This window comes from Spodoptera frugiperda, unplaced genomic scaffold, assembly GCF_023101765.2.
Source record: "Spodoptera frugiperda isolate SF20-4 unplaced genomic scaffold, AGI-APGP_CSIRO_Sfru_2.0 tig00001987_1, whole genome shotgun sequence".
Taxonomy (NCBI): domain Eukaryota; kingdom Metazoa; phylum Arthropoda; class Insecta; order Lepidoptera; family Noctuidae; genus Spodoptera; species Spodoptera frugiperda.
Genome location: NW_026095741.1, coordinates 853 through 62,907, shown reverse-complemented (window position 1 = coordinate 62,907; position 62,055 = coordinate 853). Strand labels below are relative to the sequence as shown.

At 37.3% G+C, this 62,055-nt stretch overlaps 1 long non-coding RNA gene across 3 annotated transcripts; it reads right to left on the bottom strand.

Moving 5' to 3' along the window:
• Positions 1–26,528: 26,528 nt before the first annotated feature.
• Positions 26,529–55,533, bottom strand: LOC118281202 (uncharacterized). 3 transcript variants are annotated; one of them, XR_007707623.1, is made up of 5 exons: positions 55,391–55,533; positions 44,980–45,102; positions 44,389–44,471; positions 36,078–43,937; positions 26,529–30,306 (listed from the first exon to the last, which is right to left on the bottom strand). It is a non-coding gene; the product is annotated as an uncharacterized LOC118281202 (long non-coding RNA). The 3 variants fall into 3 exon arrangements; XR_007707622.1 differs by lacking the exon at positions 55,391–55,533 and adding an exon at positions 48,147–48,306; XR_007707624.1 differs by lacking the exon at positions 55,391–55,533 and adding an exon at positions 46,574–46,595.
• Between the last annotated feature and the right edge of the window lie 6,522 nt (positions 55,534–62,055).

The window sequence follows — 62,055 nt, the reverse complement described above, 5'->3', positions numbered from 1 at the left end:
ATGACGTATATTTAAAAAAACTGGTTATACTTCACAGTTGCGCTGACGTACGAATTTCACGAATAGAATCTACGAGTAATCGGCTGAGACTGACACAATATGCGCGCAGCTTCCGGCGGTACGGCGGCCCTACATACAGGAACAGTAATAGTCTTCAACACTTTGTCTTCCTTGTATTGCTGGGTTTATTAAAATATAAGTATAGTATTGTCGCGCTCTGACATGTCGCGACTGAATTCGTCCTCTTAATAATATTTTATTGTTTAATAACTCTCGTTGCCGATAGAGCTCTATCAAGTAGACAACATTTGATCTCATGTGTTCATTACAGTAAGACCTCTCTCTCTCTCTCTCTCTCTGGTCGGTCCTTCATGTCTGAAGATCGTCATGGTGGGTGATTCTGGCGCGCACGAATTGTCTCCATCGGCTTCTGTCTGATGCTATGCTAACGACGCTATAAAACTTTGTTGCTTTCGTGGTCTTGAGCTGGTCAGACCATCTTGTCGGTGAGCGGCCTCTGGATCTATTGCCCTCCGTGTTTCCGACAATGACAAATTTTGATTACCACCAAAAATATGACTCGGAATCGAAAGGTTTCTAGCTATTACATCATCTCTAGTTAAATGATCCAAGCCTAAATATAGCGGCATAAAATCTTCAGTTAAGCATTTTCTAGCTGTTTGCAATTTCCTTTCTAATGTTCTTCTAGACATGTTGAATTTAGATGCCAGGCGCTCATCTGATTCGCCAGTTCTGATTTTTACCAAATAAACCCTTAAGACGGTGGGAAGGCAATCAGATCTCATACGAAGAGAAGGAGTTCGTTGTAAAATGGAATTAAATTAAATTTTAGTTAAAGACGTCATCATCAAATTTTCTTCAATATTTTCGAAATTTATTTGTTTTCGACGGTCATATCCCCATTTGTACAGATTTATTAGGTCTAGCACGTGTGCACTATTGAAGTTTTCGTGTATTATATGACCATTTGCAAGTACATTTGCAAGTCATTTGTCATTATATCGACACTGGAAAGGCAAAATGTATTAACCGCCATTATATGAATTGTTGAGTAGAGCGATTTGAAGTTAAAAATTTTGCAAAAAAAAATCATAACTAATTAATTACTGGTGCTTTTTCATTGAAAATCAAAACAGTTATTTCAAATAACGTTTACTATGAAATGTAATAATAGAAAAAATCTAGGTGTCTTCGTGTCCAAGATTTTGGAGTTAATACAATGCAGTACGTAATCTTGGCTAGGTAAAATTGACTTAAGTCAGTTGACCGAACTCACCGCGCCCAGGTAAAACATGTTTTAACGAACAAAAATCTGCATAAATGAGCTAGATAAAATGTATTTTATCCTGTACAGCATACCGCTAGGCTTTAAGTATTATCTCACAATATTAATGACTGATGGAAGTTATGGGTAAAACTAAATAACATTAAAAAAATATATAAGGACTTCTAATCACAAAATGAAGAATACAACTGCATTAACAAAATATATAAACCACATACTTCTAAAAGGGTCTACCTTTATTAGCGGATTTTTTTTGTTCATAATTTTATTTTGCACTAGCGACCCGCCCCGGCTTCGCACGGGTGCAATGCTGATATACTAAATACGCTACAGAAAAACTGTGAACGTTGTTTATAAAAAAACATAGCGGCCCGCTCCGGCTTTGCACGGGTTTAAAATATGTAACTCACTGAAAAAATGATAAAATCAATCCAGTAGATTTGATTTATTCATTTACTGCCCGTAGCCCGCACGCGTTTTTGGAGTACTTAAAACAATTCCCCTTTCCTTATCTTTGGAATATCTTTTATACACAATTAAGAAACATTTCTTCCTACAAAAGATAATCAACAGACATCAACAACAAAAGATACCTATTCTATTAAATTATTTTTCTGAACTTACATACCTGAAATTACGACTTTTCAAAATAATTTTGCGTTATATGAAATTGATCTAACTAATTTTAACCAAGATCTTATTTTTAAAAACTGCTATCATACAATTATTTATCGTAAATTACCTACTTACTGTAAATACTGTAAATTACCTAATTACTGTAAATTACCTAATTACTGATACGTTGTCGCGCTGAAAAGCACGTTTTTACCCGACTGCGCCAGAATGTAATGAAGTATGTATGTATGTATGTATGTATGTATGTATGTATGTATAATTGTTTGGCACGCTCTGCAGCCTAAACGGCTTGATGGATTTTGACTTGAGAGGTGTCGTTAGATTCGTATTTACTGTGAGAGTGACACTGGATATATCAAAATGTTTAAAAAAACAAAATGGCGGATTTTTGGCGCCAAATTCGAATATCATGCTCACTCTCTAGCCTAAACGACTAGATGGATTTTGACTTGAGAGGTGTCGTTGGATTCGTATTTACTGTGAGAGTGACACTGGATATATCAAAATGTGTAAAAAAACAAAATGGCGGATTTTTGGCGCCAAATCTGCAGGTATTTAATTGGATAAGGATTAATGCTGTATTGGTTAAAATCGCTTCGAATATTAGTCATTATTTGTCGTAAAAAGTAAATGACAAAAAAATGTTATTGTGGGATATCCATAAGAGATAGACATATACCATCGCGGAGTTTTCTGTAGACCTTTTCATTGTGTACAATACTTAGTACATTATTTTGATAAATCTCGTAGGATTCAGCCTGCGTTTGCAATGTAAGCGGAAAAAATGTAATTATTTGCGACATCACATTAGAAACCTCAAAAATAACAGTATTTGTCCACTATTTAATGGATGATATTATACATAAAAACCTTCCTCATGAGTTACTCTATCTATTAAAAAAAACCGCATCAAAATCCGTTGCGTAGTTTTAAAGATTTAAGCGTTCATAGGGACATACAACATGACACATGATAGAAAAAGCGACTTTGTTTTATACTATGTAGTGATAACAACGCATGGCAGAATCTTCATTTCGCAGAAAATTATTTGGTATACCATCATCATTTCCACAGCAAGAATCACTATAAAATTAAAAAACTAAAAAACCCGACTGCGTTTCTTCATAATATGAAAAACCCTAAAACAAGAAAGTCATCGTAAAATTAAAGCAGTCGGGACCCATTCTAAATATGAAGACTTTAGTGAGGGCACATACGGCTTGCTTTCTAGAATGGGTCCCGACTGCTTTAATTTTACGATGACTTTCTTGTTTTAGGGTTTTTCATATTATGAAGAAACGCAGTCGGGTTTTTTAGTTTTTTAAATTAAATTATTTTATTTTACTTTCTTTTAGTTTTATTATTTTTATATTTTGATAATTATAGGTATGTAGTGTCATTCTCACAGTAAATACGAATCAAACGACCCCTATCAAACTGAAATCCATCGAGTCATTCAGGCTAGAGAGTGAACAATATTTGAATTTGGCGCCAAAAATCCGCCATTTTATTTTTTTATTATTTTGATATATCCAGTGTCAATCTCACAGTAAATACGAATCTAACGACACCTCTCAAGCTGACATACATCGAGTCGTTCCGGCTAGAGAGTGAGCAATATTCAAATTTGGCGCCAAAAATCCGCCATTTTGATTTTTTTACTATTTTGATATATCCAGTGTCACTCTCACAGTAAATACGAATCCAACGACACCTCTCAAGCCAAAATCCATCAAGCCGTTTAGGCTGTAGAGCGTGCCAAACAATTATACATACATACATACATACATACATACATACATACATACATACATACATACATACACTCGAAAAAAAAACATAACCCTCCTTCTGGCGCAGTCGGGTAAAAATAAGAAGATCCACACTTTTAATGTTTAATTATAAAAATCGTCGCAATCTCAATAACTCCCCCTTTAGCATCAGCCTCTCCCCATGAGTAGCAATAAACTTCCCTAGTTTGACTTTCGTATACTGTCAAATTGTACACCGAATATTTTCGAGAATAATAAAATAACTTACTCTCACTGTATGGCGTGTTTAACACTTTCTGCAAATCGAAAGATACGCATAATGTTTGAGGATTCTGTTTTGTTATTTCCTGATGGTACTTGAAACGGTTTTTAGAATCATCAACTTCTTTTTTTGGGCTAGTTTTTCTTCTACAGTGAATCCATCAGGATTATTTTTATAAGATATGCATTTAAGACACAGTACAGGATCGAGTGTGTATTATAGAGGTTTTCGTTACTTTCAAAATATGTTTTAAGTAGCGAATCCAGAGCGCTTACGTGGTGTGGTAGTTTTGGTTTTAAATTGTTAGGACCAAATCTGTACTCACGAATCGCATCTTTCAAAGCACTCCTCAGTTGTTCATTGCACTGAGTACTTATTTGTTCAACCCTGTCGTCCTCCACTCCAGCGGCAAGAGTGGTCGGTGTCACATTTTGTGACACCGCAGATGTTTGTGCCACACCTCTTGTGGTGGGTGGAGACAACACGGTCGCGCAGTGCGTCTAAGCGTAGCCGATCAAGTGCAGCCTCGTCCAATCTACTATTGCGTTGGATGACCCGCACCTGATCCGAGACGTTGACGGGTAGTTCATGTACCTGATACATCGACAGCATCCTTTCACGGTACGCAGTGAGGTTGGTTCCTCCCTCTGTAGCACCGTAGTACGCGCGCATGACATTCTCATTTATAGATTGACACCATTTCATGCGCCGCGCACAACCACCGGCAGCGGGGACCCGTCCCGGGGTCTGTTGACCCCTGACTCCCAAGCCCGTCGGTGGCCGGGCTCTCCCTGGCCGACGTGCAGGTGGCGGCGACGTTGGTGAGGAGAAATAGTCGTCGCTCGAACTCGACGCAACTACTGTCACAGGTAGTTCTTTGGGGTTGGGTTCCGGTGACGGCGAGGCGGAGCTGAGCGATGAATCCGGGGATGGTGGGTGTGCGTTTCGTCTTGTTCTTGCTCGCGTCAGCATAGTTTTATAAATTTTCACTGATATATATTATATTTATGAAAAAAATCTTATCTCTTCCCAATATCTACTAGTATTCGCATCTAATTTTACTGACAAGATATTATATATAATAATAGTATCTCAATGATCCGTGGGTTCGTTCAGGCCTTTGAGTGCTCTAAAGTTTTTACTGGTAGTACCTATCTGTGACTGGTGCAACTTCGAACAAAGCCTGCAGGTGTTTATCAATGAGGAGACAACTGTTAATAAATGATAAATGATATTTACCCGACTGCGCCAGAAGGAGGGTTATGTTTTTCGAGTGTATGTATGTATGTATGTATGTATGTATGTATGTATGTATGTATGTATGTATAATTGTTTGGCACGCTCTGCAGCCTAAACGGCTTGATGGATTTTGACTTGAGAGGTGTCGTTAGATTCGTATTTACTGTGAGAGTGACACTGGATATATCAAAATTAAAAAAAAACAAAATGGCGGATTTTTGGCGCCAAATTCGAATATTTCTCACTCTCTAGCCTAAACGGCTTGACGGATTTTGACTTGAGAGGTGTCGTTAGATTCGTATTTACTGTGAGAGTGACACTGGATATATAAAAATAATAAAAAAATAAAATGGCGGATTTTTGGCGCCAAATTCGAATATTGCTCACTCTCTAGCCTGAACGACTCGATGGATTTCCGCTTTATAGGGGTCGTTTGATTCGTATTTACTGTCAGAGTGACACTAGATATATCAAAATGAAAAAATAATAAAACTAAAAATAAATAAATAAAAAAAGTAATTTAAAAAACTAAAAAACCCGACTGCGTTTCTTTATAATATTAAAATGAAAAAACCCTAAAACAAGAAAGTAATCGTAAAATTTAAGCAGTCGGGACCCATTCTAGAAAGCCAGCCGTATGTGCCCTCACAAAGTCTTTATATTTAGAATGGGTCCCGACTGCTTAAATTTTACGATTACTTTCTTGTTTTAGGGTTTTTTCATTTTAATATTATAAAGAAACGCAGTCGGGTTTTTTAGTTTTTTAAATTACTTTTTTTATTATTTCTGTAAATAGATTATAAAATAACACTTTTACACGTCAATGTCTGTCGTACCTCTCACACAGCAGGCGCCATGCTAACTTATAATGGTCTGCTTGAAAGTCAATGTTTTTTATTACTTCGGCTGCCTTGCCCTTTAAGGCTACATTTATTAGTTCCTTTGTAGCAAGTGAGCCTATAGAAAAAATACGCCGATATTCCAAAGACGTAAAAGGCAAAGTCGATATCCAATGTCCACAGATTGTGCGCCAATATAATAGACATATGGGAGGTGTTGATATCTCTGATATGCTTATATCACTATACAAAACACGTATCAAAAGCAGGAGGTGGTATTTAGCTATATTTGTACAGATGATTGACATTTGTATAAAATATAATGCTTGGCCGCCAAAAACATTGTACCGCCAAAAACATTCCGGCAATTTAAGTGTAAAAAACCTTTTAAAGTGTTTAGATTTGATATTTACTGTATTGTTGTTGTTCTATAAATTAAACAACTGTATGTTGGATGATTGTTATTTTACTTAATATTTCACAACTTATTTATTTATTTATTTATTATATAAGGAGACACGACTGCACTCCACACACATAAGAATCACAGTCTCGTTGACCTCCGACATTAGTGTTGGGGTAACACAAACTAATGTTACTAATTAGTGATGTAACATGGGGGCTTCTTAAATTAAAGTTCTAAAAATCTATTTCATCTATTAACCTTTGTGTTTGTCTCACAACACGATCTAAATATTTTGGTTTTATAAGATTGTGGGAATTTTGGATTCCCCGACTCCTGTCTGTCAGCCTCATCTCTCCCCTGCGAAGAATTGGACCTCATAGGATTAAGGTTGTCACTGTCATTACAATATTTGTGTCTTAAGTGTACCCTATTTCTCCTATACCTGACTATATTTATATCTTCTACGTATGACCTATTATCTGGATATCTTTCCTTCACAGTGGCATATTCCCAATTACTATTAGGATTTCTCTTAAAATATACATGATCATTTGGTTGTAGCATAGACAATGGTTTAGTATTCCTATTAAAATACTTTGACTTATTTAAATTATTTTTGACAACAGACTTTTCATATTCTTTAAAACTTACAACCTTTGGCTTTAGCCTTTTATATGACACTGGTATATTGTCTCTTAAAGTTCTAGACGTTAAAAATTAAGCAGGTGACGACAGATTATTCTTAGGTGTGTTTCTATAATGCAATAATGCTATACAGGGTGACTTTGAATTCGACGTATTCCTCTCGGGAGGTGATAGTACAACTAATTTCCTACAAAATTAGCCCTGAGGTCCTTGGGCGGAAAGTGGCTAGTTTCTGAGATATTCAACATTTTTGGTTTTGGTAAAAAAATCCCGAATTGATTACAAAAACATCAATAAATAAAAAAATACTGGTTGGATTTTAGTAGTTTTAGTTTTAATCAGTTGCCAATACATCAGTTATCATTTATAAATACTAATAATGGCACAAATATCATTCGTTTTAAAATAGCAAGTAATTTCCTATCAAAATTTGTTTTGTGTCACTAATTTGGTCGATAGAAAACTGAATTTAATTCAAAAAAATATATGTCACTAAGCGTACAAACTATTAGAAAAACTTCCTTGGTTTATTAGCTACCCAGAAACATAAAATTATTTACAACATTCTCAAAAATAAATGAATTAATTGATGATAAGTAGAGTGTAAAGAGAAAGGGGCAATTTCAAAAAACATCTTTATTTGCAAAAAATTGTTCAAAGTAACCTTCCCTACGACGAATAAATGCCCAAACACGCTTCCTTATCTCTATGACGGTCACTCTCGGACCGAATATGCGTCTAATTTCGTCATCATCTTCAAATACGTTTTGCAGAAGAATTTCGATACACGGCCTATTCCGTCTGTATAAACAAAGGGACTTTATGTAAAAATCAACCGGCGTTAGGATCTAGTAACTGTGCTAGTAATCTAAAAAAGCAAAACCAACAGGTTCACGGATACGGTTTTGATTCAAATGTTTGGATAGGTATCATTAATAATGACTTGATTGGGCTCTACTTTTTACCCAATAATTTAAATTGTGAGAATTAAGATTAATTTTTAAGGAATGAGCTAGGATCATTGTTTTAAATTTGAATTTAGAAACAAGATTATGAGTTTATTCGAACACGACGATTGTTTAGTGCACTATCGAACTACTGTGCGGCAGTGGTTGGATACATCGGTTTTCAGGCGTTGGATTGACAGGGCGGCCCACTACATGACTACATGGCATGCACAATGACCAGAACCTAACGCCGGTTGATTTTTACATGAACTCCCTTGTTTATACGGACGGAATAGGCCGTGTATCGAAATTCTTCTGCAAAACGTATTTGAAGATGATGACGAAATTAGACGCATATTCGGTCCGAGAGTGACCGTCATAGAGATAAGGAAGCGTGTTTGGGCATTTATTCGTCGTAGGGAAGGTTACTTTGAACAATATTTTGCAAATAATGATGTTTTTTGAAATTGCCCCTTTCTCTTTACACTCTACTTATCATCAATTAATTCATTTATTTTTGAGAATGTTGTAAATAATTTTATGTTTCTGGGTAGCTAATAAACCAAGGAAGTTTTTCTAATAGTTTGTACGCTTAGTGACATATATTTTTTTTGAATTAAATTCAGTTTTCTATCGACCAAATTAGTGACACAAAACAAATTTTGATAGGAAATTACTTGCTATTTTAAAACGAATGATATTTGTGCCATTATTAGTATTTATAAATGATAACTGATGTATTGGCAACTGATTAAAACTAAAACTACTAAAATCCAACCAGTATTTTTTTATTTATTGATGTTTTTGTAATCAATTCGGGATTTTTTTACCAAAACCAAAAATGTTGAATATCTCAGAAACTAGCCACTTTCCGCCCAAGGACCTCAGGGCTAATTTTGTAGGAAATTAGTTGTACTATCACCTCCCGAGAGGAATACGTCGAATTCAAAGTCACCCTGTATATCGATCTGTTCCATTTTCCTTACATCAGGCCAAAGAACACAGAAACCATCATGTCTTAAACTTCTCCTTTAAATTTTTTTTCAGAAGTTAAAGTGATGACGACGACTTTGACACGAAATCTTTCTCAAGATTCCTCAAGGATTCTTCTTTCTGCAGCTTTTCATTACGTTAATGTAACCTTCGGCAGTATACAGGGTGACTTTGAATTCGACGTATTCCTCTCGGGAGGTGATAATACAACTAATTTCCTACAAAATTAGCCCTGAGGTCCTTGGGCGGAAAGTGGCTAGTTTCTGAGATATTCAACATTTTTGGTTTTGGTAAAAAAATCCCGATTTGATTACAAAAACATCAATAAATAAAAAAATACTGGTTGGATTTTAGTAGTTTTAGTTTTAATCAGTTGCCAATTCATCAGTTATCATTTATAAATACTAATAATAGCAGAAATATCATTCGTTTTAAAATAGCAAGTAATTTCTTATCAAATTTTGTTTTGTGTCACTAATTTGGTCGATAGAAAACTGGATTTATTTCAAAAAAATTACGTGACACTAAGCGTACAAACTATTAGAAAAACTTCCTTGGTTTATTAGCTACCCAGAAACGTAAAAATATTTACAAAATTCTTAAAAACAAACGAATTAATTGATGATAAGTAGAGTGTAAAGAGAAGAGGGCAATTTCAAAAACATCTTTATTTGCAAAATTTTGTTCAAAGTGACCTCCCCTATGACGAATACATGCCCGAACACGCTTCCTTATCTCTATGACGGTCACTTTTTGCCTGAATATGCGTCTTATTTCGTCATAAAATTCAAATATGTTTCGGATAAGAATTTCGATACACGGCCAATTCCGTCTGTATAAACAAGGGACTTCATGTAAAAATCAACCGGCGTTAGGTTCTGGTCATTGTGCATGCCATGTATCGAAATACTAATCCAATGCCTGAGAATCAATGTATCCGACCGTTGCCGCACAGTCGTTCGTAATGCACTTGACAATCGTCGTGTGGAATAAATTCGTCAATCACATTAATAAATTAATTCAATAAGTAGAATAAGTTAATTCAACTTGTTTCTAAATTCAAATTTAAATAGCTTATTCCTTAAAAAATCTTCATAATTCTCACCATTTAAATTGTTGGATGAAAGATAGGGTCCAATCAAATAACTATTTATGATACCCATGCAAACATTTGAATTAAAACCGTACGCGCGAACCCGATGGTTTTGCTTGTTTCGGATTTCGTTGTCTTTTTTGGGGCTAATAATGGATATTGTGTTAGTTTATCCAGCGCTCTATATCGAATTATTGTGGGGCAATGGTTGGATACCTTGGTTCCCAGGCGTTATATTGACACGGGGGTCCAACTACATGGCATGCACAATGACCAGAACCTAACGCCGGTTGATTTTTACATGAAGTCCCTTGTTTATACAGACGGAATTGGCCGTGTATCGAAATTCTTATCCGAAACATATTTGAATTTTATGACGAAATAAGACGCATATTCAGGCAAAAAGTGACCGTCATAGAGATAAGGAAGCGTGTTCGGGCATGTATTCGTCATAGGGGAGGTCACTTTGAACAAAATTTTGCAAATAAAGATGTTTTTGAAATTGCCCTCTTCTCTTTACACTCTACTTATCATCAATTAATTCGTTTGTTTTTGAGAATTTTGTAAATATTTTTACATTTCTGGGTAGCTAATAAACCAAGGAAGTTTTTCTAATAGTTTGTACGCTTAGTGTCACGTAATTTTTTTGAAATAAATCCAGTTTTCTATCGACCAAATTAGTGACACAAAACAAAATTTGATAAGAAATTACTTGCTATTTTAAAACGAATGATACTTCTGCCATTATTAGTATTTATAAATGATAACTGATGTATTGGCAACTGATTAAAACTAAAACTACTAAAATCCAACCAGTATTTTTTTATTTATTGATGTTTTTGTAATCAAATCGGGAATTTTTTACCAAAACCAAAAATGTTGAATATCTCAGAAACTAGCCACTTTCCGCCCAAGGACCTCAGGGCTAATTTTGTAGGAAATTAGTTGTATTATCACCTCCCGAGAGGAATACGTCGAATTCAAAGTCACCCTGTATATTGGAATAGAATCAGGCGTTACTTTGCGGAAATCCATGCTACACTAACAATATAAAAAAAAAAAGATTTATCTATCTGTATGTTCATCTATAAGCGGAATAAAAACTAATAATCTGTTGTATTGTTAGTGTAAAAAAGTGTTTATCAGATTTAATTAAACGCATGACAGAACATCATCCTTTAAGACTTGAAAGTCGAAAAAAAGTGCCTGAGTTTGATCACATGCTACTTATGTCCTAAAACCGTTTTTGCATATAACGTCTCTCATCCACAATCCCGTTTATTATTCCAGGGGTATGGCAGCCTGCCTCAGCATCATGGTGGGTCGGAGCAGTACCTTTATCGGCATCAACGTGGTCGGTAACCTCATATTCCACCACTGTCAGGTCACCTTCTACTTGTGGTCTCTCCTGGTTTTGAGTAAGTACTTTTTTTCTAATCATGATATTCTTCTATGTCTTTACATTTTGAGTGATTCTTTTCTATTAGTATAGACACCAGCATATTACCAGCATTCCAGTATATGCTGACGAAACAAGAATTTTAGAAATCGTATGTATCGTCATGCCTTTTATCTCCGAAAGGGTAGGCAGAGGTGCACATTACGGCTCGCAATGCCATAGCGTACCGTGACATAGTTCAGCATCGGACATCTTTTGGCTATTGATAATATTACCAGCTTGTCGTCTTTATAACTAACTTTAAATTTATTTTCCCTATTTTCAGCGAGTGCGGTAGCTGCCTGGTTCCTACCACCAGATAAACCAGAAGTATCAAACTCAAGTATTACTGAAAGGCTGAAGATGTTAAAAAGCCCCAAAATTAAACTGACAGAGGCCAATGAACCTGAACAGTGTTGATGCTAGGGATTTATCTGTATAAATAGTATATCTTTATGTGGACTTAGGGTTGAAAATCCTGGGCTGATGCCTGACCCGCAGCTGCGGACTATCCAGCTTTACCGGTAGGGTTTACCGGGGCTCCGGCTTAAAAAACAAGAGTAGTAACTGGGTGGTTCTCGCCTCAAGAAAGGCGGGAGAAGACATTATATGACTTTCCACCTTTAAAAAAAGGGTTGAAAATCCTCATAAATTCTATCTTTCATCATCGGTTATCCGCGATAGTCAGAAATAAAGAACCTTATATTGGGTTTTTCTTAAACATCTAACCTCACTTTGGGTTTTCGGTCTTTTCGACAACAGGATATCACTTCTCTAGGTCTCCATAATAATCTGTGATTTATTTTATATCGTAACAGTTATAGTGATAATGTTTGAAGACATATAAATTGTGAGTGTATGTTAGTTCATAAATTTAATATAAAAATTAGTCTGATCAGGAAAAAAGTGCTGTGGGAAAGAGTATGTATGGCTTCGTATGGCTACTTAGGTATAATAGTATTCTGGTATCCTTAGTACGAGTTTGCTTTATGTTTAAAGTAATCGAAATGTGGGGGGATTCGGCGCTCTGATTGGTTGGTTTATTCGAGCCGGCCAATCAGAATTTCTGAAATCGAAAACGTAGCAATATTTTTTATCATAGAATAATGAAAAAAGATCAAGTTGATACTTAAGCTTTTTTGGAGTAAAACAATAACGCAGTATATTTATGTTGATTACAGAATTTAAATAATTTAACATAAAAAACTCTCTACTAGTTTCGTGTAGCTGCCGCGTTTGCGCAAGCTGCTTATGATGAAGAGTCCCTCTGTGACTCGAAACTAGTAGAGATTTCTAAATATATTTACGTAAGTAAACCTTGTCTTTAGTTAATTTAATAATATGTCACACGATGGTTATAAAAAAATATAGTTCTTGTACCTATTAGTTAAATATTATCTCAATTATATTTGTATTTACATGTACTTATCAATCTGTTAAATAAATGTTACTTAAGAATTTTAGTTTTTAGATAGAAAAAAAATAAGAATTACATAATTTGGTGCAAATCTTGTAATCCATTTAAATGGTACACGAGCTTTGCATTTGTTAGAGGACGCAATTTTAAATCTACGAAAAGATTATACAGGGTGACTTTGAATTCGACGTATTCCTCCCGGGAGGTGATAATACAACCAATTTCCTACAAAAATAGCCAAAACGCATATTCAGCCCAAGAGTGAATGTCATAGGGATAAGGAAGTGTGTTCGGGCATGTATTCGTCGTAGGGAAGATCATTTTGAATAAAATTTTGAAAATGAAGATGTTTTTGATGTTGCGCTTTTCTCTTACACTCTACTTATCATCAATTAACTCATTTGTTTTTGGGAATATTGTAAATAATTTTACGTTTCTGGGTAGCTAATAAACCAAGGAAGTTTTTCTAATAGTTTGTACGCTTAGTGTCATATATTTTTTTCGAAATAAATCCAGTTATCTATTGACCAAATTAGTGAAACAAAACAAAATTTCATAGGAAATTACTTGCTATTTTAAAACGAATGATATTTCTGCCATTATTAGTATTAATAAATGATAACTGATGTATTGGCAACTGATTAAAAGTAAAATAACTAAAATCCAACCAGTATTTTTTTATTTATTGATGTTTTTGTAATCAATTCGGGATATTTTTACCAAAACCAAAAATGTTGAATATCTCAGAAACTAGCCACTTTCCGCCCAAGGACCTCAGGGCTATTTTTGTAGGAAATTGGTTGTATTATCACCTCCCGGGAGGAATACGTCGAATTCAAAGTCACCCTGTATATTCTTTCATGGAATTTGAGCTGGTATTCTATTTTGGAGAAATTGGTATCATTTGGTAAGAATGTATGGCCGGACTCTGATTTGGTTTGGAGACTAGGGTGTGAGTTTAGTAAAGCATTTTTTTTATGTTAAATGGGCCCACGTTTGGCCGCTATCTCGCCTGATGGTAAGTGATGATGCGGCCTACGATAGAGCACGTCTGCCCATAAGCAACCTATTCACTCGGGCTTTGAAGACACCCAGGTTATACCCATCAGGAAACACAGATTCCGGCAAGGAGTTCCACTCCCTAGCAGTTCGCACAAGGAAACTTGAAGCGAAGCGCTTCGTGCGAGTGGGTGGGATATCCACCATGAAACGGTGACGCCTCGCTGATTGTCTAGTGGTTCGATTAGAGTGTGGTGAGATATTATTTGTGACAGTGTATGATCTTGACTTTGGTTCTTCTTTAACGTTGTTTACTATAAATAATACCTGCGCTTCATATGTCCCTAATTCTATGTATTTTTCGAACTCATTTTTTCTTTGATCTTGTGAAACCTTCGCAAAACATTGTCTTGTACAGGCACAAGCGTAGTCTTGAAATACTTTCGATGTAACCTGTTTAGTTTTTGTATTGTATGATAAATTTTTGTACTTTCGTTCTTTTTTCTGCGCTAATGTATGATCAGGACATTTTCTTTTACGACCTCTTTTCGCCCGTTCTTTCTGACTTGTGTTTGGTGTTTCCAAGTCCTGCCTATTCGAATCTATATTGTGAAGTTCTAAATTAGAGAGATCGTGAACAGTTTTTTCATCAAAGTATGAATTTCTTGTAGTATTGGTACTTGTTCTTAAAACGGTTTCATGGTTTTCTACACGTTCAGATTTTCTAACAATGATCTTGAGGTTCCATCATCAGAATCATCTTCACTATTTAGTATATTTGATTTTCTACCCTAATACGTTAACAGTTAACATTTTTTTTTATTTTTAACTAAACGTTGATTTGCATTTTCTGAGTCTTCCTCGCTATCCGGAACGTAATCGGAGTCCGTATCACAACTATAATCGGTCCTCTGGTCAGTCTCGATGTTTGTTTTACGGTAAAACAAACATCGAGACTAGAATAACGGTAAAACTTTTACTGTCATTAAGCACTTTTAATTCCATTACAGTTAATGTTTTTTCTTTATTCATGTCAAGATCAACGAATTCTTTTGCATTTTCAGAAGGGAATGTTCTTCTTAAGGTTATACAAAGAAACGACATTAAAGTTTATTCTTAAACATATCCTGGTTATGCTTTAGTTATTTGCGGCAGGGGGATGAGGGGGTTTGGGTAAGGTGGGGGGGCTACTAGGGACCCCCCCCCATTAAAAGGAAAAAGCGAGGAAACATCCTGTTTTTGAGTTTTCTTTGTTTAATGTTTGAGGTTAAGTTCTATAAAACAGCTTATTTTATAGAAAAAAGATATGATGTGCGTTGAGGGTCACAGTTCTAACATAACCTAACCTATCCAAGTCGGAGTTGATCAAGTCCCTCTTGCACGATAAGAGTTCCCAGTGCACTTAATTTCAAATTAATTTACACAATGAATTATATTATGTCAAACGTATATTATGAAAAATGTTCATTATAACTACTATTTTTACGCAGCTACATGGTATGGCCCTCGGGGCCCGCTGCCGCGGTACCACTCGCTACGCTCGCTCGCCTCACGCATCACAGTTCTAACATAACCTAACCTATCCAAGTCAGAGTTGATCAAGTCCCTCTAACACAGTAAGGGTTCCTAGTGCACTTATTTTCGAATTAAATAATGACACGATATTTAATAATTATTATTTAATTTTATATACATATTTGAAGCATTCTATCAAGGCAATGAAAGGATCTTTTTTATTTTTTCCACATATAGGTACTCAACGATGATGTCAGCAAAATTTGTGGGGTGGTAATAATTATCTTTTCTTTTTTAATTCGTTTAACCACCCTCCACTGCGATTCTATTCGCTGAGTATGAATTCTGTCTGGAGCAGCAAATGGGGTTTCAGGGTCAGAATGGTTAACTTTCTTGTGAATGTACCCATGTTGTTCCAGACAATCATAAGGCCTCCAGAAATCTGAAGAGTTGTTCACTCAACCAAATGTTTCTGAATGACTTGGGCACATGAACTTCTGCAGACCTCAGATTATCAAGGCAAACTTCTAATCTGAGGTCTTCTCTCCCATCTTCTATTAGACCGAAGACCCAGTGACCTTCAATATGGGGCCCAACAACAAATACAAACTATTATTATAATTTTAGCATTTTCGAAACACGTCCCCTTACCCCGACTCATTCTGGAACGTGCTCGGCATTGGCCTTTGTTACAGCAGAAGGAGCCCACAGTTCTGTTTTGGCCATATTATATTTTCAAGGGCACCCTATGCATAGCTTTTCGCGGGACACTAAACCATTTTCTATTGCAAAGTACATACTAATAATTTCTTGGCAATGGGCATTGTTCATAATTTATAAAATATCGTAATTGAAAAACCATTTCCAGGAATAGACTTACTAATCATTATGGACTAATTAATAATTTAAAATATTTCTTATTTTCTGATATTTTGTTAAAATACGGTTGACAGTAGCTAGGTAATGACCGTTGTTGACAAAACAGCTTTAATATGGAAAATTGCGCTTGCGCCGAAAGCTTGGCGCAGAGGGCGCCAATAGAGAGAGAGAGAGAGAGAGAGAGAGAGAGAGAGAGAGAGAGAGAGAGAGAGAGAGAGAGAGAGAGAGTGAGTGAGTGATATTCATGTTATCAACATGGAAATAGAAATAAAATAACAATTTTACGTAATCAACTTTATATTAAACGTATGTTTAAATCACAGAACAATGAGTAATTTTCACAATTAAATAAAACTGATACAATTTAAACCTTCTCCATTATACAATTAAATTACACATTTTTATAATAATCAATAAGAACCTTGCGACTCAAACATGAAACAAAGAAAATATTTTTTAACATCTTTGAAAAAATATATTAAACTACCTACTTCCGCGCGGTTTCACCCGCTCTGCTCGGCTCCTATTGGTCATAGCGTGATGTTTTATAGCCTATAGCCTTCCTCAATAAATGCACTATCCAATACAAAAAGAATTATTCAATTCGAACCAGTAGTTCCGGAGATTAGCGCGTTCAAACAAACAATCAAACAAACAAACTCTTCAGCTTTATAATATTAGTATAGATAAATCCAAACTAAAACATCATTAATCCTTAAAAATAATTATTGCTGGCTCATAAAATTTGTGTTGAGTAATCACTTTCTTAAATTATTATAATCACAGATTTAAAAACATAAAATCAATATTATCAAAGTTATAATTAAGTTTGGCATTAATATTTGGTTCAGAAAGAACTGCCTTTATACAGTTCCTAGAAATCACCTCCCCTTTTTTTTTTATATTGAATGGGCCGACGTTTGGCCGCTATCTCGCCTGATGGTAAGTGATGATGCGGCCTACGGTGGAGCACGTCTGCCCATAAGCAACCTATTCACTCGGGCTTTGAAGACACCCAGGTTGTACCCATCAGGAAACACAGACTCCGGCAAGGAGTTCCACTCCCTAGCAGTTCGCACAAAGAAGCTTGAAGCGAAGCGTTTCGTGCGAGTGGGTGGGATATCCACCATGAAACGGTGACGCCTCGCCGATTGTCTTGTGGTTCGTTGATGGAAAGGACTAGGGGGAATCAAGTTGTGCAATTCCCCCGCACACTCTCCGAAATGTATCCGGTAAAAAACGGAAAGGCTTGCGACCTTGCGCCTGTGTTCAAGGCTTTGAAGCCGGGCCTCCACAAGCGCATCATCATTGATGAGCTTCTTGGCACGCCTTTCAATGCGCTCGAGCGCATCCAACTGGTGTCTAGCCGAGCCGTCCCAAAGGTGAGAACAGTACTCCATACATGACCGAACCTGCGCCTGGTACAGGCTCAGTAGTTGTTTCGGTGTGAAGTACCGTCTCACCTTCGAGAGGATACCCAACTTCCTACCAGCCAGATGCGCGTTCGACTCTATATAAGAACCGAAGTTTAGCGTTGGCGATAGAGTTACGCCCAGAAGCTCAAGATGATCCGATATTGGAACGGATACATTTCGGAAAGTAGGAGTCAGCGGAAATTGACTCCGTTTGGCAGAGAAGAGACACGCCTGGGTTTTGGTAGCGTTGAACTTGACCAAGTTGGCGTCACCCCAATCGGAGACCGCCTTCAAGGACGAGTTCAACCGTTCGACCATTGATTCTCTTAGAGACTGGATCTGTGTTCCGCTAGTCCGCGCATCGGACACATACCTTTCAACAACTGTGCTGTCATCCGCATACCCAAAGATACCGGGCTTAAGCAGGTCGTTGATGTGCAGCAAAAAGAGCGTTGCTGAAAGTACTGACCCCTGAGGGACTCCGGCGTTGATGCCAAATTGGTCAGACGAGCAGCCATCGATGACTACTCGAATTGACCGATCCGTCAGGAAGTCTGCAATCCATCTGCACAGATCAGCGGGAAGTCCATACGCAGGAAGCTTGCCGATAAGACTGTCGTGCCATACCCTGTCGAAGGCCTTAGATATGTCGAGCGAGACAGCTAATGCTTCCCCGTGCTTCTCGATGGCCTCGCTCCAAATGTGAGTGGCATACGCAAGAAGGTCCCCAGTAGATCGGTTGCGGCGAAACCCATACTGCCGATCGCTGAGGAGGTCGTTACCTTCAAGGTATGCCATGAGCCTGTTGTTAAGCACACGTTCCATACTCTTGCAGAGTATGGACGTGGACGTCCCTCTTTCATGGCTTGGGCCACCCAAATCCACCTGATTTTTTTTTAAGAACTGATATCGATAATATATCGATATCCCAATTATCAGACCTATCTGATGCTTTTTTGCTTTGTTTGACTTTTTAATTAAAATCCAATCGGCGACATGTAAATTAAAAAATTCAGCACTGCTACTCGAAGGAAGTTGAAGTGGAAGTTGTTCAATATTTTCTTTGAACGTTGTCAGGTCACTTAAACTAGTTGCAGGCACTAATTCCTCAAAATCATCATAGCATGCAAGCAAGCAATCATCACGTGCAAGATTTAGAAGTTGAGGGCGTACTTGATATATCTGTATCTTTATTAGACATTTCAGTAATAACATTATTTATTTGAGAATCATCTGGTGCGTTGGCAATAAAAGGAATATTAGCAACCGTATTTCTTGCTTCACCTAAAGTCGTCACTTTGACGTCTGCGAAACTGCAAAACATTTTTTTTTGGGCTTTCTATGGCCTATATCTTTAGCAAATACTAATTAGTAAGATTGTATTAAAGATTGTAATTTTTTTAAACCGCTTAAATAGATCGAATATTAACTGCTAGGTAGTTCTTACCAGTTTTTTTGCCATTGGCGGAAATACTTGAAGCTTGGAATATACGGTTGTCAAGCACAGACCCAGGCCTGTCAGCCACAATATCGTATTGTATATCTGTAGATCGGGTCCACAAACAATCTGAGTATTAATAGAAAAAAAAATCGATTCCTTAAAACTTCAGCATATTGTCCACCAGGGTTTTGAACTGGAATGTGCGTACCATCAATAGCTTCTATTACTCCAGGAAAATGGGCTATAGTATAAAATTCTTCTTTAATTCTTTCTAAGTTTTTTGGAAATTTAATAAATAAATTTATCTTCAAACTGATGAGATAAGAGACCCTTTTTACAATTCTTGACACTGTTGGTTGACTCACACTTATAAAGTCTCCAGTAATCATCTCTAAAATTTATTTTAGTGATAATAATAGACAAGTTAAAAGTTGGTATAGGTAATGTAATATAATATAATATTCAAATATTTTCCTACATTTATTTAAAATTCTCTAAATTTACATTTTTAAATACTACACATACAAAATAAAATAATATTTAAAAATATAAAAATAGGAGCCGACCAGTAGCGGGAGCATGGTCCAAGCCACCGGTGCGCGGTGGTTAGGGCTCCAGAGACAGAAACCTCCTCACAATACGTGCCGTTTCGAGGATTACTGCCTTCTGCATCAGGCCCTTGATCCATCCATGAAATTATATGTCTTATGGATTCACCAGGACTATGACATGCCCGACATATGTCAACGGTCCCATCCTTAATAATATATTTCCGGTAGTTAATCGTAGCCAAGATACGGACGCCAGAAAATCTACACTGGGTCCATGAAGGGCCCGGAAGAAGCGTCCGTGGAGCTCCTTGCCATGCCATACCTCCTTGCGGTCATTGACGCTTAGTACCACAGGTTTGCGCCAGTTCTCTTTTGCTAAAGATAGTGGAGTGAATCCATTGTCCACTGCTGCTACTTCTCGATGCATACCCTCGTCATACCATTCAAATATTAATTATAATAATATTGTAATAAACATTTGTTCAAACATTTGTTCTGGGTGGGAATCGAACCCACAGCTTCCGGCATAGTGACTTTCAAGGCCACTATGTACTAAACCAACTGGTAGATCGTTAATAAAGTTAAAAGTCTATTAACAATAGAGTAACCAGAAATGGGTTTATGTTATATAGCCAAATATTTTTACAAAAGTAGATTGTTTTAGTTTTTTTGTAAGTTCCTGAAAGCTGCCAGAAGAATAAAATCTTAAGGCCACAAGCAACTGATAACTAGCTGGCAAGTCCTCTGGCAGTTAATTTGTCTAGATCCTTATTTATCAGTGGCATGAGTATAAAAAGTATCACATCTTTTGAGAACCTGTAGCGTCGTCGCGTCGTCTAAATTCATCCGAACTATAATAATCAAATGGATTTTTTTTTAATGGAACAAGCCCGCCACATCCTCCCATACCGCTGCAACTCCTGTAAGCCAGGATCTACAGTAGATACAAACATGAAAACACCGGAGCACTGAATTCCGGCGCGTCCCAGGGAAAAGAATGACTGTCTTGGATCCCGCTACGAAACAAATCAGAAGATGTCATTAGAGAAGAAGAAAAAGAAAACGATAGTTTCCACTTCCCTCGGTGAATTTAATGCAGGAGACGTTGGAAGAGTGTATCTTTCAAACAATTGATTTTAACGAAAAATAGTTTTAGGAACCATAACGTCTTTTTTAATGTCCTATCCATAACCAAACATCACGGAGAGGTTAGCTGGAAAAAAAATGTGATGCTGCGACCGCGCGCTCTCCGCCCTCTATATCGAAACCTTGACCTTAAAATTTAAGAGTTGCTTACACCCTACCATACGTAGGTTTTGAGACGAGTTTTAGGGTGTTAATATACAAGTATATACAAAATTACAGCGGGGTATCTCGCATTCCGAGATTTTTACCTAATTTAAGCTTAAATAACTGGACTACTATGCGTTGCTTAAAACAGCTAGCAGGTTACCTTAGCTGTGCGTTCATTTTAATGAACGCATAGTACTAGCCGTTACTCAAGTATTATTTATGAATTAGTTTTAGGCCCTATGCGCTCGCGCTCACTATGAGAACGCATAGTAACGTTTGTGAATACGGGTGTAAGTGTAATAATATATTTCATCTATTATTTCGATTTTTGATTGAATGTCGTTAAATTCAGAAAACAAAATGGCTGCGGTATGGTTGCGGATTTGTAATTGAGAAATAGTTAGAGAGTCTAGGTTGTTAACATAATTCGCGAATAATGTTTTCAACCTTTAATTACTCCCTGCTGTTTTTAAGCTCAGATAACTGATTATTAAAACGAGGCGTGGTTTCGTCGTCACTCATTTTGGTAGGTTATGGAAGTAAGTAGGTACTCACGGTTTCTAACGGCGGAACTTCATCTCGTTGACGCTAGGTGGCACCCGCTCTCATTGAGTGCCTCGGTTCACTTGATAGTTCCGCCGTCAGATGGAGTTGTTGGTAGCCAACAACATCCCAAACAATTGAAACGGGACACTTAAAGATTGTGAAATATCACGACGTCCGTCAACATCCAGCTGACAAAACTTCTTACAATTTAAGGGCTCTCAGAACAATGTGGACATAGAACATTAGTCGTACAGTGCATGACCTTAGTATGAGATGTAGGATGATGATCAACTTTTAATTTATGTTTAGGTTCCACGCATTCGAGAGCACGAAAATGTGTCTCCAAAAACTCGCAAAACTGTTTAACGGAGGGTAGATCGTCGGATGATTTACTAACATGGAGTTGCCACTGCTTCCTAGATTCTACGTCCAACTTCAAGCTTACAACTTAAACAATAACTACATCCCAAGTACTAACGTAACGTAGTACGCGTATACTAACATATTGATGTTAGTACTTGAGATGTAGTTATTCAAAGAATCACTCGTAACAACAAGTAAATCTTTAAGGGCTTTTGATGACTCGTTTACAATATTACGCTCAAATCACTGGTTTGTGGTGGTGTGGTCCAACTTTTGTGTGTGAACCAACTTCATGTTGGTTGCCAAAACACGTAGTATGTTATAATAATGAAATTAATTTAATTAACTTTTTTCAAAAACTACAACATTGCATAATGTAGAACCTAATAATATTGTAATCGATTTTGAAAGGCTTTCCTGTTTTAATCGTTTGCAAAGGACGGCCGCATATATGTTACGGTTCATTCATAATTTACGTGCATCGCGTGCAGGTCAAGGTCGTAAAACCGGGCCATTGAACTATAGGGAGATTAGTGATGCATTAGTTGTGTTGACACGTTTAGGTTAATCACAATCGTTCTGTAATGAATATAAAACTCTAGTAATAAAACTAGATTTGGGTATATTTTTAGATAATGATAATATTTTTCGTGTTGGTGGTAGACTTAGTAATTCTACATTTGATTACATATTGTACCATAAACATCGTTTTAGGTACTTGATTATTGTGTTCCTATGGACACAAATGTTTACTTCATGCTGGACCTCAACTTCTCGTGGCCACCATGCGTGATAGATGGTGGGTGCTGGGAGCACGTAATTTAGCTAGGTAAGTAGTTCATAAGTGTGTTACCTGCACTCGCATGAAAGGAAATACGTTAACACCATATATGGGTGACCTTCCTGCTGAACGCGTAGAAGCTGGATTTCCATTCATGCGATGCGGAGTTGATTATGCTGGACCGATATCGATACTGAGCCGCAAAGGCAGAGGTTCACAATTTATTAAAGGATACATTTGTTTGTTTGTTTTGCTACTAGAGCTGTACATTTTGATCCTAATGACTACTTACCACTAACACCTGCCCATTTCCTACTCGGCCGGCCGTTGTCTGTGCCTGCCAGCGAGGACGTCGCGGCCACTTCAACGCCTATCTGCCGGTACCGGCGTTTGGAACAACTACGACAACACTTCTTGGAAAGATGGTCCAAGGAGTATATATCGGAGCTCCAGCGCAGAACAAAGTGGGCGAATAAGTCTCACAATATGGACAGTCTCGTTGTCATCAAGGAAGATAACCTTCCACCACTTAAGTGGAGTATGGGTAGGGTTACTAATCTGTTTCCAGGGAAGGATGGAGTATCGAGAGTCGCAGACATCCGAATCACGACGAGCACAATCAGGCGTGCCTCTTCGAAAATCTGTCCATTACCTGTCTCACACTAGTCACGCTGGCTTCAATTGTGGAGCAATTGAAGCCAGCGTGACTCCTCTGCAGTTGGAAGAGATGTCTTCTAAGGCGGCCGCTATGTTGGCTACCAATAACGCCATCTAGCGGCTGACGGCGAAACTATCAACCGAACCGAGGCGTTCAATGAGAGCGGGCGCTACCTAGCGTCAACGAGATGAAGTTCCGCCCGCCACTCGATGCGCACCGGACGACAGCACCGCCGTAAAACTAAGAAATATATTGTATTCTCCACACTAAAATAAAAACCTCATTGAAGACACCTTCTCTCCTGCCTTGCCTACATTGTCATGAACAGAAGTAATAATTCTTCCCAATTTGGTCGTGTTCTTTCAAAATGCCGTACATGTCAGCGTAAGCATCATACGCTGCTACATCCTAAGAACCATAGTGGAGTCTGTGGAGCTACTACGTCAATGGAACCTATCAACCCTGAAACTGAACGTACGTCAGAGTCAGTCCATGATGTCAAGGTAAATATTGCAACTCATTTTGTGAATGAACAAGTGCAGGGTCAAGTTATATTAGTCACGGCTTTAGTTAAAGCTGTATCACAAAATGGGTCTTTGTTGGATCAAGGATCACAAGTATCCTTTATAACTGAGGTAGTAGCGTAATTACGGTAAATAGAGAGTAGTCTCCAAGACTACTGTTGCAGGTATAGGAGGTAGTCATAGCAACATGGTTCCTAAACATTGTGGTGAATATTGATATTCATGCATCGTTGCATCATCCCTCTTTTATCGTTAACGTAACTGCGCGTGTTGAATTCACTGACTTCAGTTATGACAAATGTCAACATTGACAATTAGCCAGAAATTCACAGCATACGTCTAGCCGACTTAAATTCATTTGTCCTAATAAAGTAGATATTTTATTGGGTGCCGAAACGTAGGTACTGCCGTATTTTTAAGGAAATTCTAATCTAGAGCCCTACAGGCTCTCCGGTTGCACAATACACATTTAGGTTGGATTGTGTCAGGCTATGTTAGTAAGGTAGACAGGACTCAAAATTCTCATAATAGGTACTGTAATCGCGATGCACACTCAAATTAAAGAGAATGAGATGTTAAAACGTTTATGGGAATTACATTCTGAACCTGCTCGAACTAAAAAAGATCCGCTTTGTAAATATGGTAATTCTAAAATTATAGCTGTAAAATGATTGCTTAGTTTAGAAAAAGGAAGTTGGGTACGGATGATGAATTAAAGCAGGACTATGCTGATGTAATAAATAAATATTTATTACTGGGCCATATGGAGAAAATCGGCGGTGAGGCTGAAATATGTAAATAAAAGCGATGCAGTTTATTTGTCTCAACACACAGTGGTTAGACAAGATAAACTAACCGCCAAGGTAAGAGTCATTTATGACACATCATGTAAGGGAACATAAGGGGAACAAACGGTGTTTCCTTAAATGACACCTTAGTCAGGCAGATTTTTGACATATTGTCATGAGATGGCATCATCGTTAACATCCGATCTGTCTATCCGCAGATATTGTCCAAATGTATCGCCAAATTAAGGTCGCTCGACCTGATACGGATTTCCAAAGTGTTGTTTGGAGCTTGGCAACTTTACCATACTATAGGTATTCGGTATAAACTAGGTTATCGGTATAAAACGTTTTGTAATAGTAGTATTTTTTAGACATTAAAAGGAAATATTTACCATATTTTGCGTAGACGCAAGACTGCAATTATGCCAGTAATGGCCGTCACAGTGTACTGTGTGATAATGTGCTAAAAGTTACTTGTTGATATATTGTGCTTACAGAGCTTTAATTATTATTTGTCACAGGTGAGTGAAATTTTGATCTTGTATGTAAAGGGTGTCCCAGCATGGTTGCTTGAAAAAAATAAACCTTTAAAATACCACAGAAAAGTTAATGTATTCATTTCCCTGAACCAATTTAGGGATTTGTTCTAGATTTCTTTAGAGGGATTTTTCCAATCACCAGATTTTGCTTAGGGAAATAATAAAATCATGTTGTTATTTTGACATCCTCCGTGGTTTGATCAAATCCCTTAGAGATTTGACCAAACCTCTGTTTTTATCATATCCCTACGACATATATAGCATTTCGGTGCGGTGGCGGTGCAAGCATGATGCGGTGGTGGTATTGTGTACACGTACCCTTACGCACAACTGTTTGACCTATACCTATAAAAAAACAGAATTGGGTGAATCCTCTGATCAAGATACGTGACCATGCATTGCGATATGATGCACGGCATGTTAACTGTTTCTGTGTTTCTTTAGTGTAACGAGACGAGATGAGACTACCTCGACGAGTATCGATAGTTTCAGTTAGCATCCCCTCTCTAGTCGAAAATAAATCATAGGTGCGCTTCGAGGAATAAAAAATAAATATTTTTAATAGTTCCTCGAAGCGCTACTAACAGGTGCGCTTGGAGGAATGATATAGGTGCGCTTGGTTAGGTGCGCTTCAAAGCATTTGCGCTCGGAGGAATACCTCCTTTTGATTGGTATACAATTTGTATAATAATAATCAAACCGGTGAAATGTTTAAAAATATTTATTTTTTTCAATAACTTATATAATTAATCTTAGTTACTTGTTAGGCAACCCATTTGCAATATGTTTATTGACATGATAACTTTAATATAAAATATGTTTCATTCAATAAGCATCTCGGTGAAGGTCGTTATATCGGGATCCTATACTATAACAAAAAAGATTTTCTTTTGTAGAAAAAATGTGTAGAATATTTTACTGTGTCATTGGTGCATTAAAATTTGATGTGTGGAAATCGAACCCTGCGCGGCAGTTTAGTCCTAGTTTTTCGAATAATTCTCAGTAATAAATAATATAGGGTCGAAATTATATCCAGCGTATGGCATAGTCCATTACTAGGAAATCATAAAATATCTTCTTTAGATAGCTATTGGTCTAAGTGCCAGAAAATGCATATCAAGTTCTTCAATTTAGATACTCTCATTGGATATTTGTCTAATGCTTCTTAATAGATTCTTACCTGGTGATCGCTGACTGTTCTATGTTCAGGGAAATTTTAGGAACTGGGAATAATAAAACTAAATTAATTGTACTATATTTTATTTTTAATACATAAAGTAATACATAGTTATACATAGTCTTACATACTTAAGGAAAGTGGTGATAATCGTTAAATACCATTAAGACATAAAAGCAAATCAGAGTAAAATAACAATCTAATTTTGATATTATAGCAAATTACCATGACTTAAGTTTTAGTTCGGATATTACACTAAATGGGAATAAAAATACAATTATACTTATATGTAAAGAAGGCTCAATACAAAAAACCACGTCCTACTACATATTTTAAAAAGAATTATATTGGATACGATGATTAAATTATTTTTTTTCAGATATATTATGTTGGACTAGAACATTATTACATACATTGTGTATTTTATGACATACTTTCTTTACCATAGGACGTTTGGATTTATAAGTTCTTGTAAGAATTAAAAAGTTAAAATTTTGAATTTACGTTGACAAACCTCATTAATATAAACAACTTAAACAAGACGATTAAATGTTATTATTATTAATTAGTTTGAAATTATAATTAAATATTGTAAAGAGCGGTATAGTTAAATACAAGGTTGGTAATTACAATAAAATCTGACAGAAAACTAAATTAAAGAAGTATTTTTATACAACGACAGTCTTTATTTGTTGTATGATAGAAAAAAGTTATTAAAAGTTGAGCTTGCGTTGATTCTAAATAAAATTCCACATGCATAAGTTTCGAATAATATTATAATTTACCAAGTTCTTATATCGTAAGTAAGTTCATTCTAGAGCGCACATTTCTATAATACGATACTATAAAGAATAATGTGATGAATTTCATTTATTACAAAAATGTATTTTGTTTTGTTTGTCGAATAGTATGAATTTACAGTTATAAAATTTTTGAAGAACGCTCCTGTTGGATGATGTTAAGCGTAGTATAGATGCAAAACTTTTATCTGTAGTTTAACGACGTATAGATTGTAACTGACTAATGGGTAAATAATTAGTTATTGTTAAATCCTTATTTTAATTAGAACTTGCCTTTCTATCCGCGCAAAACTACTGTTGTAGGTAATCTGAAGCGTTGATAAAAATCAATTCCACGTAGGTTAGTATCGTGATCTAAAGATGTCATGTGTTTCTCATCTTAAGTGCTCCTTTATTTGAAAACGATAACGCTTAGGACGGTGATTACATCTGTAGTATTTTTTCACAATCTGAAAGTCGTTTGTAGACCTTAGTGAACTAAGTGCTATTCTATTCACCTTCACACCTGATGTTTGGCTGTCATATTATGATAATCATATTTCATACTCGAGAGTGATTATGCGACTACAATAGTTCTCCAAAGCGTGTAGCTACTATGCGAATCTCGATCAGATCCATATTATAAATAAATACGAAACTAGTCGTAGTTGTAAGTACGACAACAGGGCCCTACGCTTTTACGTGCGCTGATTGACATGAGTTCACTAGTTAATTATGTTTCCATTAATTAAGACTAGAACAATCAATCTCTTAGATATCTGTTCTCTCTGTGGATATTATGATGATACGCAGAAAGAATTAAGTATGAGCTTGTGGTAGCTCTTATCGATTGTTAAATTTATTATGTAACGACCGTCGCAGGTATTTGTACGACAACCGGGACCGACGGCTTAACGTGCCCTCCGAAGCACGATGCTTGAAATCAGTTCTCAAGCTATTTGTAAACAAACAGCTACGATGAACCTCGAAAAAAAATAAAGGACAGTTTCAAGTAGCTCGCAAAGACTGCTACTTTAGAGAACGGCTGTTGCGCATTTGAAGCTGTTAACAACTGTCGCTAGTAATAAACTAATATTAATTATGACGGCATTACTTAGTGCGAGTCCATTAGATGTTGATTACACTTAATGCAAAATGCTAGTTTGTTTGCCTCTTGTCTAACATCAAATTTCATACCCAACGAGATACGTACCTACACAGCAGTCGAGATATACTGATGACCAAGGTTCTCAATTGGATCGACTACATTGATCGGGGTTGTTAAACCCATAGCGATTGACACAAGTATTACGATAACCCGGACCCAGTATAGCTATTATTAAGACATAAATTAACATGAACACTAGCTATTCGTTTGTTCTTTAGCCGTATTTCGTATATGAAACCTATGAAAGTCTCTGATTTGATCTCCAACAAAAGAAGGGGACCAAACCCAGGCTTTTATGTGCTTCTTAAACACAGCCTTGAATAATCAAATAACTAGGTATCCGTTGGAGAGCTTATGGTAGCTCTTAACGATATTAATTATGACGGCATTACTTAGTGCGAGTCCATTAGATGTTGATTACACTTAATGCAAAATGCTAGTTTGTTTGCCTCTTGTCTAACATCAAATTTCATACCCAACGAGATACGTACCTACACAGCAGTCGAGATATACTGATGACCAAGGTTCTCAATTGGATCGACTACATTGATCGGGGTTGTTAAACCCATAGCGATTGACACAAGTATTACGATAACCCGGACCCAGTATAGCTATTATTAAGACATAAATTAACATGAACACTAGCTATTCGTTTGTTCTTTAGCCGAATTTCGTATATGAAACTTATGAAAGTCTCTGATTTGATCTCCAACAAAAGAAGGGGACCAAACCCAGGCTTTTATGTGCTTCTTAAACACAGCCTTGAATAATCAAATAACTAGGTATCTGTTAGAGAGCTTATGGTAGCTCTTAACGATTGCTACACTTTTTATGTCAGAAATGTAGCATCGGGACCCCGTTCTGTTACTAGTCCATAGTATATGTTTGTCATAAATTGTTCCCCATTAGTTGATAACAAGTAGAGACCGGGTTCATGTGCAAATGCATGTAACTGTGTTGTTTTAGTGTTTCTACATATTTTGGTTTCACTTAAGAAGTAAAGAAAATTGTTTGTAGTTTACCCTTAATGATAGACCGAACTGATTTTTGCGTATTACTGGGTTTTGGTGCATATTCTATCCTTTTGTGATGCACGTTTGCTTGAATATTATGTCACTTGCATTAGGTATAATTTAATCCGGCCTCTATTAATAAGAAACAATTTATTTCAATAAGTGAATGCAATAATACCCGTTATCCAGAGTTCTTTGAAGAATCAACTATTCTTGTAAGTTTGTTTTCGCAGACATGTGTAGTCGCAGGTGTTTGTACGAGCACATATATTGCCAGTCTTTCTCTAGTTGACCCCTTAAAACACTTCTGATGTATTTTGCATTTACTTCATGCTTTTCGTGTATGTGACATTTTAGGAAATTTTCTTAATAACTGCATTTATCAGGTGATCTTTGAGGAATCGACGACATCTCATATGATCGGAGAAAGCCCAGTGTCACGGGCATGAAGTCTTAACGACAACTTTCCTATTATCGAGTCCTAAAGATACCTCTAACGCAGGTTGCCTACCCTAACCCAATCGGGTTGATCACACTCTAGAAAAAGTTATGGATCATTTTCGCAATGATGTATATGAAAGTAGATAAGTTCTACTTGGTCGAATTTGTGTAAGTGCAACCCCCTTTACCAACCGGTTTAAGGCGGCACTGGATCGTAACCAGAGTTTGCATCATTCGTTTAAGCCAGAACTGTAAACAGCCCTTAAAGGCGAAAACTCCCGACATTTCTGCTTTGACCCACTTCTTTGACCGGGATATTTTGACCGTAACGACCGTCGCAGGTATTTGTACGACAACCGGGACCGACGGCTTAACGTGCCCTCCGAAGCACGATGTTTGAAATCAGTTCTCAAGCTATTTGTAAACAAACAGCTACGATGAACCTCGAAAAAAAATAAAGGACAGTTTCAAGTAGCTCGCAAAGGCTGCTACTTTAGAGAACGGCTGTTGCGCATTTGAAGCTGTTAACAACTGTCGCTAGTAATAAACTAATATTAATTATGACGGCATTACTTAGTGCGAGTCCATTAGATGTTGATTACACTTAATGCAAAATGCTAGTTTGTTTGCCTCTTGTCTAACATCAAATTTCATACCCAACGAGATACGTACCTACACAGCAGTCGAGATATACTGATGACCAAGGTTCTCAATTGGATCGACTACATTGATCGGGGTTGTTAAACCCATAGCGATTGACACAAGTATTACGATAACCCGGACCCAGTATAGCTATTATTAAGACATAAATTAACATGAACACTAGCTATTCGTTTGTTCTTTAGCCGAATTTCGTATATGAAACTTATGAAAGTCTCTGATTTGATCTCCAACAAAAGAAGGGGACCAAACCCAGGCTTTTATGTGCTTCTTAAACACAGCCTTGAATAATCAAATAACTAGGTATCTGTTAGAGAGCTTATGGTAGCTCTTAACGATTGCTACACTTTTTATGTCAGAAATGTAGCATCGGGACCCCGTTCTGTTACTAGTCCATAGTATATGTTTGTCATAAATTGTCCCCCATTAGTTGATAACAAGTAGAGACCGGGTTCATGTGCAAATGCATGTAACTGTGTTGTTTTAGTGCTTCTACATATTTTGGTTTCACTTAAGAAGTAAAGAAAATTGTTTTTAGTTTACCCTTAATGATAGACCGAACTGATTTTTGCGTATTACTGGGTTTTGGTGCATATTCTATCCTTTTGTGATGCACGTTTGCTTGAATATTATGTCACTTGCATTAGGTATAATTTAATCCGGCCTCTATTAATAAGAAACAATTTATTTCAATAAGTGAATGCAATAATACCCGTTATCCAGAGATCTTTGAAGAATCAACTATTCTTGTAAGTTTGTTTTCGCAGACATGTGTAGTCGCAGGTGTTTGTACGAGCACATATATTGCCAGTCTTTCTCTAGTTGACCCCTTAAAACACTTCTGATGTATTTTGCATTTACTTCATGCTTTTCGTGTATGTGACATTTTAGGAAATTTCCTTAATAACTGCATTTATCAGGTGATCTTTGAGGAATCGACGACATCTCATATGATCGGAGAAAGCCCAGTGTCACGGGCATGAAGTCTTAACGACTACTTTCCTATTATCGAGTCCTAAAGATACCTCTAACGCAGGTTGCCTACCCTAACCCAATCGGGTTGATCACACTCTAGAAAAAGTTATGGATCATTTTCGCAATGATGTATATGAAAGTAGATAAGTTCTACTTGGTCGAATTTGTGTAAGTGCAACCCCTTTACCAACCGGTTTAAGGCGGCACTGGATCGTAACCAGAGTTTGCATCATTCGTTTAAGCCAGAACTGTAAACAGCCCTTAAAGGCGAAAACTCCCGACATTTCTGCTTTGACCCACTTCTTTGACCGGGATATTTTGACCGTAACGACCGTCGCAGGTATTTGTACGACAACCGGGACCGACGGCTTAACGTGCCCTCCGAAGCACGATGTTTGAAATCAGTTCTCAAGCTATTTGTAAACAAACAGCTACGATGAACCTCGAAAAAAAATAAAGGACAGTTTCAAGTAGCTCGCAAAGACTGCTACTTTAGAGAACGGCTGTTGCGCATTTGAAGCTGTTAACAACTGTCGCTAGTAATAAACTAATATTAATTATGACGGCATTACTTAGTGCGAGTCCATTAGATGTTGATTACACTTAATGCAAAATGCTAGTTTGTTTGCCTCTTGTCTAACATCAAATTTCATACCCAACGAGATACGTACCTACACAGCAGTCGAGATATACTGATGACCAAGGTTCTCAATTGGATCGACTACATTGATCGGGGTTGTTAAACCCATAGCGATTGACACAAGTATTACGATAACCCGGACCCAGTATAGCTATTATTAAGACATAAATTAACATGAACACTAGCTATTCGTTTGTTCTTTAGCCGAATTTCGTATATGAAACTTATGAAAGTCTCTGATTTGATCTCCAACAAAAGAAGGGGACCAAACCCAGGCTTTTATGTGCTTCTTAAACACAGCCTTGAATAATCAAATAACTAGGTATCTGTTAGAGAGCTTATGGTAGCTCTTAACGATTGCTACACTTTTTATGTCAGAAATGTAGCATCGGGACCCCGTTCTGTTACTAGTCCATAGTATATGTTTGTCATAAATTGTTCCCCATTAGTTGATAACAAGTAGAGACCGGGTTCATGTGCAAATGCATGTAACTGTGTTGTTTTAGTGTTTCTACATATTTTGGTTTCACTTAAGAAGTAAAGAAAATTGTTTGTAGTTTACCCTTAATGATAGACCGAACTGATTTTTGCGTATTACTGGGTTTTGGTGCATATTCTATCCTTTTGTGATGCACGTTTGCTTGAATATTATGTCACTTGCATTAGGTATAATTTAATCCGGCCTCTATTAATAAGAAACAATTTATTTCAATAAGTGAATGCAATAATACCCGTTATCCAGAGATCTTTGAAGAATCAACTATTCTTGTAAGTTTGTTTTCGCAGACATGTGTAGTCGCAGGTGTTTGTACGAGCACATATATTGCCAGTCTTTCTCTAGTTGACCCCTTAAAACACTTCTGATGTATTTTGCATTTACTTCATGCTTTTCGTGTATGTGACATTTTAGGAAATTTCCTTAATAACTGCATTTATCAGGTGATCTTTGAGGAATCGACGACATCTCATATGATCGGAGAAAGCCCAGTGTCACGGGCATGAAGTCTTAACGACAACATTCCTATTATCGAGTCCTAAAGATACCTCTAACGCAGGTTGCCTACCCTAACCCAATCGGGTTGATCACACTCTAGAACAAGTTATGAATCATTTTCGCAATGATGTAGATGAAAGTAGATAAGTTCTACTTGGTCGAATTTGTGTAAGTGCAACCCCCTTTACCAACCGGTTTAAGGCGGCACTGGATCGTAACCAGAGTTTGCATCATTCGTTTAAGCCAGAACTGTAAACAGCCCTTAAAGGCGAAAACTCCCGACATTTCTGATTTGACCCACTTCTTTGACCGGGATATTTTGACCGTAACGACCGTCGCAGGTATTTGTACGACAACCGGGACCGACGGCTTAACGTGCCCTCCGAAGCACGATGCTTGAAATCAGTTCTCAAGCTATTTATAAACAAACAGCTACGATGAAATTTTCTCACCACGATATGATATTCCTATCCTACATCCTTAAGCCACCCAAGGTGAGGCCTAGGGTCCTGTATAGGCGTTGTTTTGCGCGGGTGGACGGAGCAAGATTGCAGGAGGACGCGTCGCTGATTGACTGGGAGCCCCTGTTGGAAGCCACGACAGTTGACGACAAGTTGGCGATTTTTAATTCCAGTTTAATTAGTCTATATGATCGCCACGCTCCCATTAGGAAGATACGAGTTAAGCGGCCACCTGCGCCTTGGATGACGCGTGGAATAAGAATGGCTATGCGTCGCAGGGACCGGGCGTTCCGTAAACATAGGAGGGATCGCACTGACGAAAACTGGGCGGCATTCAAACTTGCAAGAAATAGGTGTAATCAGATGGTGCGTAACGCCAAACGCCGACACGTTCTTGAAAATATATCCTCTTCTTCTTCCGCCGATATCTGGAAATTCCTCGGAACTCTAGGTATCGGCAAAACGCAACATTCAGACCTTCCCTGTTCAATTTGCTTAGACGATCTCAATGACCACTTCGCTACAGTACCTACTATGGATCGTCTAGTAAAACAAAACACTTTAACATATATTGAAGGTCTGACGCGTCCTAACATCAGAAACCCTTTCTGCTTCGTTCCAGTTGATTTGTCGGAGGTTGGAAGGATTATCCTTTCAATAAAATCCAAAGCGGTAGGTTGTGACAACATTTCTCGCCACATGATTGTTACTGTATTAGATCACCTCCTACCTGCTTTAACCCATGTCATTAATTTTTCCCTTTTTTCCGGAACTTTCCCATCCCTTTGGCGTAGAGCCTTTGTCCGTCCGCTCCCTAAAGTCTCTACTCCCACTCTTCCGTCCCAATTCCGTCCAATATCCATACTTCCCTTCCTGTCCAAGGTGCTCGAAGCCTGCGTACACAAACAACTTTCGAGTTTCGTATACAGAAATGGACTAATTAGTCTATTACAATCTGGCTTCAGACCAGGTCACAGCACTACTTCAGCCCTCCTCAAAGTGACTGGCGATATTAGAACCGGCTTCGAGAATGCCAGAGCCACAGTCCTGGTTTTGGTTGACTTCTCGAATGCCTTCAATATGGTCAGTCACGACATCCTTTTAGGTATCCTATCCCACCTTACAGTCTCTGGCAAGTCACTGGAATGGTTCTCTTCTTATCTTCAGGAGCGTCAGCAGTCGGTCAAATGTGGTGACTCAACATCAAATTGGCGCGAATTAAAAGCTGGCGTTCCTCAAGGCGGTATACTTTCACCTCTCTTATTTTCTATCTTTATTAATCTAATCACCTCTGAACTTCAGTGTTCGTACCATCTGTATGCCGACGACTTGCAACTTTACTGTCAGGCCGGCTTTGATGACTTACCGAGCGCCATCTGTAAAATCAATGATGACTTGTCTGCTATCAGCAGCTGGTCGGCGAGGTTTGGTATTGCGGTGAACCCCAACAAATGCCAGGCGATCATCATTGGAAGCTCTAGGTCTCTGAATAAGGTTGACAATGCATCCCTACCGCCTATTGTCTTCGACGGTGCGATCGTGCCGTTCAGTAGTGATGTCAAAGATCTCGGCTTACTCATTGACAGTAATTTGAACTGGCAGGCACAAGTCACCAGTGTATGCAAAAAGGTCACCGGATCACTGCGGTCTCTATATCGCGTTAAGAACTTGCTTCCGTCTACCACCAAGTCAATGCTAGTGCAGGCCTTATTGTTCCCTATTATTGATTATGCGGATGTTTGTTATTATGACCTGAATGCAGATCTCCTCAATAAACTGGACCGACTTCTGAATAACTGCATTCGATTCGTTTTCAACCTGCGTAAATATGATCACGTTTCTGCACATCGGTTGCAATTACAGTGGCTGCCCATACGCCAGCGCAGGGAGCAAAGGGCGCTTACCACACTTTTCTCCTTCCTCGATTCACCTTCTTCGCCTAGCTATCTTTCCTCTCTCTTTCAATACACCTGCGCCAACCACAGCAAATATCTACGCTCTTCTAATAACCGTCTCCTTCAGTGTCCTACACATCACACAAAATTTCTTCATTCTTCTTTTTTTATCCAATCTATCTTGCTGTGGAACGCGCTCCCCACCGATGTCAGGTTGCTGTCGGGTCGTTTGACGTTCAAGCGGAGAGTTCGGGAGCTTCTTCTGAAGAGGTTGTCAGAGTCTTCATCGTGATCTTCACTATAAGTAGTATGTATGTATTATATGTAGATAGTATATGTAATGTTATTATGTAGGTATATTATGTTTCCATATTATTTAATATATATTGGTATATATTTGTGTAAGTATATTGTATTTCTTTTTTCCATTGAGCTTTCTTGATTTGCTTGCTCCGTGCACCTACCACTGGTTTCTCATTGCATCACCTGAAGGTTTGGCTGGTAGAAAATGCCTAAGGCATTAAGCCCACCTAATGTACAAATGTAATTCATGTGCATAAAGAATAAATAAATAAATAAATAAATGAACCTCGAAAAAAAATAAAGGACAGTTTCAAGTAGCTCGCAAAGACTGCTACTTTAGAGAACGGCTGTTGCGCATTTGAAGCTGTTAACAACTGTCGCTAGTAATAAACTAATATTAATTATGACGGCATTACTTAGTGCGAGTCCATTAGATGTTGATTACACTTAACATAATTATATAATTCAAACATTTATGGCTAATTATATCAGAGTTGAAAATAATTCATCTATGTAGGTTCCGTAGTTACTATTAGATAATGTGTAACGGTTTTTCGTATTTTGTTAAATTCCATATGTAATTTGGAAGATGTGGACACCTTGTTTAGTCAAATACGATTTTTTTTAGGGTTTCAATAGTTAAATTATAATTTCGAGTAGCGATATAAATTAGTATTTTATTGACGTAAATGGCAAGTATTTAAATTACTTGGTAAGGCAGACCGTTCTGATTATAAACGAATGCATCTGTGTATTTTGGAATGGATGATCTTTCGTTTCCTCGGTTTCCTTGTTATGAGAGAGAAGGGTCTTTGGATCCCCTAAAACATAATAATTTTAAGTATTATTCTATTCTGATTATAACTAAAAGTTCGGGGTCCATTATTATATAGCTCTGCCTGTGTCTTTCCAATCGGGCGTTCGTCCGTTCGTTCGTCTATCTGCCATAACAATTTGCCCGCCCCCTTATATATCATCCTATTTTTAAAAAATGACCTTTCTCTTCTACTTCTGCAATGATTTTCGATATCTTTCTCTTCCCATTTCCTGTTGCTAACGTCTGACCTTACCTATGCATATTATCTTGCTCGCAGTATTCTCCTGCATAGCATTCTCTATTATGAGTGGTTACATCGGCGATATTTATAAAAATAATATATTCTCATAAATACGACTATTTAACATCTATCTAAATTTTCTACCTACCTCTATTGTAATGAGCGTGTATGTCTGTCATACGAATTTTAGCAAGTTTTTAGAATTCAATATTGCTTTTGTACATTACGGAATATGTTATAGATCAAGAAATTAGCCGGTCTTCGTGTAAGTAAATTAAAATTTAAGTTAATTATTTATCACAGTGTAATGTTATAAAGCGATTATTGGATTTTTTTAAACAGTTACAATATAAGCCCGTAAATTCATTTCGGTACATTTCGCGGCCAACGGTTTTGTTTATACTAAATGAACAACGAAATAACGGAAATATTTATTTTGTTACATGCCGTTTAATATATAAAATGAAAGCACGATATATATACTAATTAATGAAATAATTACAAATATGCGGTATATGAGAGTCAGTATACAACAATCACTTAATCTCAAAGGTCTTATAACTGTAGAACTTTAAACATAGAGTAGTGTCTACTGGAGTGTGTACCACAGCTACTGTTTGGTACATGATTGATATATCAAAGGTATTCAAAGTGATTGTGTATGTATATATATATAGATATTTCTGCTGATAAAAATATTTCCACTTACAGGACCGCCTGCAAGATTCTACAACCATCCTACAACAAATGATCTATTAAAGGACAACTTACTGTAATTTATGTTGCAAACAAACGATATAATTGTTTCAAATAAGTAGATATATCGTTAAATTTTATAAAACTTGTCAATACATCATAAAAGTAAAAGCCCTGACGCCTGTCGTCTGTACCGACTCGAATTGTCACATAACTAAATCTAAATTATATACCACACAAATCACTTGATCTATAACATTATTATATAAACTTATATGTAAAAAGATTTTGTACGTTTATCCATGTTAGTCATTGATATACAAAAAGGCAACTTCAGCACTTTGATTTGAAAAGAATGAAAATCACCAATCGAAACACCATTGTGAATTGGTACCATTCCGGTCGAGCCGGTCTATTCGTGCTGAAACATGTCTATTCCATGTGATTATTCTAAAAATTTGGTTAAAAGGATAGAATGGGTACAGTTTTGGGAGGAGATACGTTATATAATCAAATATTTCCATGAAGATTAAGTTACCTCTAGAAGTTTGTCATTAATAAAAAATGCGTATCTGGTTCTAAACTGATGTCGAGTCGAGATTTTGAGATATTAAATTGATTTTTTAAAGAACAGTGCACTGATGCTCTTTTGTATATCTATCAATAATTACATCAAATATTTTAAGTATTGTATTGCTGTTGCGTTGTTTTAATAAATTATTTTCGGAACCTTATATGAAATATCTAGATATTAATCTTCAAACAGATTAACACTAACAATTTTTGTAAGTTACAAAAATAAACCCTCTCGAATCACAACTCCTATACTATGAGGTGAATTGTAGCTAGCTTTGACTAAAATGTGTTGACTCATCTATTTAACATCGAATTTAGAATTATGATATTATTTCTAATGCCACATTTCGTACAACTTCGACTGGAATGCTTTGACATTGAGTTAGTCTAGCAAAACTAGTATATTATAAAAATAAACCTTCTAAATCCATAACTGCTATTCTATGAGGTGAGGTTGCAAGCTAGCGTTGACTACTCGTCTATCAGTAACATCTGTTATAAATAATAATTATCGCAAGGCTCTACACTAACAGGCTGAACTTCAACAGCATTCTGTACGTCTAAAGCATTCAGTATTATATTGAAATGCAGACTTTCAGTCTAGAGCCTATTCTAAGACAAGATTATATAAATAGAACACAGATTATAAGGGATATTGATAATAATTTAATTTAAATGTTACATAATAATTAAGTAGGATTTCTGGTAACGTACAATTAGATCTTTTTATTATACCCCTTCATAATTTATGGACTTTGTGATATTACTCTAGGAGAAATTCATGGATATTTTGATGTTCAAATAAAAATTGTTTTGTTTAGCAAAGAAATACGAGATTTAAATTAAAAAAAAATATCTCGGTATGTGATTTCACGTTCTTAAGAAACTTCTTCTCTGTTCTATTTATTTACTTATCTAGTCTAATACCAAGTACCAGATTTAGTCAATATGATGTAAATTATGACTTATCTTTACCTTGGCTTAGGTACCTACATTGAGCTAATCTAGCAATTCTAGTTAGTAAAAAAATAAACAATGTAGAACTATAACTTGTATATTATGAGGTGAGGTTTCAAATAACGTGCTTGATGCAACTAGCTTGACTAAGGTGTTTACTTTTGTCAGTAACTTCGAATATTGATTTAAATTTCAAGTACTATATCCACTTCGAAAATACGGTCACATAAAACTTCATCCACTCTTGAGCGGATGGCCAACTCAACACCACGGTCTTGAAAAAATATATACTCCTATAACTATGAGGTGAGTTGCAAGCAACGTCTAAAAGTAACATCGAAACTAAATTGTAGGATTTTCATAATGCCTAACTGATGGCTAGAGTGTGGACAAGGTTGATAACATGATAGGTTGGTGAAAACTTTCTAAGCAGGGGGCTTATAGTATTTTAAGATCCCGTACTGTGGAACAAACTTCTATGATCGAACGGGTTTACCAAGATTGTGAAAGACCAGACATAAGGCTGCAATCTTTAACTGAGATGAGTAATCTGGCAAACTCAATAGACGAAGTTCTACTGATGCGTGCGTATACCGATTCAAGGATGCAATTGAGCGAAACCTGTGAAAAAGTCGCAAAGAATCTATTAATGCCAGTTGATAATGTTGAAGATTGTATGGCACTATGATTCCGTTGATAACAATAATCAGGGGGAGAGAGAACAGAGCTCTAGAGCTTTACAGATAATTATGGCAACCCTTTGTCCGTGTATCTCGAGAATTACTAGTTGACATCAGCCTGTACGTAATTAGGTTGGCTCTTACACAATTTGAAAACATCAAGATATCATGTGGTCAAGGTGTTAGGTGATAATTGTAAAAGTTATTAATTAATTGTCTTAACTGCAAGCAAATATGAACACGGTTACCACGAGAGGTGGTTTTGATGTCAAAATGTCAATTTAGTTTCAATGCTATTTTATACGTGTATATCCTTACAATTATCTTAAGCCATATTTTTTACGTTTTGTCGGATTTTGATTAGTATTTTTTGTTGTTTGTACTATTTTTATACTTTTTTTTACTTTTTAGGTTTTTGTATTTTTTTTTACTTTATAGGTTTTTGTATTTTTTTTACTTTTAGGTTTTTTTATTTTTTTTTACTTTTTAAGTTTTTGTATTTTTTTTTACTTTTTATGTTTTTTTTTACATTTTTAATCTATTTAGTTGAACTTATTTACTATGGATAAATGTTGTGTATTAACACTTTAAAACCCCTTTAAAACGACATGTAACCTTAACCATTTAACCAACCGCTACCACGCTGCGTGTTAAATGTAGCACAAATTTAAGCAGCGTTGCATTGAACAATTTTGCTTAAAATAATGGCAGTGCAAACGCTTTCAAACTCCTCCCATACTCACGCCTATTGCAAGGCAGCAAATACATATTCAAATACGTTTAGGTGATTTTTTTCTATAATTAATAAATTAATTCTAGCTTTCAAAACGTCATGCAACCCTTAATCATTCAGCCATCTGCTACCGTATTTTAGTTGTATTGATTGCAACACGTCACCCTCATATTTAGCATTACTTTAAGCACCAGTGGATGCAGGTGGCGACTTGTCGTTCTACGTGGAGGACCAAGGAGGAGGCCTTTGTTCAGCAGTGGACGTCTCTCGGCTGATGATGATGATGATGAAGCACCATTATGTATGGTGCTTAAAATAATGATAGCGCATACATTTTCAAACTCATTCCATATCCGAAATCCGTTCAGTTGCACGACACTTGCCTTAGTATCTACAAATATGCAGTATACGTGTTTGTGATAATATATTTCTTTAAAACTCACAAAACGTCATGCAACCTTAATCATTAAGCCATCTACTACCATGCTGCAATCATAATAACTGCAACACGCCATTGTCATATTTAACATAATTTTAAGCAGCATTGCATTGAACAATTTTGCTTAAAATAATGGTAGTGCAATTACTTTCAAACTCATACCAGAACCGAAATCCGTTACGTTGCACGACACTTAATATCAACAAACACGTATACTACTCTGAGGTGGATGTTGAGGTATAACGTGTCGAGGTAGCCTAATTACTGCACTAATTTAACCTAAATATGAATATCCGCAACAAATATGGAATTTTCATTGACAGCCGTTTGTTGTTTGCTGTATTTGGCAAAACACACGCCCCAGACGGATGCATGGGACTATTCAAACGTGGTGCTAGGTATACCTTCTGGATATCATACGATGTTACTTTATATTAATGGAAGTCCAACTATTCAAGTATTCAATATATAACATTAAGTGTTAAGTTATCATGAGTGGTGATATTTTTCTATGATGAGATCATTGTAATTTACTTATTAGATGAGTATGACAAACTACTAATATAATTTACTTTGTACCTTAAGAAGTCATAAACAGTTTTCTGGAGGTATCATGAATGCGCGTACTTATTTTGTTTTTGGGTTTTTTTATTACTAGCTAAAATAAACATTCACGCTCATTACTTATAGAAAACAACAATTACACCAATTTAACTAACCTAAGTTGTTTTTTTTTTATTTTATTTTTTTATTGAATATCATATTATAAACTGCTATAAACTAATAAGATTTAACGTAAATAAACATTTAGTTTTTTTTTTTATTTTTATAGTTTTTGCAACCGAAATCGAACAACACTGAAACAACTTTTTTTTTGTTTTTTGCACGTTGAACATTTATGACTGTTTTCTCACGATTCTACTTTTCTTACATTACGTTTTAAGGTGAAATACCTATATATAACCTATATATATCTATATATATCCAATTGCCATATTAAACCATACATATACATAACCATATTTACCTAGGCGATGTTATAATAAACACTGGTCTGTAATTTTAACCTGAATTTGAATAAATGATTCATTTACTAATAAAAAGTTGTAGCGAAATGATGAATGGTTTTGAATAAGTTTGCTATCGAAGGAAACAGAAAATGTCTCATCACGATAAAACAACCACCTTTCTTAGCTCTTAACTTGTGATTATAAAAAATAAATAAAATTATTGTTAGTCGCCCAAAACGTGGCGAGGTAGGCACTTGTGAATAGCTGTAACAATCGTAATATATACCTCTTTTTTAGCTGACCATACTTTTTAGAAATACAGACATTTTTTGTTTTAGATAGGTTGGTAAAGCCATTACGAACCAATCATTTATATTTCAGATTTTTTAATAATGGCATCTCGCAGGCGGTGGCTCTATTGGAAGACACGTGTTTTCTTAACCGTACGAGAATTTATAATAATGAGCTAAGAAGGGTCCAGTTCAACGTGCGATTTTTTTAATTTTTTTTTTGTTTTTTTAATTTTTTTAGTCACACTCAATATACTTCTATTTTAACTATACTTCTATATTAAAGATTTAATTTTATAACATTTTTTATAATTTATTTATAAAACTTTTAACATACTATATAAATTATTTGAATCTTGTAACAAATTGTGGTGTTTTGTTACCAATCCTAACCCTATCACGCAGAATATCGAATTTATTTCTAATTTGGAATAATAATGGTAAAATTTAATCTTATCGGAGCTGTATTTTTTCATACTCATTAAATAAAAATATCAAAAGATGTGTCGTCCATAAATTAATGAGATACCTACGCTGTATGTTTCTTTTTACCATTGTCTTTTACGTATTCTTAAGCAAGTAGGTCGTAGATAGTTCAATATTATAGATAGTTTAATATAAAGTCAATTTTGCAATAAAAATGTTACTTTTAGTAAACAGAAATCACTTTTAACGACACTACATTTCGATTACATATCTGATAATAATCTATTATTAATTTTGCTATGTTAGCATGTTATTTTTTTAAATGTAATATTACTTATTACGTAAATAACGTGACAGGGTCATACATTCTAAACAATTTCTAAGATGTTGCCTTTTTAAACAAACTTCGAAAACTAGATCTATGCCTTAGTCGACATTTAGATTCACAAATATCACAAGTTAACAGGGAGAATAACTAACCTGTGATGTCTTCGGTGTTTCATGCTTCTGATGTCTAAGCTCCGATGTTTTGAAGCAGTCAGCGGCGAGATGGCTTCGTCTCGTAGGTCTAACTGTGGTAGTAGTGATAAACTAGACACACTTAACCTAGCACACACAAACACATCACAGCAACACGTAGGTGTATGCGCCGTAGCATGTCGTTGTTCTTCGTCCTATGTAGGTTATATAGCTGTAGTCGTACATTTTGAAGTTCTTGTGATTGATGTTATTTACTTGCTTTGTTTTCATCTCCATCATTCTTTCCTTACTCTTTTACCCTTAGTCGCCTTTTACGACATCCTTGGGTTGCGAGGAGTGGACCAATTCTACAAACCGGGTCCCACACGGTAAAATAACGATTTAGCTAGTAACAATATTCAACAAAAATAATTAATATATAGTTTATTCGCCGATATATTGCCCACGATAGAGAATGATTGTAAGCCATTTTGATCGCTACTCGTACATTATTGTAGCCTCTTGTGTTTTATCAGTTTCCATTTAAAAGTTTCTCAATATTTCTCAATTACTTCGCCCCATATTGATGTGATGATTTCTTTCGATGATATCCTTAGCCTTCTTATCCTCAGCCAGATGAATTGCAGACTGGTCAAGATTTGTTCACAGAGAATTAAGAACTGTTAGGTAATAGATGAGAGGATGGTAATCTTTTATATACATAGACCATGAGGACATTGTTGTAGAGTGGCTTTATTGTTTGATACTCAGATATTCTTTTAACTCAATTTTGAAGGTTCCATGGTATGGTCGGGTCGATACCTGTAACAAACAATGAAGAGTATGGTTACACTTAACATACCTACATACATAACCTTACCTTTGAACCAGTGCGGTATGCTTTAAGTGTTTGACTTTTGAGTCCCATGTAAAACTGGGAATAAGTCTGTTGCTATTGCCACATTCTTTTAGTTTATTAAACCGAAAAAAACAAAAGGGATACTTTTCACAAAACGGGAATTGACACCCCTTGCTCGATAGTTGGACTTGTGATCACTCGAATATCAAGGCGAACTTGCTTGAAACCCGGCTTGGGTGTGGATGTAAGTGCCATTGCGGGTGCGAGTGTGGGTGTGGATGTCGCTGTGGGTACAGGTATCCCTGGGTTCCCCTCCCAAATTCCCCCGTAGGAGACCCAAATTCTGCCAGAAGTCATTATTCTACGCGGACGGGGTTGCGGGGAAAAGCTAGTAGTTAAATAAAAAGTACTTACGTCCCGGGGATGTTTGGATTTTTGATGAGTCGCCAGGTGGTTCGAAAAGCGAGTGCAGTAGAGTTAGCAGAAGTTGGAATTACCTGTAAAAAATAAAATGTTATTTCCCAACAAATATAAAAACTAATAATTATATTATTATGTAGATTTGTATATGAATATTTAGATTTGTCAACGGAATTGTCAAACTCGTACTAATTTAATAGTTGAAATTACCGTGCTAAATGCCACGTTGGCCGAGTGGTACTGGGTCTCGGGTTCGATTCCCGGATCGGGCAAAGTATGCTGGGCTTTTTTCTGTTTATCGAAAATTTCTCAGTAGTAGCACGGAATCTGAAAATGTGCCCGGTAAATGGCAATAGGCTCAACACCAACATAAATTGTGAAATTAGGTGTACATTATACAGTGGCATTACGTGCCATAATGTGCAACTCTGCCTATCCCTTCAGGGATAAAAGGCATGACGATTAAAGTTACTGTCAATAGAAATAATGATTAAAAATAAATTGAATATCCATCTGGTAGATTAATAGAAAAGTTAAGGATATTTCATATACCACTAAATCAATAACTTAAAGAGCTATACTTACTATAGACATATAGAAAATAAGAGATTGAGCTGGAGAATAACTTCATTCGACTGAAGAGGAAACTCCTCTTCAGTCGAACTCAGTTTAGACTGAAGAGCGTTCCAAATGCGGGTCATCGGTTACCTGGAAAGAAGAAAACAATATTTTATTATGTTAGTCTGTGTACAAGCAGCACAAAACAATATTTATCGAAAGTGCTTAAAAACACAACCCTTGTAGGAGAAATCGTATTAGACAAAAATTTAACCAAGCTGCGATAGGTATCATAGATATGTATGGCTTTTTTTTTGAGGGGGGATAATCATCCAATGACTTCTCCCGCCTTGGGCGAGGCGAGAGGGAGTGTCAGACTCTTACTGCTCTTACCACCCCGTTCCTACTCTTACTTTTCGAACTAGAGCCCCGGTAAACCCGCTAGGTAGTCCGCAGCTCTGGATCAGTCCAGTAGGGCTGATGCCTGATCCAGAGCTGGTCTGGTGGTGGTCTGATGGCTCTTTGAGTCATCAACACGGGTCTGGATCTGGTCGGGCGGTGAGCAACCCCTACTCGCCGTCCGCAGACCCGCACTTACGGTGGCCGGAGATCGTCGCGCGATCCCCGACGCTCGGAGTGTCTCTCGTGACGGCTGTGGCGTGAGGTTCGTTCCCTCACGCGCCCCGCCTCCTCCTTAGCTAGCATGACTGCTTCGCAGAAGGAGGAGACGGCATCCCAGTCCCCCTCGCTCCGCACCATGGCTTGTACTAATGCCGGACGCAAAAGGGCGCCGTCGCCGACCACATCCCTGAGGACACGGCGGTGCTCAGCCCACGCAGGGCAGACCGCAAGCGTATGTTCCACTGTGTCCTCCGGGCGGTCTTCGAAGTGATAGATATGTATGGCTGGCTGAACTATCAATTATCACGAAGTACCGATTATAAGCCTTTGTCAGAATTTTATGAAGTATAAGATTAATTTCAATTTGTGGTTACTTGAAACCGTACTGCTGCCGTTCACTAGAAGCTTGCGTATCAATTAGTATTGTGCGTAATTACAAACTATGTAAAAACCCGATACTTCTTGTTAATATAGTGAAACTTGGTTAAGTGGGACCTGGATAAGTGAGAAACCTTCACAACTGGAACTCATACTGAGGTCCCAAAACATTGGCTCTGAATTACCTCTATTAGTGGGAAAAACAATCCTCTTTATCTGGGATTCGTTCTTTCGATTTATCGTCATAGTTACCTCTACAACTGAGACAACAAGTGAATATTAAGTACATAAACCTCAGTAACTAAGATAAATCGTTTTATTTGCCGACTTACTTATTCTTATTCAATTACAATGTGCACATATCACATAGTCTTATTTAAGAATCACACCTCTTTATCTGAAATAACCTGTATTTTCACCTCTATTAATGGAACCCTCCGTAAATGAGACAAATATTTATTTATACCTGGTTATCTGGGACACTGGGTTATTGGAATACCTCTATAAGTGATACGAATTTAAAGACCCCTTGATGTCTCACTTAACAAGGTTTCACTGTAATAATATTATTTTGGAAACATTTCAACATCAACATTTGCCTACAAAAATAAAGTCTACTTACTATATTTATCAATTATATTAAAATCTCATTAATATGCCACTTCTATTCGAATTTTAAAAACATTCAGAAAATTAAGCACACTGAAATCAAACAATAACCAAATATATAGAGTGCACGTATCAACGAATTTACAGATCGCTTTTGACGCCTGAATGAGGGGAGAGGGCGACTGGATGCGGTCATATAACAACGAACCAATCGATAACGCATGCGCGCTGCAACTTTCAGGTGAGCGGCGCAATGCGCAGCGCGGAAACTTACAGAATGGCAAATCAATAATTATCGGGGATGGTACACATGTAACATGACGCCTGCTATATCCCCAGCGCATACAGAGAAGTGCGAGAATTATATGAAGTGTGCACTAAAGAAGCTGCTCTAAAGACAATTCACATAACAATGTAGTGAAAATATTAATTGCAATATTTTATTGATTACACTGCAGGTCTAGTTAGTTGGTAAATTAGAGACGAAGTCATACATTAAGGTTCAAAATAAGTGTAGCACTCACACTGATATCACTTGGAAGTATTTTTATAAGAAACACTTGAATTAACGAAATACAACTGAGCCACTAGCAAGTACTAGATAAATTAATTAACAAAACGCGATACAACGACAGAACCCATCACATACTCGAACCCCGCGCGAGCGGCTGTGGGGGGGGGGCGAGGCCGGCTAGGCCAAGGGGCGCAGGGCGAGGGCGTCTGAGAAAGACGCGCGGGGCGAGGTTCTGTTCAACTGGGGCGATCGATAAGGGCATGCGCCATTGCACTTTTAAGTTGAGCAAGCCCGGATATTAGGGCGGATCCTATAATTACAGCAATATAATATCAAGCCTGTTATTATTGTTGGGAAATATTATAAAGAGATAAGAGTTTAACAATGCGTTTAGTAACCGGTAAAGCTTACAGAGAACTGACAGAGGATATACTCTACATTATGATTTTAGTTTAGTATTTAATTTATCTATTTACTGGATTATTTGACTGGCTCGTTGGTGAAGTGGTGACTGCCGGACAAGTGGTCTCGGGTTCGATTGCCGGGTCGGGTAAAGTATTATTGAGCTTTTTTCGATATTACGTAAAAAAATCAGTAGCAGCACGAAGCCTGGAATTGTGCCCAGTACATGGCAATAAGCTCACCCTCTATTACATGGGACTTTTAACCAGAAATGGTGAAATGTGGGTGTACATTATATAGCGGCATTATGCACCGTAATGTGCACCTCTGCCTACCTTCGGAGATAAAAGGCGTGACGTTGCACTGATTATTACATTTTTAAATATTTTTATAAAAAAAATCATTTGAAAAATATAATAAGCAGTAGCCCACCAGCAACGGGAGAAATATAAGTTAACGGTGGTCAGGGATACTCCAGAGAGATGAATTTCAGGACTATATTATTTTCCTATGGTGGGAAGAGGTGCACTGTAATTTTATTATAATGTCTATGCTCCTAGTCATAAAATTTGGAACCATCTCAACTTCTCAAGTAAGTTGTTCTGGAACTGTAACGTTATAAATGATTTATACGCTGTTATAATATGTAAGATTTATTTTAGATACTTACATTGATGTATCAGGAAAGTGTAACATTGATTGCACCAACACAAGATTTATGAAACAGCACTTTTATGAGGCAGCACTAATCAATAAATAAAACGCGACGTGAACGACACAACCGATCGCTTACTCGAACCCCTGGCGACTAGCGGCCGACTGCAGCGCGGCGCAAGGGGCTGGGAGGGGGTGCAGGGTGCGGCCCGCTAGGACGCGGGCGCGGGGTGAGGCCAGCTAGGGCGGGGTGGCATGGCGAGGCCGGCTGAGACGGGTGTGCGGGGTGCGGTTCTCTTTAACCGGGGCGATCGATAAGGGCATGCGCTGTTGCACTATTGGGTTACGTGAATCCGGATATTAGGGCGGTTCCTAACGTTATATCCATATAACATCAAGACTGTTTATTATAATTTTTATTTATGTATTTACTTGATAATTACATGTTTTTACAACCAAGGCGGGACAAGAAAATGATTGTCCCCCTTCAAAAAAAAAAACAAAAGGATAATTGAATTGTCATACAAGGCTATGTACTTGCATGGCTCCGTTAGCTAAGTGAAAACAAATTAGCCAAGGAGAGCAGAGTAAGTCCTTTAGCCACTGCGACAACATTGAGACGTGCAATGCATCCCCATTTCTATGTTAAAGAAATACGTTCGGAGACTGCACGCTTTACTGTTGTGAAGGGTATTGGCATTTAGAAACCTCGCCTCCTACTTGTTAATAACTGATAAAAGTGTTTTATTATATTAAGGACTTTCTTAAGGCCGCAAAATAAAACGCTCCCGTAAATTTAATTTAGTAGATAGTAAAATTGTGATAATGAATAAGTATTTTCATAACAAAAATAATTATAGTCTGTAATATTATAGGCATTAAACTATTTGGTGTTAGATTTATCATGAAAAAGAAATTATGTCCAGCGGACGGACGTGGATAACAAATATGTATAAATAGGAAAAATAAAAAAGGCTCCCATAACGATTGCTTCATGACAGCAACATCGATGCCTAACGCTTACGAAAAACCTAAGTGCTTATATTATAGTCCATTGAAATGTTACAATTTGAGGGCCGAATTATGCATTTTTTAGAGGACGCAATTTTATTTTTTGATCATGTAGGGGGGTCAATAGAAGCTTAACTTGAAGTTTGTGGGGTCGCCACCCTTGTCCCTCGGCCGCCATCTTGGAAAAACGGATGGAAACACTTTTTTTGCTATATCTCGGAAACTATGCATCGTAATAAAATTTTTAAAATCATAATTTGTAGAAAATTATTTTGCCTACAAATATGTTTAATAACTTTTTGCCCTAAATTAACAATTAAAGAAGTTATAAGTAAAAAAGTGAAATTTTGTTTATAAAATTTTCTCTTTTGCTCTATAACTTTTTTTTTACATTGTATAAATAAATGGCTTCAGACCAATCTTGTAGAATATTTTTCGAGAAAAATTTTTCCCTACAACTGTTTTCAATTTCATTCATTAGAAACTCAGTTACAGCGCTCCGAAGTTAACCGGGTTCGTCAAATTAGTCCAGTCAAATAAGCTTAAATTAGGTAAGAATCTCGGAATGCGAGATAACCAGCTGTAATTTTGTAAATACTTGTATATTGACACCCAAAAACTTGTCTCAAAACCATGGCATATATGGTAGGGTGTAAGCAACTCTTAAAATTCAGGGTCAAAGGTCCCAAAAATCGTTCTTTTGCGGTTTTTTGGAAATAACTCATTTCCTATGGGTTTTTGGTATTTGTATTGATTATCAATATTGTAGAATACAAAATTCTCTACAACTTTTGTGTAATTTTTTTTTTACATGGTGAACCGTCGTCGAGTTAGAGGACGGAGAACGCACGGTCAATTTTCCACTTTGGAAGCGTCTATCTTTCAAACAATTGAATTTGACGAAAAATTGGTTTTAGAAACCATAACGTCTTTTTTAATGTCCTATCCATAACCAACCATCACGGATAGGTTAGCTGAAAAAAAAAATGTCTGATGTGATGCAGTGACCGTGCGTTCTCCGCCCTCTAACTCGACAACGGTTCACCAGGTAAAAAAAAAATTTAGACAAAAGTTGTAGAGAATTTTGTATTCTACAATATTGATAATCAATACAAATACCAAAAACCCATAGGAAATGAGATATTTCCAAAAAACCGCAAAAGAACGATTTTTGGGACCTTTGACCCTGAATTTTAAGAGTTGCTTACACCCTACCATATATACCATGGTTTTGAGACAAGTTTTAGGGTGTCAATATACAGGGTGTCCCTGAAGTCGACGTCCAACAGGCACCAGATGATCGGCAAGGATCCAAATGTTATCAGAAAAATATAAAAAAAATTCTAAGTCCTACAGTTTTTAAATTACAGTGACTTATGTGTTATCCACGAAAAAGTACACCCTGTGCCAGTCTTTTGACCCTTGTTGCTACAAATCTTTATTTTTTCGTCTGCATTCTTCCTTACATTATCCTGAATAGTACTCCAGTAATATGAAATCATAAATTCTTAGCCAACTACTTTAGATTGGAAAACATTGTTAGTTTTAGAGGAACCAAATACTCTGAATAAAATTTTCACCTTACTTTAAGTGACTGTACTGAATAAATTATGTATGGCGCTAGTAGTGGCAAATTTCACCAAAGTTGGCGCATTTAATAAGGATTATAAAAAGGTATAGCACTTTGCACATTATTTCTTAAATTCGTCACAAAAAAAGATTTTTCAACGAAACTCCGTTTCGATGAATTTATTTGAACTTACTAAAAATTCTTCTAGTGTACTCAAATCATACGTTATAACTTCGTATGCACTAGACAGCACTTTGCACGCTATTTGTTATCATCATGTTGAAAATCAGCGAGGATCTCTTGTCAAACAACATTGTCTGTTTACCCGTGATTTCGCTTGCAGCATTCGTCGGCAATATTATCGCTAGACGAACTGGTGTTGTGCATCTCGAGCCATCGTACTCGGGCTTCGGCACTTTAGCTGAGCACTGGCTTTTTTGCGCCGTGTTGATTTTTTTTGCTTTACCTGCAATTCCTTGTAACGGTGCAAATAACTCTTTCTCGACAAACTAAAGAATATTTGATGCTTCATCCCGCATTTGATCACAAGGCATGAATACGTAACTTAATTGGAGGATTCACCCATTTCTTTTTTTTTATGGGGAAATGACGAGTAATTGTACGTAAGGGCTCATGTACACCATACCACTACCGCGTCGATATGCTGTGTACATGAATCTGCGCGCCCGTTCCTTTTGATTTTACTACACATTTGATAATGTGTTTGATGCACTATGAACATCATATTGCAATCATTCAATATTATTTAGTGAAACATGATACACAACATCAGTTCGTCTAGTAAGTCTAGTAATATTGCCGACGAAAGCTGCAAGCGAAATCATGAGTAGACAGACAATGTTGTTTGACAAGAGATCCTCGCTGATTTTCAACATGATGATAACAAATCGCGTGCAATGTGTTGTCTAGTGCATACGAGGTTGTAACGTATGATTTGAGTACACTAGAAGAAGTATTAGTAAGTTCAAATAAATTCATCGAAACGGAGTTTCGTTGAAAAATCTTTTTTTGTTTCGAATTTAAGAAATATTGTGCAAAGTGCTATACCATTTTATAATCCTTATTAAATGCGCCAACTTTGGTGAAATTTGCCACTACTAGCGCCATACATAATTTATTCAGTACAGTCACTTAAAGTTAGGTGAAAATTTTATTCAGAGTATTTGGTTCCTCTAAAACTAACAATGTTTTCCAATCTAAAGCAGTTGGCTAAGAATTTATGATTCCATATTACTGGACCACTATTCAGCATAATGTAAGGAATACTGCAGACGAAAAAATAAAGATTTGTAGTAACAAGAGTCAAAAGACTGGCACAGGGTGTACTTTTTCGTGGATAACACATAAGTCACTGTAATTTAAAAACTGTAGGACTTAGAATTTTTTTTATATTTTTCTGATAACAGTTGGAACCTTGCTGATCATCTAGTGCCCGTTGGACGTCGATTTCAGGGACACCCTGTATATATATACAAGTATTTACAAAATTACAGCTGGTCATCTCGCATTCCGAGATTCTTACCTAATTTAAGCTTATTTGACTGGACTAATTTGACGAACCCGGTTAACTTCGGAGCGCTGTAACTGAGTTTCTAATGAATGAAATTGAAAACAGTTGTAGGGAAAAATTTTTCTCGAAAAATATTCTACAAGATTGGTCTGAAGCCATTTATTTATAAAATGTAAAAAAAAAGTTATAGAGCAAAAGAGAAAATTTTATTAAAAAAAATTCACTGTTTTACTTATAACTTCTTTAATTGTTAATTTAGGGCAAAAAGTTATTAAACATATTTGTAGGCAAAATAATTTTCTACAAATTATGATTTTAAAAATTTTATTACGATGCATAGTTTCCGAGATATAGCAAAAAAAGTGTTTCCATCCGTTTTTCCAAGATGGCGGCCGAGGGACAAGGGTGGCGACCCCACAAACTTCAAGTTAAGCTTCTATTGACCCCCCCTACATGACCAAAAAATAAAATTGCGTCCTCTAAAAAATGTAAAGCTCATGTAACATTTCAATGGACTAATAGGTTTCGGTTGAAAAAAGGGGTCACGATGTAAATAATATAAAACAATATACAGTTCCTCAATCTAAAAGCTGCTTAAAGGAAAAAATACGAAGAGGAATAGATTGGCGGGGTATATTTTGTTGTTCTGAAGGACGATTACTCAAAGTTTAGAACAATATGTATACTTTGTCAAACGCAAAGATGAAGTGAAGAAATGTACTGAAAACTTTTTAAACAAGGCTGAGAATCTATCAAAAAAATAAGTGCTTTACTTTAGAAGTGATAATGGATTAGATTTCATGAATAACTATGTCCAAGATCTGTTTGAGAAACGTGGTATAATACATCAATCCACAGTGCCATACCCACCTGAATAAAACGGTAAGGCAAAGCGACAGAAACAGAACCCTAATAGAAGCAGCACGAATAATTGTGTGCGCGGCAGGTCTGCAAAAGAAGCTGTGGGCGTAAGCTGTTAATTCTGCATCTTTTGTAATAAACAGTGTTCTGTTTATTACAAAAGCTGCAGTATTAACAGCAACATTCTTACTTGTTAGTAAGAATGGGAAGACACCATATGAAACTTTACTTATATTTCAATAGATTAAATCCAATAAAATCTAAATAATTGTTTAATGTCAAAACGTAATGTTAAATTCCAATTGTAGCTGTTAAAATAACATTCAGAGTACGGAATCTAAAGCCAAACTCAATCTATTTAGTTCATTCAATATCCACTCATCATAAATGCAACGTCTGCCCGTAAGTTTATTCACTCGGGCTTTGATGATACCTAGGTTATACCCATCAGGAAACACAGACTCCGGGGAAGAATTCCACTCCGTAGTAGTTCGCACAAGGAAGCTTGAAGCGAAGCACTTCGTGCGAGTGGGTGGGATATCTACCATGAAGCGGTGAAGCGAAGCACTTCGTGCGAGTGGGTGGGATATCTACCATGAAGCGGTGACGCCTTTGACTCTATATAAAAGCCAAAGTTAAGGGTAGGCGATTGGGCTCGCTGTAATCGCAGCGGTAAGTCCCCTCTTTGAGGAGTGGCTTGAGAGGCGCCACGGCGTCCTCACCTACCGCCTAACGCAGGTGCTTACCAGACATGGGAGTTTTGGTAGGTTCCTGTTCCTTATTGGGCGGGAGGAAACGCCCGGGTGTCATCACTGTGAGGACCGCCCGGAGGACACGGTAGAACATACGGTGGCGGTGTGCCCTGCGTAGGCTGAGCACCGCCAAGTCCTCAGGGATGTGGTCGGCGACGGCGACCTCTCGCGCCCGGCACTGGTTCAGGCCATGGTGCGGAGCGAGAGGGACTGGGATGCCGTCTCCTCCTTCTGCGAAGCAGTCATGCTAGCTAAGGAGGAGGCGGGGCGCGTGAGAGAACAAACCTCCTCACGCCCCAGCCGTCGCGAAAGACACTCCGGGCGTAGGGGATCCCGAGACGATCTCCGGCCACCGTAAGTGCGGGCCTGCGGACGGCGAGCAAGGGTAGCTCACCGCCCGAACAGAACCAGACCCGTGCGTGCGGCGCGTCGCGTTCCGCGCGCGCCTCAAAGAGCCATCAGACCACCACAGATGGGGCCCAACAGGGCTGATGCCTGATCCGGAGCTGCGGACTACCTAGCGGGTTTACCGGGGCTCCGGCTCGAAAAGCAGGAGAAGGAACGGGGTGGTTTTTAGTCAGTAAGAGTCTGACACTCCCTCTCGCCTCGCCCAAGGCGAGAAAAGTCATTGGATGATTTTCCCCCCTCAAAAAAAAAAAAAAAAAAAAAAGTGTAGGCGATAAAGTTACGCTCAGAAGCTCAAGATGATACGTTATTGGAACGGATAAATTTCGAAAAGTAGGAGCCACGCCTGGGTTCCTACTTTTCGAAATTTATCATCACCGCAGTCGGAGGCCGCCTTCAAGGACGAGTTCAACCGTTCCAACCATGGATTCTCTTACGGCGCATTCCAATAAACTACGGATCGGTAGATGAGCCTACGAGCCGTAGAATTTTGACACATTTTGTATGGAGCTTATGTCAAAATTCTACGGCTCGTAAGCAAATTTACCGATCGGTAGTTTATTGGAATGCGCCGTTAGAGACTGGATCTGTGTTCCGCTAGTTCGCGCATCAAACACATACCTTTCGATAACTGTGCTGTCATCTACATACCCAAGGATACCGGACTTAAGCAGGTCATTGGTGTGCAGCAGCAAGAATAGGATGCTAAAAAGCATCCCATCCCAATCTGCTGACTTGTCCGCCACATCCGTCGAAATCCTCTAGAACTAACTCCGGCGGGGAGTGTGTGGATACAGATTTCACCAGACAGTGGTCAGAGCTACCTAGGGGTGATGAAACTGACACTGAGTAGTTGTCTGGATCAGTTGACAGCAGAAAGTCTAAGCAGTTGGCAGTTAATGCCGACATCGAGCACTCTTGTGGCCTCGTGGACCAGCTGGATCAGGCCAAGCGCTAGTGCAAGCTTACGCATCTCCGTTCCAGCATGGTCAGTGCATTGGTATGGGAATAGCCACTCCTGATGACACCCGGGCGTTTCTTCAAGCCCTATCAGAAACAGTTTTCTCCGAAAACTCCCATGTCCAGGACATAATATACTTAAAGTGGTGGGTAATTAACTAAATACTTACTTCGATATGTCAGGAAACTATTATATTAAGACGCACACGGATTAATGAAACACAAGCTGTGAAACTGGCAGCACTAACTGAATAAACAAAACGCGATGTAAACGACAGAACCGATCGCTGACCGGAACCCCTGACGACTAGCGAGAGCGGCTGCAACGCGGGGCGAAGCCGGCTAAGCCAGGGGGCACGGGGCGAGGCCGGAGGCGATGGGGCGAGGCCGGGGGCTGCGGGGCGAGGTCGGGGGCTGCGGGGCGAGGTCGGGGGCTGCGGGGCGAGGTCGGGGAGCACAGGACAAGCTCGGCTGGGAAAGAGGTGCAGGGCGCGGTTCCGTTTAACCGGGGCGATCGATAAAGGTATGCGCCATTGCACTTTCGGGTTGCGCAAGCCTGGATATTAGGGCGGATCCTAACCTTATACCAATGTTGGTTTTTATAATAGTTCTTTTCTATCATTATTTTATTCTCTGAAGCTCATCAGGCACAATTCACGGTATTAAGGATAATACACGAATACGTCGAATTTCAAATTGTTATGGTATGCCAGTATCAACTCGTGTGCCGACCTATGGGTCGGCACACGAGTTGATGGTGAGCTATCGGTGGTACCGATAGCTAGCATCAGTGATTTGTTGTGTAAGTTTTGGTACGTTTGGAGTTTGTAAAATTGACACCCCGCATATAAAACATTATCTATTTCTATGATTTACATACTTATAACAGGTGTTTAGTGCTTCGTGTGCCAAATTTAAATGTTCGACCATTTGAGAATAAATCATTTGCTAGCCTTTCAAACCGCTTAACACTTTATATTGTTTTACTAAATAAACCTTTTTTATATAAAAGGGAACAGCCTTTAATTTTCTTTACCGCTTCCATTTATTTAATTCAGGTAATATTCCTAAAAGTTCTCAAAGTTATTAATAGATTTTATGGCACGTGGCACAACATTGACGAGAGGATAGACTGGAAAATTTATGAGGCATTTGGAAGATCTCGGTCGCTTTTTCCTGTAGACATATAAACAGCTGTAACATATACAGCTTTAAGTTTGAAACCTTTGAGAGTGAATTTAAAAAAATAATTTAATTTAAAAAACTAAAAAACCCGACTGCGTTTCTTCATAATATGAAAAACCCTAAAACAAGAAAGTCATCGTAAAATTAAAGCAGTCGGGACCCATTCTAAATATGAAGACTTAGTGAGGGCACATACGGCTTGCTTTCTAGAATGGGTCCCGACTAGTGATGTGCCTGATGGAAATATTCCCACTACCGGGAATATTTCCAATATTCCCGCTGCCGGTAAAATACCAATATTCCCGGCAACATTGGGAATATTCCCAATGTTCCCTATCAAATAATACCTACTTATTTTATTATTAGTGCAGGTGTAATCATCGTCGATAGTCTATGTACATACTATGTCTATGTACTTCTGTCATCTGTCACTTGTCAGAGTGTCGCCACAGTTGTATTTGTGTAAGTACCTACATTGAGAATAAAATAATTCAAATACGCATACGCGTGTCGTGCAAAAAAATAGGACACAATTTCTTTCGCGCTGCAAGTGCACGGCACGGGGTAGGGACAACAGTATCCAGGCATCTATCGGAGAATGCGCACGTCACTTTAGCGTCTATTCCTAACCGACAATATGAGACCGCGGAGCAAGATTATGTCACACTTTATTATTAGTACAGAAAATAATAAAGATAAATATACTTGTAAATATTGTGATACAGTGTATGCATTTAAAAATGCAACAAAATTTGCACGTCATATAACAAAGTGCAATAAAGCACCGGTCGAAATTAAGAATGACTTCGATAAAAAAACAGTGGACAATGTACCTTGTACCTCCGGTGCTTCTTCCAGTACGACTATAGTGACACAATTGCCATCAGTGACTGATAATACCGGAACATCATTGGATAATACAGAGGTGCATCGTATTTTGTCACGAATTTGTGTATTAAAATAATGTTATTTTTTTATAATTTGTAGTTTTGATAACGTTTTGGTTATGTGATTTGACGTTGGAAACCAGAAAAACATTAAAAGAATTGATTCTATTTGTGCCTTTTATTCAATACCCACCGATCTTCAATTCATGGATTAATATTAATGGTTATTTCTTGTATTCGCTATCGTGCCCGGCAACATTGGGAATATTCCCGGTAAATTACCGGGAATATTGCCCAAAATTGCTGGGAATATTGGCAATTTTACCCAAAACAATACATTATTGTATATAATGTACACTGTGGTCTTTAAATGCTAATTTCAAGTATTAAACACCGTTTTCGAGGTTAATTTGACTTGCAATTAAGCAATATTCCCCAATATTTCCACTCCCGGGAATATTGCCGGCAATATTCCCACCAATATTCCCACCTCGGGGAATATTACCGGGAACGGCACATCTCTAGTCCCGACTGCTTTAATTTTACGATGACTTTCTTGTTTTAGGGCTTTTCATATTATGAAGAAACGCAGTCGGGTTTTTTAGTTTTTTAAATTAAATTATTTTATTTTACTTTCTTTTAGTTTTATTATTTTTATATTTTGATAATTATAGGTATGTAGTGTCATTCTCACAGTAAATACGAATCAAACGACCCCTATCAAACTGAAATCCATCGAGTCATTCAGGCTAGAGAGTGAACAATGTTTGAATTTGGCGCCAAAAATCCGCCATTTTATTTTTTTATTATTTTGATATATCCAGTGTCAATCTCACAGTAAATACGAATCTAACGACACCTCTCAAGCTGACATACATCGAGTCGTTCCGGCTAGAGAGTGAGCAATATTCAAATTTGCGCCAAAAATCCGCCATTTTGATTTTTTTACTATTTTGATATATCCAGTGTCACTCTCACAGTAAATACGAATCCAACGACACCTCTCAAGCCAAAATCCATCAAGCCGTTTAGGCTGTAGAGCGTGCCAAACAATTATACATACATACATACATACATACATACATACATACACTCGAAAAACATAACCCTCCTTCTGGCGCAGTCGGGTAAAAATAACTAGAGTCTAATGACACTAATTTTGTATTTAAAACATTTTGTGGATGCAGCAAAACAACGTGATAGCTAAGCTGCTTTTACGAAATCGCTTCTTTATGTTTTGTTTATTGCATTCGCCGTGAAGTTTTGTTATAAATATTAGTGAAATATACACTAATATAACAAAACTTCTTTAATTAATAAAAATGTATCCCTATCATTCATAATTTGTATATAGTTCCTGTAGTACTTAATACAATAAAGCGACCAACCCACAAAGCCACGCATTTCAACCAAAGTGTGTATGCAACCCGAGTCTTTGAGAAACTGAAATTGGAACTTGAAGCCTTTTTATTGTCATGTGCGCAACAAGGGGAGACTACTGGGGTTAAATAATATGCTCAGCGTGCGGAAACAACAAGTATGCGGGGCTGGTCTGCACACGGGTGCAAACAAGTTTGAATATAAAGGGCCTTATTGTTAGCTGTAATCGTTCGTTATAGCTTGCCTTCTGCCAGGTGTCAATTTATGATCTGCATTTTTATTAATTTTGAAAGAATAAATAGTAGTTATCGCTACGACGAAAGTTATTAAAAGTGCTGTACCTACCAGCACTTTAAGTACTTGTGGACAAAAACACAATATAATATGTACTAACCTCTATGTGTACACCTATATGTATGTATTTACTATTTATGTATATGTCTGTTTACGCTTTAGCATTTATAAATAGCAATAAGCTTTTATCACATTTTTTTTTCTTAGTTTAAATGTCATTGTGACACAATTGTTTCTATTTTATAATAATAGAAATACGAATTTTTACTTTGCACTATATTTTTTCTTTTCCCCAAGCATACTGCAAAACGTTATTCAGAATTAATAATTTTGCGTAGAAATTTTTCGCGTTTAATTATATTTACGAGGTTATAGAGTTTGACAAAGCCAGATTTTGAACATCTAAAATATTCTGCTTTATTTAACGATCAATCGTTATACAAATTAAATTTCCCACGTGTTGTGTTCTCTTTCATTTTATACGAGACTACTCATATTTTTCTGTGTTTCGTCCCTGACAAAGCAACATGCCTATCGAATTCTGCATCAAAATCATCATGTGAAGACTTTTCAATAAGATTAAAAAGTAGCGCTCTTGTCCCATTCATTCAAATATACCTTTGTAAAGATGTTAAAAATAACTGGATTTGAAGTCGGTGGTGATTGTATTGGTAGCCGGAGACGGGCGAGGTCAAACGGGACGTTGCATTGAATAAGTTTTTACAAATGGGGTCGGGATGTTGTTAAGGAACGTTAGCAAGGTCTAGAAGGGGAATGCTAACAATAGTTATTATAAGCTTGTAACGGCCGCGCGAGGTCTAGGGCCGCTTGGCATTATTCTAAACGACTGACTTAATTTAAAATATTGTAATATTCTTGAGCATTTTTTATGCTCTCAAACAAGGGAAGCGGGGAAAAACTTGAAATAGTTTCAGTTTCTGATCAATATAGAAATTGTATGCGAGTAATTTTCAATAGGCCATTCCATAGATAACAATTTTGATGTTGTTTCGCAGCAAGCAAAATTTGCGTCTCTTAAACACATCTATAAAGACAGATTGAATTTGCTCAACTTTATAAACTTTACTACTGCCCACAATTTTGGGGTTGGCTTTAGTTCGTGTTTTTGGTATTATTAAATAGTTATAATAGAAATAATTCCCCTGAAACACTACCTAATGGCTTTTTATAAGGAAAATTGTAGTTTTTGAAGTAATTTAATTTAAAATTTTCAGGTTCGGTACAGAAATATCAACTCAACGCCGCGAGGCGACTCGCGGCTGCGCGCTGCGCAGTGCTAAATTAAAACCGCGTCGCATCTCGGTGTGATTTAACCCTAAGCAAGCAATGTACAAACATGGTATATTTTAATATTCATAAAATTTGAACCAGTAGTTCAAGAATTATAACATATCTAAGTTTCGAAATTTTGTCACTGACTGACTGATTGACAGATGATTAAAAGTATAAGGCACTACTAACAGACATAGAAGCTTCCAATGTTGCCGACAATTAGTATTTAGGTTCATTTTTTTAGATAAATCAGTTACATTTAATTCCAAGTCCTCATCAGTTTTTCTACTGTAAAAAGATTCATGTAATACCAAGTCCGTTATTTTATGTAGTCCCTACTTAAGGAACCTTCTGTCTAAGTCATTATGTATTCTCCTATAATTTATATTTACATTTTTAAATACTACACATACAAAATAAAATAATATCTAAAAATATAAAAATAGGAGCCGACCAGTAGCGGGAGCATGGTCCAAGCCACCGGTGGTTAGGGCTCCAGAGACAGAAACCTCCTCACAATATGTGCCGTTTCGAGGAGTACTGCCTTCTGCATCAGGCCCTTGATCCATCCGCCCAACCCCAGCTTCCTAAGGTGGTTGTCGAGGCAGTTGGGTATTAATCCGTCGGCCGACACGACTATCGGCACAACGATAGCCGAATCCACGTTTCCACATGTCGACAACCTCGTGAGCCAAGTCAAGATATTTTATTTGTTTATCTTTTTCAGCTTTCACGAGGTTCTCGTCATGAGGGATGGTGATATCGATTATCATCGTGCGGCGCGCTTGTCGGTCTATCACCACTATAACAGGTTTATTGTCTACAATTGTCCTGTCAGTGATGATAGATCGATCCCAGTAAAACGTGATATGGCCGTTTTAGAGAACTGGATCGGGCACATACTTGTAGTATGGAACCTCAAACTCAACAAGTTGGTAGTGCAAAGCAAATTGCTGGTGGATAATCTTGGCCAACTGATTATGCAATGTCTATGCAAATATTCACCATTAGCCAAACGACCACAACCAGAAATTATATGTCTTATGGATTCACCAGGACTATGACATGCCCGACATATGTCAACGGTCCCATCCTTAATAATATATTTCCGGTAGTTAATAGTAGCCAAGATACGGACGCCAGAAAATCTACACTGGGTCCATGAAGAGCCCGGAAGAAGCGTCCGTGGAGTTCCTTGCTATGCCATACCTCGTTGCGGTCATTGACGCAGTGACGCTTAGTACCAGGTTTGCGCCAGTTCTCTTTTGCTAAAGATAGTGGAGAGAATCCATTTGTCCACTGCTGCTACTTGTCGATGCATACCCTCGTTTACTTTCAGGAAATATTCCCTGAGGTTGCACACCTCACGGTTATGAAGGGTCTTAGCATTTAATAAGCCTCGACCCCCACACTTCCGCGGGATGTATAACCTCATGATCGATGAACGAGGGTGATGCATACGATTAGCAATCATTTATGTAAATTGTTATAAAATCAACATTACAATTATTTTACGTTTTAAATAAAATAGATTGACTTGGCCGTCGTATGAAAACACAAGTATGTTGTTGACATTTCTCGTATTAAATTGTTTAGTCTATTTCATGATAACGAATTACGATAGATCTATTGCACATTATAACGTGCAACCCAATAGTTGTGACCGGAAAAGAAGAGGCAACCTAACGTTTGTATATTCTATGGGCTTTATACTTTCGATTGGTTTAGAATTTGTTTAATAATCAATCTGGTGAAATTTTTCAAAATCAATATTTTTTCAATAATGATTTAATCTT